Source organism: Solanum verrucosum, unplaced genomic scaffold (genome assembly GCF_900185275.1).
Source record: "Solanum verrucosum unplaced genomic scaffold, falcon-dt-bn FXZP01000238.1, whole genome shotgun sequence".
NCBI classification, from domain to species: domain Eukaryota; kingdom Viridiplantae; phylum Streptophyta; class Magnoliopsida; order Solanales; family Solanaceae; genus Solanum; species Solanum verrucosum.
The window spans coordinates 1201417-1273505 of NW_026020630.1; the positions used below are offsets into that span (position 1 = coordinate 1201417).

At 29.5% G+C, this 72089-nt stretch overlaps 7 protein-coding genes and 2 non-coding genes across 9 annotated transcripts in view; 2 read left to right on the plus strand and 7 right to left on the minus strand.

Moving 5' to 3' along the window:
* Window positions 1-4815: 4815 nt before the first annotated feature.
* On the minus strand, window positions 4816-5747 carry LOC125811471 (uncharacterized). The gene is made up of 2 exons (XM_049490970.1): window positions 5577-5747; window positions 4816-5038 (listed from the first exon to the last, which is right to left on the minus strand). The coding sequence occupies exons 1-2, from the start codon at window positions 5705-5707 to the stop codon at window positions 4903-4905; spliced, it is 267 nt and encodes an 88-aa protein (XP_049346927.1). The 5' UTR covers window positions 5708-5747; the 3' UTR covers window positions 4816-4902.
* A 6915-nt stretch (window positions 5748-12662) lies between these two features.
* On the minus strand, window positions 12663-13444 carry LOC125811467 (uncharacterized). The gene has a single exon (XM_049490962.1). The coding sequence runs from the start codon at window positions 13442-13444 to the stop codon at window positions 12677-12679; it is 768 nt and encodes a 255-aa protein (XP_049346919.1). The 3' UTR covers window positions 12663-12676.
* A 1575-nt stretch (window positions 13445-15019) lies between these two features.
* TRNAL-AAG (transfer RNA leucine (anticodon AAG)) lies at window positions 15020-15100 on the minus strand. The gene has a single exon. It is a non-coding gene; the product is annotated as a tRNA-Leu (tRNA).
* Window positions 15101-22942: 7842 nt separating this feature from the next.
* LOC125811463 (heat stress transcription factor C-1) lies at window positions 22943-24747 on the plus strand. The gene is made up of 2 exons (XM_049490959.1): window positions 22943-23308; window positions 23503-24747. Exons 1-2 carry the CDS (start codon window positions 23105-23107, stop codon window positions 24403-24405), a joined length of 1107 nt encoding a protein of 368 aa, XP_049346916.1. The 5' UTR covers window positions 22943-23104; the 3' UTR covers window positions 24406-24747.
* Window positions 24748-37973: 13226 nt separating this feature from the next.
* LOC125811474 (transcription repressor OFP8) lies at window positions 37974-39278 on the minus strand. The gene is made up of 2 exons (XM_049490973.1): window positions 38946-39278; window positions 37974-38547 (listed from the first exon to the last, which is right to left on the minus strand). The coding sequence occupies exons 1-2, from the start codon at window positions 39223-39225 to the stop codon at window positions 37985-37987; spliced, it is 843 nt and encodes a 280-aa protein (XP_049346930.1). The 5' UTR covers window positions 39226-39278; the 3' UTR covers window positions 37974-37984.
* Window positions 39279-49177: 9899 nt separating this feature from the next.
* Window positions 49178-49259, minus strand: TRNAS-GCU (transfer RNA serine (anticodon GCU)). The gene has a single exon. It is a non-coding gene; the product is annotated as a tRNA-Ser (tRNA).
* Window positions 49260-50203: 944 nt separating this feature from the next.
* On the minus strand, window positions 50204-55954 carry LOC125811460 (uncharacterized). The gene is made up of 5 exons (XM_049490954.1): window positions 55553-55954; window positions 54984-55021; window positions 51830-52100; window positions 51174-51457; window positions 50204-50745 (listed from the first exon to the last, which is right to left on the minus strand). Exons 1-5 carry the CDS (start codon window positions 55877-55879, stop codon window positions 50310-50312), a joined length of 1356 nt encoding a protein of 451 aa, XP_049346911.1. The 5' UTR covers window positions 55880-55954; the 3' UTR covers window positions 50204-50309.
* A 999-nt stretch (window positions 55955-56953) lies between these two features.
* On the minus strand, window positions 56954-61047 carry LOC125811457 (protein CfxQ homolog). Its single transcript, XM_049490950.1, has 7 exons — window positions 60738-61047; window positions 59321-59431; window positions 59102-59200; window positions 58900-59010; window positions 58519-58822; window positions 57986-58125; window positions 56954-57898 (listed from the first exon to the last, which is right to left on the minus strand). The coding sequence occupies exons 1-7, from the start codon at window positions 60873-60875 to the stop codon at window positions 57350-57352; spliced, it is 1452 nt and encodes a 483-aa protein (XP_049346907.1). The 5' UTR covers window positions 60876-61047; the 3' UTR covers window positions 56954-57349.
* Window positions 61048-70589: 9542 nt separating this feature from the next.
* Window positions 70590-72089, plus strand: part of LOC125811448 (proline-rich receptor-like protein kinase PERK1) — a 4190-nt gene continuing 2690 nt past the window's right edge. The window contains exon 1 of the mRNA XM_049490940.1: window positions 70590-71420. Coding sequence (XP_049346897.1) covers window positions 70766-71420 — 655 coding nt within the window. The 5' untranslated portion in view covers window positions 70590-70765. The remainder of the gene's footprint in view (window positions 71421-72089) is intronic.

A 72089-nucleotide genomic window follows, 5' to 3' on the forward strand; every position in this document is an offset into this window, starting at 1 on the left:
CATGTAATAAAGATCCAACTAAGAAAAGCATCAGCATCCATCTTCACTTTGTCTTCTCCCATTATGTGTGTTTACCCAAAAAAAGTCGGTGTAACAATCCTAACGTCACTTTTTTCACATGAAGACACTATCCTTTGTAAAGAATGAAAAAAACAAGACTTTCAAATGATAATATCGTCACGTGATCAGGAGGTCAGGAAGTTGAGTTGTGAACCTTTTCTTTTTTAGAAATAAATGAGTATTGCCTGGAATAGGATATTGTAATTTGATATTCTTTTCAGATCTTGCACATAGCGAGAGTTTAGTGCACCCAACTATTCTATTTTTCAGAAAAATATGCTCAAAAGAGTTATTTCTATATACTTAAAAGTTCTAATAATACCAATTTAGTTTAGAGATTATTATATGCATGTAAGTAATGTCTATCAAAAGTGAAATTAGTAACGTAGAATTTTTTTTTTTAAAAAAAAACATTACCTATTATGACGTGTTAGAAGTAGTGAAGTGCAGAGCTGTGTTGATTAAAAGGTAATTAATTAAATATATTAAATTTTGAAAACTCTTATAATAAATTTTTTGACTTCGTAATGGTTCTTGAAAATGACGATGGAAAATTTGAGAGGATAAGTAATTTAATACATTGTCAAAAAGCTCCGAGCTAATTAAATTTTCTCCGTTGCTAATCCACGCTATAAAATTTTTGTTGTCACTATTTTTTTTATTTTTTAGATGTGAATTTATTATGAAAATAGAAATGAAAGGATATTTTCGATAAATCTTCGACTTTCACGTAACCTTAGTAACTATAGCAAACGTGCCATACTTTAGTTGTTCTTTTATGATCGTAATCAATTCCATCTCCACTCCACTATGTGATGATAACAAAAGACACACTCAAGAGTTGTATACTCCCTTCGTTTTAATTTATTTGATTTATTTTCTTTTTTAGTTCGTTTAAAAAAATAATTTATTTTTTAATAAATTTTGTATTTCAATTTTCTACATAATAGATTTAAGATCATAGTATTAATAACTATTTTAATTTTATTATATCTTTAATTTAAAATTATAAAATTTTAAAAAAATAATTATTTTTAAAAAAATTCCGAGTCAAATCAAAATAGGTCATTAAACGAAGCAACTAAGCCAAAGGACAAATAAGTGGCTCAATTATCAAAGAAGTGTATCATCTTACAAGGAATATATCCTATTCTTCGGATAACTTTTGCAAAAATAGTAATTCCTTATTCTAAAAGATTTTTGAGGTGTTATCTGGACAAGTTATATGAATATCCTAATGTGTAAATTATGATATGAATATTAAAATTAATGAAATCTTTTAGTGAATATACTTATATGGAATAATAATATTTTTTTGATCTCCTCATTTGTCGTTAAATAAGAAGTAAAAGTTTATTCTTTTATATTTTACTTAGTTATCAAATTCATACTAAAAAATCTTTTTTTAACACCCTTATGAGAGAAATTAGTTAGTTTTTTGTTTATTTCCCATTCAATATGCAATATCTGCATGGAAATCTGATTAAATTTGAATTCGTGTATTAGGGAATTATTTCTGAAAATAACGTTCCAACAAAAAAATCATAGCAGGGGTGGCCTAAATATAAGACCACTAGCTAAGAGCAGGGGCGGATCTAAGGGTACGGGTGGGAGTGCCACGGCACCCAGTAATTTCGGAAAAATCTTTGTATATATATGTATCAGAAATTAATATATATTAACTTGGTCACTCATTGAACAAAGTGATGAATGGTTCAAGTGGCGAAGGGCATGATATGCCATACGTGTGAAGCTTTTTTTTTTATTAATGTGTGAAGGGCTTTAGTTTTTTTTCTTCCATTCATTCTTATTTATTTACTATACTTTATTAATTCAAATTGACTCATTTTCACTGTAGTTAATTCTTAATTTTTTTAACTTTCACTAGTTATTGATAAATATTATTAAGAATGTATTTAAATAGTTATTTTTAAAAAATATAAGTTTTAAAATGATGAATATTATTACTAGAGTTCTTTCAATCTAAAGATTCTTTCTATCTTCACCGACATTCTTGCTAAGTAAGAAGACTAGGTTGAAACTACTATGTTATTATCTCTACTATATATCTGCAACAACACATAAAGTCAATGGAATATGAATATATTCAGTTAACACTATAAGATGGTTTATACAAGCTCAAATTTTAATGTGAAAAAAATTATGTTTTCCTCAAAAGTCCAAGTGAATAAGGCCTTTACTTCCTAAAAAAAATATTGAATTGTTTAGTTATCTCGAATCACAGAATATCTCAAAGAAAATATTACTAACATGCATGTTTGATCGATTTGTTTATAAAAATCGAAAAGAATAATAACCCGAATTGTAACCCAAAATTAAAGCAACCGACCCGTTTATCTAACTTGAATGATGTGGCACCCAGGACCTCCAAATTCTAGATCCGACTCTGACTAAGAGTGGAGGACTTCTGAACCATCTCACCACAATCTGCGATGAAATTAGTTAGTTGGTTGATGGTGTGGATACACAGCTTTTTTCTTATTTGGTGTCCAATTTCTTCTTCCCACAAGTCATTTTCAACATATAGAACATCTTAATATTATAGTATGATATATATCTATCAAGTGACTCACTTCATATTCATTATCAATTTTAAATTTATCCTTTTTCTTTTAATTTATTTAGTATTATAATTAAGATATCCATCAAATGAATTTGATCACAAAAAAAATTGTTGTATTATCCACTTTAAACAATGAAGATAATTTTGAAATATTTTCCTCCCTCCAATTGCGTGATAGTTAATGAAAACATAGATTCCCACGCCTTTATGAAAATAAAATAATAAAATTGGTCCCATGCTATAATAGCTACTAAGGTTCTATTCAGTTGGTTTACAATAATTGATGGCATTTCTCACTCACCCTACCCCACATAATAATAATAATAATAATAATAATCATCATCCATCTATTTCATATTTAACTGAATTTATGAGATAATGCACATTTATCAAGAAAAATATTTAAGGACATAATTTAAATCATATTTTCTAGTTTCCACTATTATTCTTTGTGAAATCATAAAGAGATGTAACTTTATAAATAGTGCAATTTGTCTCCTAGAAATTATCAAACTTCATTAAAGGAAAGGATAAATATGGAAAAAATTTCAAACACATCGTAAACTTTGAACAATTCAATTATTTTAAACAATGAAAAACTCTCCAAAAATCCAGTTAATATAAAATAGCGGAAGTAGTAAATTTAAGAAGACAAGTATTGATTTGGTTATTATGAATAGCAAGGTGTGTTGCTTCACGTCCATTGATCCCTAATTGAATTTGTGAAAAATCATAATTGTTGAAGCGATCGCAATTTAAAATGCTGTGAAAAAGCAATACAAAATAGATAGAGGAAATTTTATATATATCTTTTCTAAAGTGAAAATTGCATAGTAAATATATTAAAGAAAAATATGAAGGCTATTTGAAACTGAATATAACATGAGAAGATATATAAAACATGTTTTCATATGTCTAGATCATATATATATTGTGTTTATAATTTGCTTTTTAATATTTTTTGAAAAATAATCACTATTTTGCAATTTTCAATTGTACAAGTAAAACTTCAAAGATATAAGAGTGACTATTTCTACTTATAAAAAATCAGTTTCAAATTTTAATTAAAAAAAAATATTTGTGAATTATCACTAATTGAACATCAAACAACTTCAACAACCACTCTTATTATGTTTTATCTTATCCATTATTAATTTCTAGTCAATGATAATTGATAAGTGTTGAGTAAGCAATGGCTATTATGCTATTATAATAAATTAAAAGCTTTGAAAGTAATACTCACATTAAAGAAAACATGAATCATTATATTGATGCCATCTCCAAAAAAAAAAAAGGCACAAAAGATTAGGAGCCATTTGACTACGAATAAGATAAAAATTTGAAATGTTTAAATAATATCTAAAAATTATTTTAAATAAATGTTTTTTATTAAAATAATACATTATTTCAACTTGAAAAAAAATGTTTTAGGATTATTTTTTTTAATTTTACATTTACAAAATTCGTCTTTATATTAATATTCAATCACAATTAATCATATAAACTTTTTAACTTAATTTTAAAAGATAAGGGTCTAAAAAATATCTCAACTTTGATCGAATTTGTTGTTGCGATACTAAACTTTCATGAGGACCTATTACCTCCCTAGACTATTTAATATCATATTTTAAACATATATATTAGTCCACGTGGACATAAAAAACAATGCAAAATTATAAATAGTAATGTGTCCACGTGGGCACATATATATCTTTAAAATACACTATTAAATAGTTCAGGGTGTAAAAAATACGATATTAAATAGTCTAGGGAGGTAATAGGTCCTTATAAAAGTTTAGTATCGCAACAACATATCCGACTAAAATTGAAGTATTTTTCAGACCCTTATCCCTAATTTTAAATGTATATTTTTCGAAGTTTAATCAAATTATGTCATGACCATCTCTGCCTTCACAAATTTTTACATGTAGTAACATAACCTAAGGTAAGCTTGTAACTTGTGAGTTGTAAGGCAGAACATGTACAAATTCAAACGAATTTTGATAATTTTCTCTTAAATGTTATATTTGTATAAAAAAATCATCAAAGTAGAGATAAATATTAATTGTAACTCGAGTAACTTAAACAAGCTACTGAAAATTTTCATAACTTATACACTTCAAATTTTGATTCCGCCAAAAAAATGCAATATCAAGTCTATACTGTACATATTCAAGAAAAAAAAACAAGTACTTTTCCATTTATCCAGTAAAACTGAAACATATATATAGGAAAAAGTACAAATTACTAGTAATTAATTAAGTAGATTGAACTGATTTAGGAGAAATTGATGACAAATTATTATTATTATTATTCTTATTAACAGGCATGGATTTTGATCTCTTGAACCATGCAGTACTTGTTGTCTCACCAGAGGTACGGTGGTACCTGCACCTAATATTACCGAACATTAGTTAGTTTGATCTTCAAATTTCAAACTAAAACAATAAGAGTATATATTTTTTCCATATTCGGTAAAGACGTACGGAGAAAAAAATATCATCCAAAAATTACACAATATATATAAAGTTAAATAATTTCTTATATATATTCTTAAAAACTAAAACCATCATCTTCCGGTATTTACGTAATGTATTTTTTTAACGAACAAAACAAGTGAAGGAGGATTAAAGTACAGAGTTCTCGAAAATTCAGTAATTTTTTTTTACGTAGATAAAATATTTATTGAGAATCTAGTAACAAGTAATTTCTTGATGGGTGTTTGAAATGAAACTTGCTTAAACTTTATTGTCCTCCTTGACGATGCTTTGATTCGAATAATTATAAAAGTAAAAACTAAAAATTAATTTGAAATCACAAAAAAATTTAAAACTTCAAATCATGAATTTGTCTCTCATAACAAACAAATTCATCATCCGTAGAAATTGAATGAAAATTCTGACTTCGCCATTGATTATCCAATTAAAATTACCTGAACGACCCTCGATGGGTCGTCGGAGAGCACAAACAGTGTCCTTTCGGACAATTCGCCGGCGGGTGTGAATCTCCGGTGGAGATATCGGAGGAAGTAGTGATGACAGTGATAACTTTTTGGGAAGCCATTAGTTTTTTTTTTTTAGAGAAAAGAAAAAAAAGGCTTTCTCTAGTTGAAGAAAGACAAATGTCAAGAGGTTAGTATTTCTAGGAAAATAATTGGAGATTATATTATAATTATTATCTTTTAAGCAAATATAAATATGTGAGGTTGGAAAAAGTAATCAATTAGGTAAAGCGGTCTATTTATTTTTTGTTTTTAGTGTCCTTTCGATAATATTCTATCCGTTCATTTTTACTGTATCCATTTTGAACTTTGTACATATTTTTAATTCGTTTAAATTTAGGCGAGTTATTGACCCGTATATTTATTAGCTCAACTCATTTCAACCTATTAAATATTGGATTGATATGTAACCTCAATTGGCTTATAAGAAATTTTGTCAAAATATTTTAATTTTTTTTTTCAATTTAATATGTTAAATATAGTCATAATAAAAAAAAAAATTAAGTACTAAAATAGTTTAAAAGAACAAATAAAATAATTAAACTTAGTAAAAATTGAGTTGAGTTGGGTCTTGATCCATTATATAACCTATTACCTAACCCGTTTTAATCAAAGTAAATTTGGATTGGCTTGGATCTTGACCCGATTGTTGTTTTAACCCATTATGACCCGCCCAAATTTGACTCAACCGCCCAATTGTCATCCCTATTAATTGATAGTTTTACGCCTTGAGAAAGGATATAAAGAATAAGTAATTAATATTAAGGATAAAATAGAAACAAATAATTATTAGATTTTAATATATTAAAAATGAAGAAAATAATACAATAGTAATAGTTTTTTTTTAATTTCTTGAGCCATCCTTAAACCATGAACTATTCTTCAGAGCTAAATTAGATTCAATTTCCCTTTTTATCATAGTATATTTAATATTGAACTTTTATATTATATTGTTCATATTTCAATTGAATAATTTTTATGGAAAAGGCTCAAATATGTCATCGAATTTTTAGAAAAGGCTCATTTATGTCATCCGTTAAAAGTTTGGCTCATCTATGCCATTACCATTTAAGAAAAGGCTCATTCATGCCATTATTTTTTAACGGTGGTTTTGCAAAACCATTTTTTACACGTGGCCAATTATAATTCGGCCACGTCATTATTTTTTTTTATAATAAAAAATCAAAATTCTGAACAAACATTTTTTGCAAAACCATTTTTTACACGTGGCCAATTATAATTCGACCACGTCATTATTATTTTAATAATAAAAAATCAAAATTCTGAAAAAAATAATGACGTGGCCGAATTATAATTGGCCACGTGTAAAAAATGGTTTTGCAAAACCACCGTTAAAAAATAATGGCATGAATGAGCCTTTTCTTAAACAGTAATGACATAGATGAGACAAACTTTTAACGGATGGCATAAATGAGCCTTTTCTGAAAGTTCGATGGCATATTTGAGTCTTTTCCCTAATTTTTATTGTGGAAGAAATTGACAGATGGCACAGGGTCCTTATCTGGACCATTTCATTTCCTGCCTAGATGGTTGTGATTGTTGTTCATGGATCTGTTTTCAATAAATCAATTGACAAATGGGCCATAGGCCCATAATATTACTCATCTATTGTTGTCATATCTGCTATATTCAGAACAAATAATTTACAAATAGAAAAAAATGGATCCCTTATCCAAAGCAATCTAATAAATTTATAGTCCAATCAAGGTAAATTCATGTCAAATTTTGACGTATTAAAAACATGGCTTAAGTCATCGACCGTCCCTTAAAGTTGTCCGCAGACACCTCAACTAAGACTTGTACCTATTGAGCACCTAAATTGTTCAAAACATGTACCTACTAAACACAAAACACTGATATGGAAAAAAATATGTTTTGCACTTCCCTAAAGTGCGTGAAAAGATTCAAATTCAAAATAGTGTCTTTTTGAATTTTTTTTACATTTTTCTTCTTTTATTGACACTTGGCATTATAATTAAATTAAAAACATTTTTCTTCTTTCATTTACACTTTTTTCAAAAAAAGAAAAATACCCCACTCCCTACCTATCATCCTCTTCATACTTTAGTTTGCAAAACATTCTTTATTTTAGCTCCAACATTGTTTTCCTTTCTTTTTTATAAAAAAATAATATTATTTCTTTCAAATATGAAGATAAATGAAAATCAACTATGAAGATTCAGATTTGAAAGAAGTATGATTTATTTCAAATCTCATAAAAATAAGGAACAAATATGAAGAAGAAGAAGAAAGAAGATAAATGATTGTTACATATAAAAAAAGTTAGCCGATATTTGTTTATCAAAATTTTCGAACAAAATTTTTTACTCAAATTCATATATAAACCCATTAAATTTATCAAAAATGATATTCAAAAAATTGAAAGAATTAATTTTTGAGCTATCAATTTCATTTTGTCATCGATGTAGAAATGAATAACCGCCGGCAAAATTTTCTTTCTTCTTCACTCTTAGTATGAAAATGTATATATATATTTTTTTAAAGTTAATCTTCAAGTTATTTGAAAAGAATTAGGTTTTGTGATTTGAGAAAGAATGTGTTTTGGGAAGAAGATGAAGATGAAAGGGGGGTGGGTAGGGGTGGGGTTGGGTAGAATAGGTTGACATTTTCATTTTTTTTTCTTTTTCTTTTAAACAAAATTAGATATAAAAAGTGTTTGAAATAATTTTAAACAAAATTATTTTTTTTTATAATTTCGGGGCCCAGTGCCACATGTTATTTTTTAATTAGCCATTTTACCACGTCACCGCAAGTGTATCACACACTCTTCATATATTTTGCTGATTATAAAAAAATGCCTAATAGGAACAATTTTTATATTGGTAAAAGTGTTCAATAGGTACTAGTCTTAGTTGAGGTGTCTAAGTGAATTATGCGGGCAACTTTAAGAGGCCGCTGATGACTTAAGCCTAAAAACATTCTTAAATTTGATATGACAGTTTTAAGAACACTTCTTTACTTGGGTAACTGAATCTAAATACAATACTGATCTTGTAACATGAGTGAAATACATTTCTATATTCTCGTCAAGTTTAGGAACGTGTTCAACACTTCTCTTAGTTTTTTTTATTAAGAGTCCCATGCTCCTACAAGAGTTTGAGAACACTTGTTATGTCATGTAGCAAATCAGGGGTGTATCTAAATTTAGTTAGTCAAGTAGAGGAGTGTTTTTAAGGCTGTCAATAGTTTGACGACGAAGCTAAAAAATTGTGCCACCTTCAGAGTTTTTCAATACTTCTTTATTATATATTTTTTTTATTGCAATATCCTCATATTTGAGTAGGTAAACGTAAAGAAATGAATGTTGAGGTTCACTCAATTCCAAAAACTAGCTCGAATTATAAGTCATATAAGAAAATTGCTCATTCATTTCTCATCTAATATGAGACTCTTTAATATGAACATCATACCTTGCGGAGCATGTTTAGTTAAATTTCTTCAATTTCAAAAAAGATATCAAATAGTAAAAGCTTTGACTTGCAAAACCCGATAATTAATTAAATTCATGAATTAAGAATTTTGTATTATACTCTTTTCCTAACGCACACAATGAACTAAGTAGATATTTTATTTTTTTTTGTTTTAAACCTTATTAACCATACGTATCTATCTCATTCTCCCTTTACCAACATGTGTTCTTGCTATTACAAAACGTAACAACATATTTAATGAAATTCAATTAATTAGTGGGATCTGGAGAGGATAGAATGCACACAAATTTTATCACTATCTCGTGGAGGTAAAGAGGTTTTCGGAAGATTTTCGGATCAAACTCGAGTAAACATTGAATGTTTATATTTGATGTCATTCAAAATGTGTCTCTTAATTAGATGATGGTGATAGAAGAATGATTGTATGGATTTTAATCAAGAAATTGCCCCAAGGATTATTTATTAGGATATATATCATATGTCGAAACGACATTGATTACCATGACAAAAGACAAATTTGAATATTTTTTTCTTAAGAAGAATTGGCGTGTGAAGTGTATAACATATATTATTTTTTGTTATCGTCATTTAATTTATCTATAATATTTAAAGCTATTGCAAGTTTACTCATTTTGGATTCAACTTTTAAATATACACGACTTAATTTTAAAATTTTCGTTTGATTTTACATACTTTTGTCGAAAGTGTGATCTTGTGAAAGACAAACATTGAATATTTTTTACTGAAGTTTTGTATCTCTTGCCAAAGTTAACTTCAGACATTTTAATTTATTGAAGTTATGAACTTGACAAGGTCAAACTTCAAAGATTTCTACTAAAATTATGACCTTGGCAAATTTCAAACATATAATAATTTACCAAGTCAATTTCCGATATTTTTTACTGAAGTTACTATCATAATATTCCAATATTCTTTTTATTGGAATTGTGGCCTTAACAAGGTCAGGAAATATATATTTGGTCCAACTTTAGAAATATAATACTAAAATTGGATACATAATATGTTTGAAGTTGTCCATATCATATGCAAGAAAATGTGTGTGAAGCAACAATCAAAAAGATGTGAGCAATAACAACTAATCCACTAACTATACTTCACCCCAGAAGAATCACAAATATATGTTGAAATTTGAAAAAATAAAATGAAGATTCCAAAAATATTAATAAAAGAAAAAACCTCAATATTCAATGTATGTAAAATAATGTACCAATGGGAAATGTTGGTCAGTGTAGTGGATATTAGTTAAATTATACAACTTAAATGACAACGTCCAAATAAATATCTTATAAAAAATTGAAAAACTTACAGAAATCATGTCATTAGTGTAGAAATTAATTACTTAGATACACTCTAATTTGTAATATTACAAATTTTACTAGATTTTGATGCGTTCATATACATGTATCTCGGGATACATGAGTCAAAATTATGTGTAATTTGTTTTAAATACATTATATCTAAGTGAATTCACATGTATCTGAGATACATAACAAATTTTGTTCACCACTCTCCTATGTATATGGTATCCCAAATACCCGTGAATCACACCAGATATATACAAATACATATATCTAGTGTGATTCACATGTATCTGAGATACATGACTATCTCACTCGCCTCCCTCCCAATCTCGGTAGACCCACCCCCCCCTCTCTCTCTTTTAGTGTATCTGGTAGCAAATAAATATATATAAAGGTGTATCTTCTTCAATATATGATAGAAAATTCTTAATTAATGATAAAAACACATAATTATTAAAAGTATAAATACAATTGGGCTTGGGTCGGATAAAAGCTTAAATTAAAATTATTAAATTATATCAAATTCGTATTTTCTATACTAGCTCCGCTCCTAAATTTGATTATATTTTAGTTTAGAGAAGAATCTAGTTGTAGATTTTTTGTTTCATTGGGTTCATTGCCATGCATCGAGACTAACATAAATAGTCCTTTACTAAAAATACAAAAGATCTCACAGGTTTCTCTTTTTTCAAGCTTTTTTGTATTTTTCAATAAATATTAACAAATGAGGGGTCCCTTTTTAACATGAAAAATAGAGATATAAATTTTGACTCTATTCTAGTCTTTCTTTTGGTCCACCCCTCTTCACATGCACCTTCTCATTCCCAACACCAAAATTGTATTTTACTTGTGTTAGTGTAAAGTTTTTTATCATTATTTTCCGTATTTTTTAACATGTTATATGAAAATTGACAAGTCATGTTATTTCGAGTTGAGGATCCGAAATAACTTTTTTATCTTCGCGATAGTGATAAAGTTCAGGTTTACCTATCCTTTTTCAAACTCCAAAAGTAGATTTACATACACTAAGTTATGTGTTGTAGTAGTATAACAAATTATGTGCTCCAAACACTATTAATAATTATTTTTTGCTCTCTTCATTTGGTTTATATGATAACTTTTCTTTTTTATTTTAGACTTCATTGACTGATCTATATAGAGTTTTAGGTCAAAAAAATTGTACAAGTATGTCATCAAGTTAGATTATATAAGGTCAGCCTCTAAAATTAAATGATTGCATTATAAAATGTCAACTAAACAAATCGAGTAAGTTCGAATTAACATAATATGAAACCTATTAGGTCAAACGCTTCGTAAGAGAGCAACAATCCACGGATCCCAATTGACACCATCGAATTTGTAATCTCTTTGTGGGACTTGTGTTCCCTCTTCCATTCAATAGCTAAAAATGTTTTGTTTCCGTTCGATTTCATTCCCCTGATGAAATGATTTATGATTATACAAATATAAAATCAGAAAAGTACTTAAAAACAACAAATGTCATTTTATATTAGAATACATAAAGAGACAATTTGGCGTGACCTAGTTCTTAGTGCACCCATAGTCACGCCTTAAAAACTTTCTAATATTTTAGTCATTCTAATTTCCACCACCTTTTTAGCATCCCTATTAAAGCTAAAAGAAACATAATTAGAATAATGCCTAACTAGAAAAAAAAATTAAGTTTTATTTGCAAATTTCACTAAGTAGGAGAAGTAGATGGAGATAAAAAGGAATAAAAAGAGTAATTGTTAATATTAGAGTCACTTCCTAATGTGTCAATTATTTCTAAATATATAAACATAATATTCTTTTTGAGACATATTAAAAAAAACGTGCATCACTTAAAGTCTACCATAACATTTAGTCACATATAAAAAAAAATTCAAATTTCACCAAGGAGGAGAAGAACTATTATAATCATTTCTTGGAGTACCAAGTGACCTAGCATTAAGGATAAACAAAAATTTAAAACTAAATTATTTCTAAATATAGAAAAAAAAAAACTTTTTAAGACAAATTAAAAAGGAACGTATGCCAAATAAACTGGGACAGAGAGATAATATTAGTCATTCTATCACCACCTTTTTAGCATCCCTATTAGTCTATTACATCAACAAAAATAACTAAACAAGAAAATAAAAAGAACTAAACAAACTAAGCTAACAAAGAACATCTAAACAAACCCTAATAAAACAAATTTAAGTACATAGATTATTAATTTTTTTTGCAAATTTTACCAAGAAGGAGAAGTACATGGAGATCCAGAGGAAGAAGTATAATTGTTACTATTAATAGAGCCACTTCTTAGTGAAATTGAACATGCCTCGATTGGAAGTTTCTTCATCGGAGTTAATAGTACTGAAGAAGGTGTACTAGAACATGTTGATATTCCACAATTTTCTTCTCCTTCCTCCGAAGAACTATCAATGATTAATTCGAGACAAGAGGGGGATGTATCTGGCGTTTCAAATGGGGTATCATGATCAATTTTTGTGTTATCATAAATTGGATTTGATATGTAAATAAATTGTTCCTCAATAGTAGTACTACTAGTGCTACATTGATGTGATTGTACTTCATGGACTAATTTAGGGTATGACATATTTTGGACTATTTCAAGATCATCAATGTTGTGATGATCTTTAGTGGAAATTTTAGGAAAGAGGTAAGTTCTTGGAACATGAAGAACCCCTAATTGTGCATAAAAGCTACTATGACTACTTGTAATTGGAGCAATTGATTGACACTCTAGTGGTGGTGGTTGTGTGGTAGAGGTTATTGCGAAATTTGTACCCCTTTTTGACCGTTGACATTGTGGTGATGGTTGTGTGATGGAGGTTGTTCCGGAATTAACAGGTGTTTTTGACCGTTGGCGCCTACTAAGTAAGAGAGAACAAAAAAATTCAACAAGAAAAACTAAGAGTAGGCCTAGAATTATTGCAAGGGTTACCACCATTATTAATATTGCTCCCATTATTATCTTGGAAGTACTAGACTTCATGTGTGTGTGTGTGTGTTTTTGAGAGTGAGGGAATGTTATAAATATATGGGAATTTGGAAGGATTGAGGTAATTTTTTTGGCGGGAAATTATTATTATTATTATTATTTTCTTTATTGTAAGTTGGGACAATAAAGTAAATTTTATCTCAAACTACCTATAATTTGATCAACTTCGACTCCAGTTTGATTATAGGTTTTGAAGTTGAAAATCGAGAACTTGAGAAAAAATATTTTAACTGAATAAATTTTCTGGTCAAACACATATTTGAAGATAAATTTATAAAATCTGATTCAAAATCTATGGTCAAACGCTCGCTCAATCTTTTAGAATTTCCACAAATAGTCATGTTAGCGCATTACTTTTAAGACCACCTGTTAATTTCTTGGAATCTTCCAATTAGTTCTATCGAAATTTTTATACCAGTAGGAAATATAGAGTAATATTCTTTAATTTATTTTCACTTTCATGTTGTATACATTAGTTTAAGATATTTTCAAATGGGGAACTATGATAGACTATGAATTCATATAGTCGATTCTAAATTGTTTTATCGTATGGAATTGTTGTTTCATTTGATACTAGAGTTATGATAAAGAATAGTGGAAAACTAAGTTACTAATAAGCCAAATAACCTTATTAATTAACTCTCATAAAAACAAACCTTTCTGACAGTTTGAAGTCAAAATAGCCAACTTTATATCAACCATTTATTTTATGTTCCAAGAAGGGGAACCTTGGAATAATATAAACTTATTTTCACGTGATGAATCAAATTTTCATTAAAAAGATTTAGAATATAAAAAGTATATATACGAGAGGTCAAAGAAAATTCAATATCTATTATAAATACATAAAAAATAATTTAATCAAATATAATAGTGTAATTTTTTGTTGAAGGAGATTCAAATTAACTCCCTTGACCCTTGCTAGCTTAGCCCCTGCGTGTGATCTATAAGCCACAAATTCGAGTGATAAAAATGTCACTAATACTTATATTAGAATAAACTATCTATATCATACTTCTTAAAACGCGATCCTTCTCCAGACTTTGTATGAACATGAAATACGTTATACACCGAACTATTCTATTTTTCTTATTAAAAGAAGGTTTTGCTTTGGTTTAGAATAGGAAGCACCATTGAGGTGTCTTTCTGAAGGTGACAAATAGTTGTCACAGAGGCCACCTAACAAGTATACAAGTCATTTTCTATTTATTGTCTTTTTTTTCTCATTTTTAATTTTTCAGTGGTAAAAGACAACTTTCTGTTTGATTTTTAATCTTTTATCCAAGAATCCAAAAATTGGAAATTTGTTTTTCTATTACAGAAGACTGATACCTTGTTGAACTTTCTCCTCGAACTGCGAAACAAGTCTATTATAAAATCATTTCTCATTTCTATGCTTAAATTCATATTTTGGCTTCTAGTAATTTTTCTTTTAACATAAACCATAGACAAAAGAAGGGTAAATTAACAAATTTAATGATAACTTATTTTTGAAAAATATAATTCTAAGATGTTACTATATTTACGAAAAATAATAATATTGTTGAGAGTGGAATGAAAAAAATAAATTGTTGAGAGTGGGATTTGAACCCACGCCCTTTCGGACCAGAACCTTAATCTGGCGCCTTAGACCAACTCGGCCATCTCAACAATGTTATTAGGGCTTATTGAATTAGTTATTATAACATAGCATCAAAGGCATTATGATGAAAAGGGTATTTGACCACAGTTAAAAGGAGAGTTTAAATTCATTACTTGTGAGTTGTGACATTTTAGATTATTTATTTTAAGTAGTGGAACATTCACAAATAATAATTTTCAGTTTTTATAATTGAAAAATAGTTGTTATTATTATTAAGTTTTAAATTTCATAAATAGAATTTCAAAATAAAGTATGGAAGATTCAGACGTGAAATTGAAAATTCCATAACATTCAGCATTAACTTTATTGTATGTGCAATGGTTGTAACTTGTAAGTGATAGCAGCTCAATATTGTTTAACATTTTAACAAAAATATCAAATGAGCAGTTTAAATTGAATTTAATCAAAATAAAATAGGTTTAATTTATCAAATATTTGAATTAAAATAGGTTGAACTAAAACGAATTGTAATCGGACTAAATTTAAGCCGATTGAATCATATTTTTATAGACTAAATTTATCATTTCTAAACGAGTTGTGGATATGGCTTCCATATGAATATCAGTGTAGGCCTTTACTTTTAGGCCCATGATATAAAGCCCTTATGGATATGCAGACTTCTTTTGTTTTAGCCTTTCAGCCAAGTCTTCTCTACTGGTTTACTGAGGTCGGAATCAAAATTCTCACTAAAAGAAATTAAAATACGAAAAGGTATTTATATATATATTTTTTATTTTTATTTTTTAAAAAAAAAAAAAAAAAAAATTTTATACTTGTAAAGAAAGTCAATGAACTTTTTTAAAACTAAATCGACGGAAGTGCGTCTATTTTTCTTTTAAAGGAAAATCAACAAACTTCTATGGAGTACTTTTATGCAAAAATACATGAATACCACAAAAAAAAAACGAACATTGATTTTTACTCTATTGCAAGTTATTACTAAAGGATGTCTGTCAATTTTGACCATCAATTTCCGATCTATTTTTAGTAATGGGAATAAAGAAAATTAATCGACGCCTCTTCACCAAAAAAGTTTTACTATGTAAATCATACTAGTTTCTCATTTTATTTCTTCTATTTGATTGTGGCAACACAAAATTGAACTTTCCAACAAAAAGTTCTATACATCCCCCCTGCCGACTTGGGTGAAGGTAACGTTCGAATTACGGTTTCAATCGAATTCAATAAAAATATTTTATATATATTAATTTAAATATTAGTATGCGAAGCAGCTATTCAAAAATTAGAAGTTATAAAGTTCAAATTTTAATTTTACTTGTGATAATAACATGATATATAAAATAATTAGGAACAATTTAATATATAAAGTATCTGGCGTTTGATTTTATAGGGGTGGAACTAGGAATAACCAAGGGGGTTTAAATATAAACACTCTTTAATGGAAGATTGCACCACTTATAATTTGTTAAAATTATTTTTATGCATATATAATAGATGGTGAATTTCTTTCAATTTATTTGTATATTTACTTCTTTATATTTTGATCACATCACTGATTTCATAACTCTTGACGTGGCATGCTAAGATGTGGATATCAATATGTAGAATGAAAAGAATCAAATGGAGCAAATTATAGCAATACACTTGTGAGAGGCACCATTAAATTATTAATACCATAATAGGAAATTTGATTATTGACACATATTATAAACTTGACATAAAATTTGGAAATGGAAATTATAATTAATGGACAACTTCACCAATAGTTTTTCAACATTTAGCATGTAGCTAGATTTGACAAATCATGAGGAGTTTCAAGTTTTTGTAAAGCTTTTATATTTGATTAAGATGTGTCATTCCCTTATTTGAGTACTTGTGTTGTTAAAATTTACTACCTCATTTCGTTTAATTTATTATCTTATTTTTCTTTTAATTAAAACTAATATACATAAGTTAAACTTATCTCTAAAATAAGTAGATTAATTCCAATTGTCATATCAGTATAGAGGTAGAATTAATATTTGAAGTTTATCTATTCAAAATTTTAATCTTTTAAATCGAAGTAAATCCAATCGAATCTATAACTGAAATGTTAGCTCCGCCCAATTATGTCAATGTCATTACATTTATAACTTGATTTTGACAATTCCAATAACCCACGTGGCACATGTTGTTTAGCCAGAAGGACTATTTATTGGCAACTATCAATCTTCATGTCAAGATTCCCACATATATAAATTCACATGGTAAAGTCACCAAAATGTTGGGAAAATTATATGATTGATCAAAGTTAGGGATGAATTGTGAAAAGGCAAAAAAAAATCCAAATTTTTCCTTCTAATAAGATGTTTGGATCAAATGTATTTATATCATCATTTAAAGAAGTTGTGTAGAGGTTTGACCTGCTATTGATAATCAAAGAAAAATTTGTATCGTTAAAAGTTTAAAATATTAGTTATCGTCAAAACAATTTTTTCTTCATTAAAATTTTGAATCAAATTCAGACCATTTCACATAGCTTAAGGTCAAACTCTTCATAAATTTCAGTTGTGCTCATATAGTCATATTATTTATCGTAAGAATTTGACATAATCTTTCTCCACCCCTTTTTTATCACTTTCAAATCAAATTTCGACTTGCAGTAATATAAACCACATCATTTCATTATTCTTCTTCTATTTAACTATTTTCCCTTTGTAAGAAACTAACTCTCGCGTATTGAAAAGCTTTGTCCTTAGTAAATAATAATATATTCAGATTAAATTTAAAAAGACATAAGTATATTTTAACCTAAATTATTTATAAAGGGCAAATTTAAATTAGCTTGCGAAAATTCAAGAGCAAATTTGACATCTTACTTTCCTTTAATGAGAGTCGACTCTCTGTAAAATACTCGTTTAGTCGATGACTTTCAAACGCAAAAAAAAAAAACAAATAAATATGTGGACATTGCAAAAAATGGCCAAATTATGGCATGTGGCTGATAATACAACCAATTTATTATATACAGTAGACTTAATAGGTGACACGTAGTGCACTAAAAGTTGTACAAAGTGCTTAGAGATGGGGACATTGCAATATGTGGCCAAAATATAATTTCCACAAAGTGAAAGACATATGTCTTTTTTATTATAAAATGGAAAAAATAAATGAAGAGGCATCTGACCATTGATATGTACAATGAACTAAAGTGAATTAAAATAGTGTTGGTGATGCCTACTTTGGCTTTTGTATAAACCCTACTGTCCCTCTAGATATTCCAATTCCAATTCCATTATCATCTCGATAGGGTTGTGGTGGACTGATAAATACTCATCATTCTTAATTAGAGGTTTCAAGTTTGCGTCCTCTTAGATACAAAATTACTTTTGTTAGGGAGCGTTTTATCTCCAACGTGAGACTTTTCGGCGCAAATCCAAATTAATTAGTAAATGATAATTAAATAAATTATAAGAAAATAATAAAAATTCGAAATTAGGTTAAATTTGAACGAATTGATCAGTTATAATTTATTATTTAACTCATCTCAGCCTAAGTAATCATTGAATATGTTAACGATTCATTCATTTTCCAACTCGTGTTATTTTGAGCTATCAAAATTTAATTCAACTCACTTATTTAATACCATTTTCGATATGGAAAATTCTAATGGTGGTAAACTTACCTTTTTAGGGAAGTAGTGTTAATGAGTTGTTCATCAAACTTGGACCTTTTGTAGAAGTTACAAAATACAATAATTAACAAGGTGAATAGTGAAAAAATGAAATGGATGCTACCATTATTATTTCTTGATTAGGACTTGATTTTGGAGCTAATTAAGATGTGATTAGTAATTAATAGGATCATATATTGTATGAGATTCATACATTGAACCAAATCTTAGTTGGATATAAAGTTTGACAATTCACATGCTTGTCCACACTTCAATTAGTTGGGAAATAAATAGATATAGATTGATAAGTTACCTTGTCCAAAGGTAACTTTCACTTAAAGATTTTCAGGTGCAACCAACTACTATGTAGAACAATTGACATTAAATGCTTATTATTGTCAAAATATAATATCACCTGATCGAAAATTATGAAATCTCACATTTAAATTTCAGTAAAACAAAATATTAAAATGATTTTTTTTTGGACCCAGGATAACTCACAATCGATACAACCTCTGCTCTTTGGGGTGAGTATTCTGTGCGTGGTGAGCACACTTTGTGCACACTGGGTAAACTCCTGTAATAGCCAGCAAACCACACAGGTGATGTATACCGTACTAGGCAGACTCTATGCGACAGGCTTGACTCAGAAGGCATTGAGGGGGGATTGATACCGGGTCATCCGTGTGGATAACCACCCTCCAAATCAACTGAGTCATCCTGACGGACAAAAAAACTATTTCTTTTAATATTTTCAAATATTAAAATTTTAAATTTCACGAGAGAAACTTCAGAACATTTCCTGAAATTTTATTCGAAAAAAATTGAAATTCTAAAACAATGACTAATTTTTAAAGATATGAAGAAAAAGTAACTAATAAATCTTACTTCTACTAAAATAATATTGCAAATGAGCCAAACAATATGCAACATATGGTAGGTATGGGAGCTTTGATTAATCAAATTACTTTATTTTTTTAATTGAATTTTTTAGTATTTTTCCTAATGATAAAGGTCATCCTTTCTTACTTCACTTGGTTGAGTGGGTCATGAATAAACATTTTAAAAATTGGATAATTATTGTCTTCCTTTCTGGTTTGGGAAACTAATGACCGCTCTTTTACTTAAAGAGGCTAAAACATAAAAAAGAGTGACGTGTTCTATTATAAACGCTTCATTAATTAAACATTAAAAAATTAAAGTAAGAATTAATTATATTTTTTTTCTTGAAAAAAGACAAGAACTTATGTAGCTAATGAAATAAATTATCAATTAAAGGATTGGATTAGATTTTGTCTTTTGGTTTCTCCTTAAACATAGATTTTTTATTTATTTATTAGAAATTTTGGGTGGAGAAAAAGGAATAAAAGAACAAAAAAAAGTAGTAGTTGATTTTGCAAGTTTGGAAATTGTTTTAAAAATAGCTCGATTAATAAATGGTACAGAAATTCCTGATTAATGTCTCATAAAAGAATCGGTAAATATAAAATAGAATGAATTCAATTTAAAAATAAAATAATCAGTATATTGTGATCCAGATTCCAGAAGAACATACATGAATCGAAAAAATAACTTTCCTCGTAGGAAAATGGATGCACGCTAGAGGTTTAATTATTTTAAAATTGAAATATTGGTGAAATAATTGGAAGCTAACAACCTCTCATGACCTCTTGAGTAAACTTAAGTTGCAAGAAAATAAAAATCTAACAATATATATGAACCAAACTCAAATTATAATCAAGCAATTAGACATTTTTTTTTGTCATTCTCATCAACCCTCATATAATATAGTTATATATTTGCCATCAAGTAGCACTTCTAAACTAAAAAAGGGTCTTTCCAACACAAAAAAAAAAAGACAAACTTCTAAATTTTCACACTAAAAAATAATTATTTATAATTGCATATAATAAGCTCAATCAATTACCTAAATAAAATACAACTTGATATAGTAACCTCGTTGAACAACATTAGAGAATTTACTTATAAATCGTGGTGATATGTAAGTTAAAATCTTTTTTATTTTTAATTAGAAGTTTCAGATTGAAATCTTGAATTTTTCTTTTTGTTGGAAACCGCCATCAGAAATAGCCAAATAAACATTACAATACACAAATACAAATACAAATTTAATTAGATTTTAATATGAATATTAATTACATAACGAAAAATAAAAAAAGTATTGTTTACCACGCACCAAACACACAATAAATTACTCTCTTTGTATTTATTTTAGTAAAAATCAAAGGAGTTACGTTCTATCACATTATTTTTCAAACTATTTGAGCGTTCTAAAATAAAAAAATATATACTTCTAATTAAAGCTTTCTTAAAAATTATGTCGGATCAACGCGGAAAATTAGTAAGTGAAATATTAACAAGTGTACCAATAAGAAAGGTGACACGTATAAAAATAAAATTATATGGCACGTGTCTCTTTTATGCGGCAGGTGCACGGGATATGAGAGAAAAAAAGTACATACTAATATCTAATCTTGTGAAAAAAGAGATTAAAAAAATTAAAAAGATATGAAAACGAATCGGTATTCGAGCGACCGAATCTAAGGCACTATTTGGAATTGCCTCTTTCTGAGATAATAATTGAAAATATTTTTAAATTTCACGTAAATTATTAATTTAATTTTAAAATACGTATGTACTTGATTAATTGAACTTACATACATTTTTTATCTTGTTTTATGAGTGAAATACATTTCTAAATTCTCGTCAAATTTAAGGGTTCTCAACACTTCTTTCAGTTTTTCATTAAAAGTATCACGCTCATGTAGGAGTATATTATGACGCAAATCAAAGGTATATATAAATTCAATTAGTCAAATAGATAAATATTTTTAAAGTTGTCAATAAATCGAAAATGAAACTAATCATTCACGTCAAATTCAGGGTCACTTTCAATATTTCACTCTACAGCTTTTTAAATTTTATCCTCATCACTCTATTGTGAGATTAATCCAAATTAGAATATGCACCAATTGTTTTAAAGTTCGTCAATCTAAAAGCTTTTCAATCTTTTTTTTTTTTTTTAAATCCGTACTTATTAGTATGCTCTCGAAATTCAATCGAGATGTCATTAACACACATCCCTATCGAGATTCAGTATCCTCTCCATTGTACTAAAGGAAAGTCAAAATTCTGATATTATATTTATTACGATCCAAATTCATTGCACATATTGTTTGATTATTACAAATAATACGTACAAAAAAATTTATCACTCTAACACGACAACACTCAATCTTAAAACGTTTGGACCATGGGAACTTATAATATATATATTATCAAATATAATTATTATCGAGCTCTTTTTACGGTGTCTTTATCTAAATTTTATGGCTAAGTTTTAAAATTTTCCAGCTTAGCAATTTTTGGCATCATACTCTCATGACTAGAAACGTGGCACTTATTTGAAGGGACCACGTAAGAACTCAAAAATCCAAACCCACGCGCTATACCCTGCGAGTGGTAAAGAACCAAAAATATCTAAGAAGCAGGGTGATGACGTGGACCAATCAAATAAAAAAGACCATCATTGTGGTCCCCTTTTAGCACAACCATTAAAAATATCATGTAACCCTACAAATAATCTCCACGTACCACATTGTTATTAATTTATTAATATTAATAGTACTTTTTCTTTTATTGGTTCTTGGAAGTCTGAATCAGTTACCCGCTTTGAAGTCCTACTAATACGTTTCGCTACGAAAAACACATTTTAGGAGTGATTCAATTTCGATAACTCAAATTCATACCTCTAATTAGGGATTTATATAAGGAATACTTATAGAAGTAGAGCTCGAATATTACATATAAGTTTGATTGAACTTGATAAATTCAGTTCAAATTGTGTATTTATAATAAAAATTCTACTATAAATGTGTAAAAGTCAAATTACTAATATCAATATTAATTTTAGAAGCCAAACATAATGGTCATTTAATATGCAAGATAAGATAAATAAGAATATCGTATTGCATTATTTTATCCATCATGAAATAAAATAATAAAATTAATATTTTTGCTTTGCTTCTAAGTCGTACTTACCGATTCATCATTTTTTATTATTATAAACATTATTAATGTAAAAAAAATTTAATTATATCATTGTTTTAATCAATAATATTTATTTATGAACTCTTTTAAAAAATAAATTTATCATTTTAAAAATAAGATAAATTACTTGTTACTACGCTAAGTGAGTAAATAGTTCCTTGTATTAAAAAAAAAATTCTATATAAAACCATATCCCTTACATTTACATATTCCTCTACAACCACTACGACTGCCATTGCCATAACCTTCCACAACCGTGAAGCTCCGCCCAACTCCGTTCAATCTCCGACTCGTAAAAACACCGGAAGGAGCTATATATATATATGGGATGGAGGCTAACAATATTATTGCTCCGTTCGTGATGAAAACTTATCAAATGGTGAATGATCCGAAGATTGATGGACTTATAGCTTGGGGAACAGCTAATAACAGTTTCATCGTTGTTGAACCTTTGGATTTCTCTCAACGAATTTTGCCTATTTATTTCAAGCATAACAATTTCTCCAGCTTTGTTCGTCAGCTCAACACTTATGTGAGTATATATTATGTAATTAAATTGTAGTAGCATTTATTGTATGTTTAGAATTGTGAGTTTTGAATCTGATATATGTATTGCATATCGCGAAAATACTGGATTCAGTTGAAATTGATTGATAATAGGCTTGAAGAATGAAATAATTTAGTTTGAGTTTTTTGGTATTGATTCGAGTTTGTATGAATCTGCAGGGATTCAGAAAAGTGGATCCAGATAAGTGGGAATTTGCAAATGAATGGTTTCTGAGAGGGCAAACGCATTTGTTGAAGAACATAGTGAGGAAAAAGCACAGTAGAAATTCATGTTCTCAGAAGCAAGATGAGAGTGAAGACGAAGAAATTTTTTCAGAGATTGCCAAATTAAAGCAGGAACAAAAAGTTTTAGATCATGAAGTTGAGAATATGACTAGAAGATTAGAAGCTACAGAGAAGAGGCCACAGCAAATGATGGCTTTTTTGTGTAAAGTTGTTGATGATCCTGAGATTTTACCCAGAATTTTAATGGAGAAAGAGAAATCCAAAAGGCTAAGTTTAACAAATCGTGAGAAGAAAAGGAGACTTATGATTTCGAATTCAACGAGTTGTTCTTCAGTGAAGAGTGAAGATGCAGTAGGGGCAACATCGTCATTTCACTCACCCGACGCGAATTTCGATAAGGATGCGATCTGTCAGTCCTCTCCGTCATCGGGAACTCCGCCGCCGCCGGCGTGGCTAGGTAGTCGGCCAATGATAACTTATGTGCCAGGTACGATACAGTCGATTCGATCTCCTGACGCGAATTTCGATAAGGATACGTTCTATCAATCCTCGCCTTCGTCGGAAACGCCGTCCACGGCGTGGATGAGTCAGCAAAAAGTCGTCATCGGTGGCCGGCCGATGAATATGACTAATGAAGCCTACGGAAGTTGTCCTACTATGTCTAGTACATTGTCAACTGGCTCGTCGGAGAGCGGCGGTTTCACGGCTCCACCAATGGATAACTTTTACGGCTACGACTATGGCGGCGGTGGAGGTGGTGGAGGAGGAGGAACTACGGCGACGGAGGAAGCTAGTCCACCGCCTTATCCATTTTCATTATTCGGTGGTGGATTTTAGTTTAGTTAAAATAAAATGATTTATAATTATGTGAGCTATATTCTATAATAGCTTTTGTAATTATTTTAATTCATTTTTGATAATTTTCCCTTTTAATTATGCAAATATTCTATAAAATATGTAATCTGAAAAAGTGAGACCTCCCCAAGTTAACATTAATTATAGGACTAATAAAAACTAGCTAGGGAATACAGGTTCATTTTTTTAATCTTTGCTTGATAATTTTGCTAATTTTAGCATAATTATGTGTGAAGTTTTTCTTTTTATCATTATCGTTGTTGCTACTACTGTTTCTCTTTTTTTTCCCTTCGAAACGTTATGTATTGTTTATGATTTAATTGACATGTCTTTTTTATTTTCTTATTTTCTTTGTCTTTTTTCTTTTGAGCCTGATAATGTTAAGATATGTTTCTTTCCGGCATATGAATTGATGATAACATATTTTTATAAAACATTTTTCTTATTACGTAGATAAATTAAGAGTAAATTTTAGGTTTAACATACATAAAAATTATATTTGTATGTTATAATTATAGTTTATATAATTGCGCTTCATATCAAACTTTATGTTTGCTATGACTATTAATATGTATATTTCGATATATATATACAAAAAAAATCAAGTGTATAATCTATTTCGATATACATATACAAAAGAATCAATTGTATAATATGTGTTTGTATAAAGCGAGGAAGAGAGAAAGACAAAAGAAAACTGGACAGGAGAAGATCTGTATTTGTATAATTATAAGTGTATAGGATGAAAATATATGTATTTGTATATACAATTTTCTCTCGTTTTATACAAACACAAATGCAATTTATACATTTGTGTTGTATAAAATGAGAGAGGCGATTGAGAGTGGCGAGCGAGATCTAGGAGAGTGGCGAGTGAGATTCTCTGGGGGATAGAGGCAAACGAAAAGATATGTATATATACAGTTTTCTCTCACTTTATACTAACATAATTACATTTTATACATTTGTGTTTGTATAAAAGTGAGAGAGGCGAGGGAGCCAGCGAGAAACGAGAGTGGCGAGCGAGAATTTCAGGGAGAAAGGTGAATTACAACAATTTGCTATGGGTTACAATTAAATCAAATTATGGCTATAACATTTAATTTGAATTAATAGTTTGTTATTTTATACAATTTCTCATAAATTAATCATGTGATGAAATCTGTATCTTTTTTAATTAGGCATAATACATAAACATGCTCTTAACTTGACTTTAACGGATAACTATGCCCTTCAACTTTGAGTGTGCACAAGTATGCACTTAAACTTGTATAATATTTAACAAGTAGACACACATGTCCTACATGACACAATACATGTAGGACGTCACGTATGACACAAATTTTTCATGTAGGGTGCTATGTAGGACGAATGTGTCTATTTGTTCAATTTTATACAGGTTTAAGTGCATACTTGTGTACACCAAAAGTTAAAGGTCATAATTGTCAGCTGACTCCAAATTAAAGATCATGTTTATATAACGACGCAATCTATTCATGAATGTATACGACTTATTTTAGATTATAATTTTTTTCTATTTTAAAATTTTATGTCTAATCAAATTAAATCACGTGAAGATGAATGGGATGGAAGGAGAAGTAGACAAAAATGGTCAGGAGGGGTGGGTGGTCCCTCAGGTAGCAAGAGGGCCAATAACACAACTCATCCAATGAGGGTAAGGCGGTAAGCCATATTATGCAATTAAAATTGCCTCTATGCTCCGTACAATTAGGGGTTTACAAGTCAAATCATAAAGTCAAATCGAATTGATGAATCAAATCAAATAAAAAAAATGATTTGTGGTTTGGTTTGGTTGGTTTGGCGTTGGAAAAAAAAAATCGACCACTCTTGATTTGGTTTGATATTCAAAGAAAAAAAGTCAAATCGAACTCAAATCAAAGCGACATAATATAAATATATTATTTTATTTTATTTATAGATAAAAAATATTATTTATAATCTACTTTGTTAATATATTTTTAGTTAGTTTATAGTTTTCAATGTTTATATAGATTATTTCAAATTTGGGCTTGTAAAACTTTGTAAATATTTTATTTTGTACTAAGATCAGAAATTACAATAATATTATTATAGTTTTTCAAATTCGTAGCTAGCAATTTACTTTGTAAATATTTCTTTTTGTAATCAGTTTGATTGTAGCCTTTGATCTTATTAATTTAACATATTGAACGTTGATATTTCAAAAAATTATATTTTATACTCATGTGAATTGTATCGTCTTTTCGAAGAGTTCTATTCGTTTAATATTTTCTAAGTTTAGCTTATCACACAGGTAAGTGAAAATATATTTGATCTTTTTTTCAAACACCGCATAGTTATAAAAAACGAAAGAACTGACTAAAGCCGAAATTGAAAAACTCGACTTTATGTGGTTTGATTTGGTTTTTAGATTTAATAAACCAACTAATTGATTTAGGTTTTTTTTAATAAAAAACCAAACCTAACCGACCTATGTACACCCCTACATACCATGATGGCAATTGGTAAGGCTCTCACCCATTGGTCACAAATTCAATTAAATAAAGAGCACCTGCCCTATAATGTCCCATACCCAACCCCACTTGCATGTGATGTTCTCCTTTGGTTTTGTCCTCAATTCTTTGGTATTTACTTGGATGTGCAATTAGATTTGATTTGTATCCGCGTAAGATTTGTGTATATTTTATCTTTTTCAGATGTAAGTATATCGTTATTATTTGTTTAATAGTAATCTATACTAGTATATTGTTTATGACATTTTGATTATCAGACGATTTTATTGTTATTCTGGCTACTTTTACGTTGATTCGTGTTTCGATTTTCTCTTCATTGTCTTCTGCTTTATATCGAGATTTATTGTATTTGAGCAGAGGGTCTTTTCAAATCTGTCTCTCTACCTTCACTAGGTAGTGATAAGATTTGCGCACTTTCTAGCCTATCCAGACCTTACTTGTGGAATTTTACTGAATATATTATTGTTGCATGTACGAACTTGTTCCTTAAGTTTTTAACCCAAAAAATGCTTCAACCGTTGATTTTGTATTCATTATAATATACAATATCTTACTTTTTCTCTCATTCTATTGAAGGATTTCCCTAAGGTGCTATGTACATCGACTTGTCTTCTGTCATGAATTTATCTTTTTGTTATAATCTTTTTGTGTCCAATATTTAATGTGACACTCAATTATAATTCAATTTTTCAAAGTGTTTTGAAACGTAAATTGGTTCGATCAAAGACAAATTTACTTTTCAAGATTTTAAGTTCAAATTTCTAATTAATAATTTTTTTAAAAAAAGTACATACTATCTATCACAATCATTATTTTCCCCACTTTACAAGTCCATACACCTCATGCCCACCACATTAATGTCTCTTGAAGAAACAATCTTTTGTTGTCCATCTCATCTACCCTGTTTTCCATTGCCTCTTCTCACAAAACTATCTCATAGTAATAAACTCTCTCCTGGTTAGGGATGTATTCGATACGAAGAAAAATATTTTTAACAAAATATAAGTGAATTATTTATTTATTTATTGGTTTTGACTTATATTGTTTACTTCTCATACTTATTTTCTATTGATGGAACTTTTAAGATTTTTGTCAAATAATTATTTTTTATTTGATTTATGTGATACAACATATTCAATATAGAAGACTAATATATGCGTACCTTATTTCTATTTTCGTGTGGTAGAAAGATTGTTTCAGATAAATATCGACTCAAAAGAAGTATAATTGAAAAAAGCTCACTTATCATTTGTAACTCCAAATTTTAAAAATGCTCTATTCTCCTTTGCAATTTTTTTTATCAAATATAATTTATCTTCAATTTCAACTTCTTAAAATGCAAATAAAATGAAAAATATTCAAAAGTTATGAGCAAACAACTACCTAATATTTGAACAAAAAGGTGTGTGTCTCTCTCTCTCTTTTGGAACTAAATTGGGGGTAGGACTTAAAGAGTAGAAGTATGGGAAGATCATTACAAAGTGGCTAATAGAAGAAAACTCTTACCAACAAATGAAACTTCACATAAACAATCAACTAAGCTATTAAGATTTCTCGATAAAATCGAACTCGTAAACATTTGAGCAAACGACTACTAAATATTTGGACAAAACGGTCTTTTTTTTTTCTTTTTTTTTTTGACTAAATTGGGGGTAGGTGTAGAAGTATGGGAAGATGATTACAAATTGGACAATAGAAGAGAACTCTCACCAATAAAATTAAAGTTCAGACGATCAATCAACAGAGCTACTAAGATTTTCTGATACAATCGAGAATCTAATACCGATATAATGGGAGATCATGTGGTCCCAACTGTTGGGCCGAGTGTCACGTGGATGGGCCCAAATAGAAGATCCGGCACACTTGAAACAAAAGGCAAAAAGGGGCCCAAATGATGGACAAAAGGCATCTCGTCTTTAATCTGTTTTAGGGTATGGGCTGGGCCCAATCAGATGATCATGCGCCCACGTGCCATAGCCTTACTTGGAAGGGCCACGTGTCATGATCCAATGGCCTCAACTAGATGAGTGGTGGATTGTAATAACAAATGTACTCATTTAACTCTAGAGAGTTGCTCGGCTAGTAAATAGCTACTATCACTTTCAATCGCTATGATTATAAGTTCAAGTCATCGAAAAAGCAAAAAAGTGAAAGCTTTGAAATTTTGAGTGGATTATTGAGGCTATTATTAGAAGGCCCAACATTAAATTTGTGAGGATAGAGATATTGCCTTTGATAGTCTATCGATTTAAGTAAAGCATATTAAATAAAGTATGCAAAGCAAATATATAAACAAAGAGAACAATAATAACAACGAATAATGCAATAATTGAAACAAAGGAAACAACAAGTACTACTAAAATTAAAGAATAGGATAGTAAGAAAATAATACTAATATAACTGAAAGGGGAACTAGACACGCTCGACTACATACTAAAGCTCTATCTTAATCTTCAGCTTCCATCTCTTCTTATCTAAGGGCATAGTAAACTGCAAGTGTGGCATATTCAGTCTAATCACTTCTTCCTAAGATTTCTCCGACGTGCCTCTACCTTTCCTTTTACTTATTATAGCTAACGTCTCACACCTCCTTATGGGGTATGGCCCGAACGATCTAAGTTTCACGTTTCTCATGACCTTATCCACAACAGACATTACTCTCATCTTGTCTCGAATAACTTTATTTCTAATATTAATTTTTTTCATATATTCACACATCTATCTCAACATTTTTATTTCCTCCGCTCTCATCTTCTTGAGGCGTGAAACGCGTGGACATTACAAGTTTGAAATTTCCCCATAGAAAAGAGAATAAAATAAAAATGGCAAGAATATACACTTAAAAATTTGTGGTTAGGGGGACAAAAGTAGAGAAAAATGACAAAAGGGTACATGATACGCGCCGCATAATGATTGGAACGAGGTTATAAAGGTCATTGTTGGATCGAAAATGGGAACCATGTGTTTTGCCGTTTAGGCTTTACGTACTAAAACCGTTAACTTAAGTTAAAATAATGTTTTAATTAGTGGTTAATGATGATCCACGAACACTTGGACAATTTTTAACTAAGATTAATCTCCTAATCATAATTAATCACATTTGCTCCAATCTCTACTCCCCACTAGGTTACCTCTTTTGATAATTAAATTATAAATTATTCCTACTTACTTACTTTAGCTTTTTTTAACCTAATATTTTATTCAAAACTAACTATATGTGTCAATGCACTTCTTAATTAAGATATATGTGTTGTTCCAATGATCTTGCTTCAATCAAGAGTTGTCAGGTTATCAACAACTTTTGACCTATTTATCAGGATATCAGATACTTTAATAAAATAAAAAAATAAGGAAAATCTTATTAATTAATGGCACGAGAAATAAATACACAATACAAATAAAAAATTAGAAGAATCTAATTCAAGATTACTTCAACAAAGGTTTATTCCGATTAGCAAACCGACCAATGAGCTTTATATGATGTGTGTTGACCTAATGATTTATGCAACTTTTCGTTATTAGTGAATTTGACTTTCCTTTCATGCGCTTTTAAATTGGGCCAAATGAAAATGATTAAGGCCCAATAGTCAATTTAAAGGGGAAAAAAACAGAATTTTCATTATTGGGGGCTACTTTCAAGGCCCAGAGTCTACATTAGGCTGTGATAAAACCTCCCAAGGCCCAAAACAAGAACGTAATTAGGGCGTGTTCGGTATGAAAGGGAAATATTTTCTTAAAATAATAAGGCGATTACTTAATTATGTCAGCACAAAATATTATCCTAAAATCATTTTTATATAATCCATACAAATACTATGAAAGGTGGTGGTGAGGGGTAGGGATCTAGGGATGGGAGACACCTGGTAGGGGCGAAGGTGGGGTATGTCGGAGGCTCAAGATAATATAATCAAGGGAATATTGTATAAAATAGCAAACTATTAATTCAAATTAAATGTATAACCATAGTTAGATTTAATTGTAACCCGTAGTAAACAATTGTCATTCGCCTTTCTCCCCAGATTTCTCGCTCACCAGTCTCTTCCCCACCTCTCTCACTTTATACAAACACAAATGAATAAAATGCATATGTTTTTGTATAAAGCGAGAGAAAATTGTATATACAAATACATATATTTTCGTCCTATACACTTATAATTATACAAATACAGATTTTGCCCTACCCAATACTCTTTTGCCTTTCTCTCTTTCTCGCTTTATACAAACACAGATTATACCAATGTTTAATTGTGTTGTATAAAGAGAGAGAGAGAGAGAGAGAGAGAGAGAGAGAGAGAGAGATTTTGATATACAAATGTTTTATTTCGATTCAAGTGTATACAAATTCAACTTTTATGCAGATATACAAACACATAAAATTGAATTGAGAGATGCTGCCAGCGATTTATATAAACGAGAGGCTGCCAGCGATTTATACAAATGAGAGACTACCAGCGATTTATACTGATGCACAATTATACAAACTATAGCTATATCATGCAAATATAACTTTTATGTTTGCTAAACCTAAAATTTACTCTATAATCAATCTGGAATGTCACTTGTAAAATTTATTTTCTCTACTTTTATTAGAGAAAAAAATTTCCCCATTTTTTTCTTTTTTTATTGAACACCCTTTAACTCCCTCTTTGTCAAAAACTCAATTCGGTTACTTACTTATGTCAGCACAAAATATTATCCAAAAATCATTTATATATAATCCAAACATGTACTGTGAGAGGCTGGGTGAGGGTAAGGGTCTAGGGATGGGAGCTACTTGGTAGGGGTGAAGATGGGATATGTTGGAGGCTGGAGATAATATAATCAATCTGGAATGTCGCTTGTAGAATTTATTTTCTCTACTTCTATTAGAGAAATTATTTTTCCCATTTTTGTTCTATTTTTATTCAACACCCTTTTACTTACTCTCTGTCAAAAACTCAATTTGATTAATTCAAGTTCATGTTGGATTGGTCACCTAATGAGAAAGCTCCTTGCCTCCAAATATTCAAACGCACAATTTCTGAGTTAAGAGTGGAGCAACTTCATCTTTTTTCATCACATCCTTAAATTGTTCACCAAATAGCCACTTTTCAAATTCTGTAATTGAAAATAGCCACGATCATGGAATTTAAACTGTGCGATTAAAACTTTAGAAACTACTTAGACAATATTAATTTTCAATTTGAGAGATAGAAAAAGTGGCAAACCCGTGCTATTACTAACTTCCTTCCCTCGTTAAACCAAATGACAACAACAACATATTCATCATAATTTCAGTAAGCGAAATTTTGAAAAAATAATATGTACACAAACCTTACTTTTATATTATAAAGATAAATAAACTATTTTCAATAAATCCTCGACTCATTAAACCAAAAAAGTCTAGTTAAAATATTAACCTTCATAAATACTGAACAGTTTCATAGATCTTAGGCAAACAATCTAATTTGCAAACATAGACACTTATATTTAATACACAACCATAATAGGCCTATCTACAAAACAAAGAAACAGACCCCTACTATTAAAAGGCCTCATAGCCCATGTGCTTTTTTCTGCCATTTTTCAGCATTTCAAGCCCCAATAAAATGCCTAACCAATTAATGTAAATCTTAAAAAAAATAACCAAACTTGTCACATTCTTCCATTTGTATTCCATTTTCTGTTTGAATTTTTGAATATAACCTGCATTCAATTACTCAATAAGGAATGTTAATGGAATGTTAACAGAAAAAAAAACCCTATACATACAGACTACAAAATCTATATTCCAAATGTGCCCATTGGTCCTATATCTATGTATATAATGTTACATTGCTTTCAAGTGCTCAGAAAAAAAGGCAATACAGTTAAAATTTTGTAGGCTGTAAGTCTGAATTTGTTTTTCTTTTTCATTTTCTTTCTATCTTGTTATTTTTTATGTCATATTTTTTCTTAAAAATCCTGCTTCAAAAATATTTCTCTTAACTCGAAAATTTATCGAAAACAATCTCTCTATAACATATAAATAGTGATGAAGTCAGCGTACATCTTACTCTTTATAGACTTCACTTGTAATATTACACTGGATATGTTATAGTTGTTTGCAAGTAAGCAAAAAACAGTTCTAATTAGTGTATTAATTTATTTTGTATCTTGCTATTTTGCTGTCATATTTTCATCTGCAATCATGTTTTGAAATTAAAAAAATTAAACTGAATGTCTATCAAAAATTATTTCTCTACCCCCACAAACGTAAGGGTAATTGTACATCCTACCATTTGGAGACTCCATTTGTTTGTGATATTACAGTGAGTATGTTGTAGTTGAATTTTGTAAATCTGCCAAAAAATAAATCTAAGTATATCACTATATTTTGTTTCATTTACTTTGTATTTTGTTATTTTTTTTAAATTATTTTTTGCAATCCTGCTTCGGATTTTTTTTAGCCGAAGCATTATCAGAAACAATCTTTCTACATCCATGATGATAAAAGTAAAATTTGCGTATAATTTATTCTTTCCAGATTTCATTTATTATATTACACTGAGTATATTATTATTATTGGTAAGTCTGCAAAGATTTATTACTGTATTATTTTTTTGAGTTAATGATTTTGGTATCATTCTCTCTGAAGCTGTTAAAAAGTATTTCATGACAGTATTTCTAATTCCATTGTGTCTTCTTTTTCATTTGTAGTTTTATAGAAAAAAATGACCACTACTATAGCTATTGCAGAAGTAGCACCTTTTAATTAATTTCTTGAAGCAGACTTTTCAGTTTCTTATTGTAAAGTGGTCAAAAATGACATGTCATTTTCTAATCTTTGTGGTAGTGGAAACTGGCAAAATTTTGTATTTTCACAACCTTAGCTTCGTTAGTTCAAACATTTCAAATTATTTGGCTTATCTATTTTTCCAAAAAAGAAACAAAAGTATTTTTAGTTTATGTCACTACTCTATTGTATGATTTAATTAAGTTATATATGTTAATAGCGTAATTAGTAGCAGATGATGTTGCCAAAATTTTATTAAGGGGTTCAAATAATGAAGAAGTAAACATATGAGAAAGCTAAGAGGATTTATTATATTGATCGACTATATATATAGAAAAAATAATTTAAATATTATATATATAGTATAATTTTCCATCGGAGGAATTCAAATGAATATCCTTGCACCCAAGTGATTTCGCTCCCGGACGTAATATTTTCAACACTATCTATGTTATTTAACGTGTTATAATATGTTACTTACTATTTCCTAGATATTCAGTCAATTTTATTAAGTAGAGTTCTTGGACATTCTTGGTTTACCATTTCTAAACTCAGAAATTTAAAATCCTGTAGAAAAATGAATATAATTGGTATAATTTAAAATTCAAATATCTTAAACTATCTCAACAACTAAAATACCTAACAAAAATTGAAATTTCAAATTTATCTTAAATTAGACAACTTATTTTGCTAAAAATTACTGTAGTAACTAAAAGCAAACTTCAACACTCTTCCTTTGTTTTAGTTACTGCAATTGAAAAGAATGATCATTCTTAATTTCTGCTTTAATAGTTAATGCGCGATTTTTTTTTATTGTTTTTGAACTTGCAAAATTTGATTTTGTGCTTCAAATGTAGTAGTTTATTTGAAATAGCTTTAATTTGAACTTTTCTAGAATTAGTAGGGAGAGATTGTAAGAGTTTTTCTTCCATCACATCGCATATCACATAGGTTTCAAAATATGATTTCATAGACCAAATTTGATAGTTTTGGTATATGAAAAATTTTGGGGCATTCAAAGAGAGATTGTTGCTAACCATTATTTTTGGTTAAAAATTGGTTGAGAAAAACATGTGTGTTGAAAAAATCATGGGTAGAAAAAGTAACTCAAACGGGTTAAAAGGGTAGCCCTTACGGGTTAAAAATGGTATGTTAGTTCTTTGGAAGATTTCACAGATTCCATAAGATCAATGAAGCTGTTAATACCACTGTTGGTGATTTTAAAAAATGGGGCATCAAAAAGAATTAATTGAAATGTCTCTCAATGGATTGAAATGCCTTTCAGTAGTAACTAAAAGCAAACTTCAACGTATTTTGATAAAGTTAGATCGGTAAAGACTTGTAGCAAAAATTAATAATTAGCAGCATGTATGTGTGTATGTATGAGTACCGTGAAAAAAAGTTATTTTCCAATACTCCACTTTGATTCTTATTGTCAAAATCCTTTTAACATATCTTAAATGTTTGATAAATTTAACGTTAGGATTTTATCGAATTTATAGCAAGAATTATAGTTTCGCAATTTCGCCCTAAAGAAAAAGAGTCAATACAAAAACAAGGAAGAAAATAAAATTAAAAAAAGAAAGAAGGAAAATTACATAGACAGAACCAAAATTTAAAATTTATTAGTTCAAGATCTTTTTAAAAAAAATGATAACAAGTTTTTAAATTCTGAAATAAATTATTTATATTAATTAAATTAAATTTTAAAATAATTATAAAAATTTATTTAAAATTATTAAATTTTATCGAATTCATAATTAGAATTGCAGCTCTGCCCTAAAGAGGAAGAGTCAATACTTTTCAAATAACTCAATTATTCGTGGAGCGTTGTGTGTTTATTGATTTTGACTTGTAATGTTAAATGCCATCCTTTTGTTTTATAATATGTCATTTGCCCTACAATAATTGAAAGTTTAATGAGCATTCAAATCAAATAATTTAACGCATTTATTAATTAGTACTATTCATTTATTTATTAATTGATAAGTAATCATTAACAAATACCTATTCAAAAATTGAATGATAATCATTGATTATTTTTTTTAAAAAAAAATATATAAATTGTGGCCTATGAACCCAAAAAAAAAATGTCGGTAAGGAAACAAAATTGAATTAAAAATTGTTCCCCACATGATTGGTTTGGTAACATTTGATAAAATTTAAGGGACATATTCCTTATTTACTGAAACATGAGGACAATATTTCTTACATTGTATAAACTTTAGTCTTTTTATTTTATTTTATATTTTTGGTACATTTTAGTACATGCATTAGGTGAATCTACTTTTGTAAATAACAATTGTCGTGGTGGGATGAGTCGAGGTCCTTTTATTTTTAATCAGAGGTGAGCAGGGTTGAGTGTTCAAAAATGAAAATATTAATATTGAAAGCATCATCCGAAAAAATGAATCTTACTATAATACACGAATTTAAATTTAGAAAAATCTCAAATCTAAATATCCGACACCAAATTGAATAAACAAAAAAAAATCTATTGTAAATTTAGGAACAAAATTAAGATTGGCTTGTAAACATATATTCCATTTATTTCCAATGTGTAGAAAAACAAGGGGGCAAAGAGATACAATAATTCTGTAATGTACTTTTCAACTCCAAATATAAAATGACATAATTAAATATAATATTATTTGACTAGTTTGTTGGTTACGACTTACGAGAATATACTAAGTAGGCATTTGAACAATAATTGAATGATATTTGATATATATTTTTTTAAAGGAATTTAAGTGAAGTTATAAAAAAAAAAATTGAAATTTGAAATTATATTTAAATATATATTTAATTTAATGAAATAGTGTAGTTTTTCATAGAAAAATAATTATTTAAAATTGTTTTACAACACTTTTTTCAAACTTAAAAACCAACTTCAACTATTGTAACAATTTGTTAACCTAACATTGAAAATTGTACCATGTTGATAAGGGTAAACAAGGGGAGATTGTAAAAAGAAATGATTTTAAGTTATATATATATATACGAATTTTAATCAAATATAACAAATTGTTTCTTTATTTTTACCTAATAATATCATAATTAATATATAAAAGAGTTTAATTTTTGTCAATACAAAAAATAACACATTAAAGATAATTGCAGGCAACTCTATTGAATTCGGATAGATTAATAAAAGCTAGTTAAATTTTGATTCATTCTTATTTTATATGAATTGGATATAAATAGATACCTAATATATTTTAACCAATAACTGTAACCAAAAATTTGATTTGAATAAAAATTTTATCTAGTAAATATAACTAACTTATTCAAAAACTAAGAATCTACTCTTTTTTCAGTTTTGAACCATTAAATTCAAATCTCATCTTTTTAAAAAAATAAAAAATTCTTGTTTTCATTTTGAATTTTGTGTCAAAAGCAAGTTTAATAAGTCAAAATATTTGAAAAAAATTACTAAAAATGAGACAAATGCAATATTTTACATCAATCAAATGTTTTGTAAAGTGAAAACACCTTTTAGAACCATCCATGAAAATTTATTTTTGTCATTTTTTGCCTTTTATTGTCAGTCTATTATCAAATCTATGCTCTCACTTTTTCTTCTGCTCTTTTTGATTTACTATTATCACAATCTTCTCACGGACTATCTCTACAAATAATTATTTTAATTTAAGTTATGTACTACTAGTATTTTTTATTTTTATTTTTTATTATCAAATTTACCTTAAATTATCTAAGTATCTGATTTGTAGTTATTATTAACAAGTAAGATCTAGAAAAAAAATACTTACGTCGCCTTATATATATTTTGTGAAAATAAAAAAACTATTTCTAATAATAGCATATAATTATACGTAATAAATGTGATTAGTAATATATAAAAGAAAATATAATGCAGACGATTTACTACAACAAACTAAAATACATCAATAGTGTAAGAGATTTTACATTAAAAAAACTATATATTTTAGTTACTACATTCTTTAGATTATTTTTTAAAAAAGTACTATAAGTGCCTAACCTTTTATTATTTGATAAAAAATATAGTAAATTACTTCTAGCCAAGTGATTATCACTACTAGTTATTTTCTTAATTATTTTCTACCTGGTGTACAATATTTTTTTCAAAATTCGAATAATTCAAATTTGAAATATCTCACTTAAAAAAAATAAAACACTCCACATAATCAGATATAACCCCATATACACATAACTCAAACTCGAGACATAGCACTAACTACTCATTCTTAATAAAACACAAAACACAACAACAAAGTTGCATAACAAAACATATTGTAATACATTTTTTTGTTTCCTAAGACAAACTAGAAAACAAAGCTTCACAAATCTCAGTAAAAACATCAATAATTACCTCATGATGATATTGTGAATTTAATTTTAAAAAACATTCTAATAAATTTTCAAGTTCTTTTGCACCAAATATTTGATTTTCCATAATCATTTCCAACATTGAATCTCTAAAATCACCATAAGGATCCTTTGATTTCTTCACCACCGCAAGACTACCCTTTACGCCACCTTTCGCCGCCCTCCGCCGCCGTGGTTTTCGCCGGAGAGAATATTCCGATGAATCAGAATTTGTAAATGACCTTGATGAGAAAAGGGTATTATTGTCATCTTCATCTAATTCACTTTCTTCATCACTACTAAAAAGACCTTTATAATGAAAATTAGCAAATTCTTCATCAAAATTAGTAAATTTTTTAATTTTGGAATTTGTCATTTTCTTGAATTTCTTCTTCTTATTTTTCTTCTTGGAATTCTTTTCATAATATTTGGAGTTGCACTTCTCTTGAGAATACTCATCATGAGGAAAATGTGGTGATGCTGGAGGGCATTTTCGTCCATTTGTATCCACTATAAAAAAAAAGACCATTTTTAGTCAAGATGTTATCCAACACTGCTTCGTAAAAAAAAAAAAAACATACTATATATATCTATATATTTTAATATGTTACAACATATAGAATATCATATTTATACATGATTGTGTGATTATCTTTTACTTATGTTAGTGCATAGAACTTAATTTTTTTTCCGTATAAGTATACTATGCTAGAAAATGATGCATATACATATGATTTATATTACTCGAATTCTTTAAAAATATCGTCTTTGAAGAGTCAAACATATATTCAATATTTTTAAAAAGAATCCGCGCACCATATCATACAATAGTAAAGAATGAATTCGAGACAAGAAGTATAGTATAGCCTAGAAAACAACATATAATATCGAAACCAAAACTCACTTACAAATTGAATTGTGACAATAGATTGATGTTGCTGCTTGTAAAAAATTTCTGCGTACACCACTGCTCGGAAGTGGATTTTGAGGGCATTTGTGTCTAAACATGGAAGGAAATGGACTTGGTTTGGGAGAGAAAAGATCAACTAATTGATAATGTTGATGATTTTGGGTATGAAAAACTGGTTTTTTATTATTATCAATATCATCAGAAATATTCTTGGATTTACAAGAACCAAATGATGATTTAAACAAACTAGAGATTTTCATTTTAAATCTATTTTCCATTTGAAAAGACAAAAAGAAAAAGAAGATGAAGAACAAGAGAGAATTATTTTTTTGTTTTTGAATTTGAAGAGAGAATTATTATACAATTATTAGGGTATGAGTGGGAGACTTATATATATATAATATAAAGTATAAAATTGATCACGTAGAGAACAGTTTTCAAAAAATGAGTAGTTTTTTATATTTTTTTAAAAAATGGTCAGATAGTGCAACTTTTTGCTGTTTTTTTGTCCTTTTTATTGTCCCTTTTTAACACACAAAATTCAACCTCATCTAATTTAGTCCACCTTTAGCTTTTTCCCCTGAAATATGAAAACAGTTCATGCATATAGGTCTTCATCAACAGACTTTTCAATAAATTAATTAATTGAGATCATCAATATAATAATAAAGACATATTTTTTCAACTTCCTATACTTTAAGGACAAATTTGGTCATTTCTTACTTATTATGATAATAACATACTCAATATATTTTTTACGAGTAGAGTCTGAGGGAAGGAGAGTGTGTACGCAGATCGTATGGAGTTAAAAGGTTGATTCTGATATGTCCTCGATTCAAGATTTATTTTTATTTTTCTTCAGAAAATGATTTAAAATAAATGCGCGAGTAAATTATGATAAACATTTCTTGCTATTATAGTAACAATATAGCTAGTATATTTTTCACAAGTAGAGTCTAGGGAAGGGGATTGTGTACGCATATCTTACTCTTACCTTTGTCGTATAGAGAAGTTACCATAGATCTTCGGCACAATTAGAAAAATTATTTTTTCAGAATTTGAAATAAGTGTGCTGAGTAAAAAAACTATGACGAAACGTTTCTTGATTATTAATTAGCTGATTGGGATACTTAGGGGTTTTAATTAAATTAATTACATATTAATTTGGACCAACTATAAAATGATAAGGACATACATGAGCTAAACTATAAACAAAGACCACAATTTCAAATACTTCAAAGATATGTTTGAACCTTTTTCAATATAATATTTTATCTTTAACTCGCGGATATAGAAAAATAATTTTTGATAAACTCTCAAAACAAATAAAATAATTCAAAACAGTTCGAAAGTTTGAATATAGCAACAAATTGTCTTATCACCACTAAAAAGTTTGATTAATTAAAATCACCAAACATGCTATATATAATTATAATACTACTAGAAGTCTAGAAATAGAATGTAGGGGACCAATTATGGAGAAAAAATTCAAATTAGATGAGAAGTTAGTAGTACTTATTGATATTTTGAATTCAAACTACAAATGATATTTCTAATAATACTTTTTAAAAAAGTAAAATTCAAATGAATAAAATAATAAATCACCTCAATTAATTTATGATCCAACTAATTAACGTTCCAAACAGAAACAATAAAGTAGTAATTAATATAGTAATTAAAACAAGATAATATATAGTCAATGAAAACATTAATCTGCTGAAAAACAGGATCCAACTCACTTAATAATATGAATAAATAAAATAGAATTACAATGCTCGAAGTCTTGAACTTTTTTTTTTTTTAGTAAAAGAAGTATATTCAAAATATAAAATTCATATTTTGAATTTTAGGATAGAATATCAATTAGGTTTGAAATAAAATATTTTTATATATTAAGTATATCAATTGGGATATGATTGCAAATTTCAAATTCTCCAACAGCAAAAAAACATGATTAACTTGGAATATAAAAAATAAATAAATTTTGCAAAAAAGACTTTTGCTCAGCGTGAAGAGATTGTTCGTACCATGTGAAAGAAATTATATTGAAAAATAACTAGTTATTACTGTTGTTGATTAGTGGATTTTTATAAAATTATGTGTATTTGAAAGTTTATAATTACAAATACTTATTCATAAGAGGAACATGTAAATATGTGATTTATAAGGCGCCTTAGGATATAATGATATCTTGTTTTATGAATTATGATTTGTTCATTTGATAAGATTGTATAAGAATTGAAAAAAATTCAAATTGCATATTCATACAAAACTTTAACTTTGTATCATGAGTTCATATTATATGTCCAACCAGCCTAAGTATATAAAACAATACAACAAAAGATTGAATTATTTTTGTTCTAAAAAACATCTAACCCAAATATTTGAGACATATCCCAAAGACTCAAAATGAGTTCTATTTGGCAATAAATGTCCAGTGGAATTGCAAAAGAAGCAATACAACCACTCCACTTGATCACTTTCCCAAGTAACAAAAACCATAATAATATCTCCAAAAATATGAAATTTCCAAAGTCTTGATATTAGAATTATACTAAAATCCAAATAAGAAACTCCTTGAGTACACTTTCTCATCATGAGAAATAAGTTTTATGTTTATATAACATGCATTTACTCAAAGTGGTCGCAAATTATAAGATAATTACAAGTAAATCTCTTATTAATGTATTGAACAAGTTATTAAAGGTTATTATAAGTCTATTTTTAAAATTATTATATCAGATTTGATATAAAGGGCTACATGTTGTTATAGGTCAATTATGAATATTTACATGTTAGTCTCTTTACATGTGAATTTTGTAATTTTGAAAATAAGACAGATTATCTGCTATAACAAATAAAGATGACATGATTGTATAAAAATTTCCTTATACTAACAACATATATAACTTAAACTCAACTAAAATTAATAATTAATCTACTATACTAAACGTTGAAGGGGAATCTTGGAGTAACTAATAAAGTTATTGTCATGTGATCTGGAGATCATGAGTTTGAGCTATGAAAATACCTTCTAACAGAAATACAAGTTTATAAAATTGTGTATTCAGATCACGAGTTTGAGCTATGAGAATAACTTCTAACAGAAATGCAAAATTATAAAGTTGCCTATAATAACTTCTCTAAAATCCGTACGTAGCAAAAACTTAATGCATTGAACTCTCTTACGATCTACTATCATACGTTATAAAGCATTGATAATACAAAACAACTTTACAACCACTTAAATATTTTTGAAATATGAGATTCAAGATGGGAAGACAAAGGTAAAATTGTCACCTTTTCCATGTTCTTATATGTAATTAATAGCAATAAATTATACTTCCCTATATTGGAATATTTGTCATTATACTTATGGCCTGTTGCTCAGCAGTTTACTGCCTTAGCAAGGAACTATTTATCTTGGAGAGTACTGCATTAACCTCAATCTTTTTAACCTCTCTAGGGTAAAAACTTATTTGTTGTATTCATCTTAAGGTTCGACTAAATTAGTATTCACACATTTCAATGCTTATTTTTGAATGTGTTGCTCTCAACAAAAATATTTCTATTCCTATAAAGATTTGAACTCGAATTTCTGATTAAGAATAGACTAAAATGTGATATGTCTTATTACTCTCTAGGGTAAAAACTTATCCGCCGTATTCGTCTTAAGGTTCGACTAAATTATTATTCACACATTTCAATGCTTCTTTTTAAAGGTGTCGCTCTCAACAAAAATATTTCTATTCCTACACAGATTTGAACTCGAGATTTCTTATTAAGGATAGACTAAAACGTGATATGTCTTATTATAATCCCTACTTTTATTATATAGAAAAATTGTTTCTGATAGACACTCTGTATAAATAAAGAATATTTGAAGCATACAACAAATCAGCAAGATACTATCAGTATATATACAAAAAAATTTAAAATTTAAATATATAGTTTCTCCCTTTCTCTTACACTATCTCTCAAACTATTTTTTTTGGGTTTTCATTCGGTATTTGGTACACATTTTGTAGTCCGATTAAATTTGAATTCATATCGAGAAGTTCGGTAAAGTGCTCCTAAAAAAGGCGACTCTGTACCCATAGAGACTCAAACTCGTGACCTCTAATTAAGGATGAATAAGTACTTACATGTTACTACTCCACCACAATCCTTGTCGGTAGATCTATCAATTTTCAAGAGCATCTTGAAATCATAGAAGCTTCCAAAAAGCAAACAAACAAATGCATGCACTTCTTCTTGAGTAATAGAAGAAGTAATACAAAAGCTAGGAGACATTTTTTTCATAAAATAAGTGATGGGTTCAGCTTTCTAAAGTTGAATTCAGCTCAATATGACAAGAAAAAAACAATATATATGGCCTTTGACATTGCTTCTTGATTTTTTCCTTTGATTTGATGCTTTTGTATGTCACCTAGCAAAATGGGCTCTGAAAATTTTGAAGTTAAAAGGCTTATCTACTTGTCCTACCATTAGTCAATACATCATTCAATTTTCATTTTATATATTTTATATATACTTTTAATATGCGGTAATATTTTATTTTGGGTTAAATTCGTACGATTTTTTCAAAAACTATTAGAGTATCCATGCACTTTATATATAGACTAATGTGAAATTTTATTCGTATTCTAGGGGGGAAATCTTCGAGTTAAGTTTCATATGTTTCATCACCACGATCCACGATCTCCTTCTCGAATAAAGTTTCTTGTGGTCATTTACCTTAATCAAGAGGTGGATTTTTTAGATTAACTGTGTGTCATCTATATGAACAAACATTTAAAAAGAATTGTGTATATTCTAAACCCTTTAAGGTTTAATTTATTTTAGAGCAAATTTTATAAAACCTAATTGTTTGTACTAGTGGTACTATATTTTCCTATAGTTTGAGATATTGTGCTTAATTATCTCTCTTTAGTTTTGATTATTATTTAACAATTAATTCATTAACCTCTACACCACCAGTAAAAACACATTCTTTATTTTATTTTATTCTTTTTGAAAAAAAAAAGAAAAGGAATTGATTGTCTATATTTGGTTCCCCTCAAAAAATAAAATAAAATTGTATTAGATATTACCTCAAATCAATACAATTTATTCTCCGAAAAATTAGTAAATAATGTTTGCTAATTCTCCTTAACCACCCAACCAAAAACTTAGTATAATTTATCATTTGGCTGAAAAATTATACAATTGTTGATTAGTACTTATGTCGTTTGGTACATATACTAAGTATTAATGTAATTTCAGAAGTGGATTTGGAGAGGGTGACATATACGTAATTTTATTCCTATTTTATGAAAATAGAGAGGTTATTTTTAATAAATCTTCAGCTTAAGTAAACCATATCAAAATCAGTAAGAAAAAGGAAATACAATATATTGTAAAAGAAGTCAGGTAGAAAATAGGGGGAAAAAGAACGGTAACTATAACATATAGTACAATAACTGAATAAAAAATCAATAGGTAATAAAAAAATAAAAAAATAATAAGATAATAGGAAATAGAATAATAATAATAATAATACTGAGAAGAGAAACTAAACAAAGCTCGACTACCTAACTACTAACCTAATCTTCGACCTCTGTATCCTCCTAGCTAGGGTCATTTCCTTGATAAGCTTCAAGGTGTGTCAAACTTAATGAATTCTCCCCTTTTTCGACAAATCGACTCCTACCTCTCCTTAAACCTATCATAGCCAACTTTTCACGCTCCCTCACAAAGATATTTATGCATCTGCTCAACACATATATAAATTATCTCAATCTCGCCTTCCTCGTCTTGATATGAACATTAAATGTGATAAAAAAAAATTAATAAATTGGAACTGAAGTAAACAGACTGAGTAATTTCCTTGGATAGTCACCCATGTTTGGGAAATTACCTAGGAATATCACTTATGTTTGTTTTAGGACCACAATATCACCCAACTTTACCTCTTTTCCTCAAAATATACTTGACACAAAAAAAATATTATCTCTCTCCTAATAGGATGCCATGTCACATTATTCCTTTTTTATTATTAACATTTTTTTAATTCCTTTTTCATTATTAAGATTTTATAAAATTCTTTAAAAACATTATATCCTTTGTAGTTTGACAATATGGTTACCTTATTACTCTAATGAATTAAAATATCAACAAAACGGGAGTCCGAAGCTAAAAGGGTCATATTTTTCCTTCAAAAAACAAAAAGGGCTAATCAAAAAAAAATTTAATCAAAAGGGCAAAATCCCTCCTGATGGATCGATTTTCTTTTAACAAAAATTGACGCCGTTCCGTTAAAAGAAATAAAAATTGCTGCATTTGGCAGCGATTTTCTAAATTTTTTTTTTATTATTTCTTTAAAATCGCTGCTATAGCAGGGTTTTTATTTATAAAAAAAAAGAAGTGAAATCGCTGCTATAGCAGCGATTTTTTGTTAAGGAATTAAAAAAAAAAAAACATAAAGAACAAGTTTTAAATTACATAAATTTCCGGCGGCAGCCATTTAAAAAAAAATAAGTTTTTTAAAGAAAAAATCGATGCCGAAGCAGCGATTTTTAGTTTTTTTTTTCTTTTTAATTTTCATTTAAATCGCTGAAAGGGTAAAGATTTTTTTAAAAAAAGCTTTTTATGAAAATCGCTGGCTTCAGTTTTATTTATTTTTTTAATTTTTATTAAATTCTATGCAAGGGTAGAATTTTTTTTTTTAAAAAAAATTTCTTAAACAAAATTGCTGCTATAGCAGCGATTTAATTTCAGAACTTTTTTTTTAAAATTTCTTAAACAAAATCGCTGCAATAGCAGCGACTTTGCTTTTATTTTTTTTAATATAAAAACACTGTTATAGCAGCAATTTTAAAGAAAAAATATTTTTTTGAGAAAATTGGCAGAGATTTTTATTTCTTTTAGCGGAGCAGCTTCAATTTTTGTCAGAACAAAATCGCTCCGTCAGGAGCGATTTTCTCCTTTTGGTTAATTTTTTTTTTGATGTGCCGTTTTTATTTTTTAAAGAAAAAAAGCTACACTTTTGACTCCGGACTCAACAAAAAGGTGCCATTGCCCATTAGTATCCATATAAAAACATTATATCGCTTGAAAAATCGGAGGAAGCCACATATTTTCTTGAAGAATCGGAGGAGCTCATATTTGGATTTGCCGCCTAATTCCCTAGAACTAGGGTAGAAATTTTTGGGCTATGTAATTTTTTTTACTAGGTATTATGGGTTGTCTAAATTTTTTTTAAAAAAATTTTAATAATGAAAAAGGAATAATGTGACATTGCATCCTATTAGGAGAGAGATAATGTTTTTTTTGTGTAAGTATATTTTGAGGAAAAGAGGTAAAAATTGGGTGATATTGTGATCCTAAAATAAACATAAGGGACATTTCAAGGTAATTTCCCAAACATGGGTGACTATCCAGGGAAATTACTCTAAACAGACTCAACAAGTAACTTTATATGGGAGGTCAGTTCAGAAGCATTATGGTCAGACCTCATTCAGAACTCATGAAAATACTATTCTGTCAATGTTTTTTCATTTTTCCTTTTTCTATAAATTATTAGACATTTCAAATCTTATTTATTAGATAAATAGGGTAAAAATATATTTTTTTCTTTGTATTTATAAATCGTTGAATTCCGTTACTATATAGTGAAGTGTATTCACTCGCTGTGCGAATTTATATTTTTTCAGATCTCTTAGTTAGAGTTGGTAGCTCCGCAACAACACATAAATAATATAAGCGTTTAAGTTATATACATTGATTATGAAATGATTTTTTTATTTTTATCTATCAATACAATTTGAATATGTACTTCAACATTTCTGGAGCTAGGGGTGTTCACGGTTTGGTTTGGGTCGGTTATTGGTCAAAACCAAAACTAAACCAATTTAATCGATTTTAAAATTATCAAAACCAAGCCAAATTAAATATAATATACATTTATCGGTTTGGTTGTTTTTGGTTTTGATTTGATTTTTCGGTTATTAACATTTAACCATACACAAAAATAAAAGAAACAATTCATTCAAAACGTGAAAAAAGTGACAACAAGACATTCAAATAAAAAAATAGTTAGAATGACTGGCATTACAAAACTTTCGATCATTGAATTTACTGAATAAAACTTCAAAATTCACTATTTTGGCATAGAAGGAAGAGACAATGACATTTTCAGTCCCACAAAGAATTTTCATAGACACTCATATACATGAAACCAATAAGAAAAATGTTCTCACCTTAGACATTTTTTCTTTCATAAGTAAATTATAAATAAATTTTGATGAAACATATATAAAATCTTTAAAATTGTTTATGAATATAATATATTATGTATGTATAATAATAAAATTTATGTATATAACTTGTTGGTTCGGTTTGGTTATTTCTTCGATTATTTTCGAACAAAACCACAATCTATCAAACCAAACACTATCGATTCTTAACAATCTAAAACCAAACCAAAATCTTAATTAAATCGGTTTGGTTTGGTTTTTCGATTTGGATCGGTTTTTATCCAAACCATGAACACCCCTACCTGGAGCCATAGGGGTGTACAAAACCGAACCAAAAATCGAACCAAATCGCAAATCGATTCAAACCGAAAAAAATCCGACTAGTGGTTTGGTTTGACTTGGTTTGGTATTGGAAAAAAAATCGACTATATTTGGGTTGGGTTGGTTTTAACTAAAAAAACCAACCCGAGACCAAACCAACCTGACATTATATATGTAATTTTAAAATTTTATTTTATACATAAAAATATTTACTTTGATATAATTTTAAAATATTTCTTATAATATTTCATAGTTTTTATTTTTAATATATTATTTCAAGTTTAAAACTTAGAATTCGAAATGGTCCAATAAGATTATAGTTCATAGATGTCGATAATTATAAAAACACTTAAATCAAAATCAAATTAATACTAATGCAAAAAGAAAATCAATTCAACACTAAGAATGACAATAATATTGAATATTTGTTCTTTAGTTTTACATTGGTTTAGACAATTAAAATACATAATTTAATTTTAATTTTCCTTAAATATTTAGTAATGTAACTAACACTTATTAAACTTATTTTAGCATGATTTAGTACTTTTAAATTATGATCATTTTCATTATGACTTTGCAATATTTATTTTATATGATGATTTCATTATTATTTTTTATTGAATATTTTAGTGTCATCAGTACTCATCTCATATTTTGTGTTATTTTCTTAAGAAACACCTTAGATAATTGTATTTTGGTTGGACTAAAGAAATATTTGGAGCACAAGTTAATTATATGTTTGTATGCATACTTTATCGAAAAAATCCAAAAATTTTAAAAATTCTGAGGTTTATTAGTTTGGTTTGATTTATAAATTTAAAAATTCGACACAATGGTTTGGTTTGGTATTTGAAAAACCTGAATGAACCCGAGGTTGAAAAATCTGAATTTTATTAGTTTGGTTTGGTTTATTAAATTTTTTACACAAATAGTTTGGTTTGATATTTGAAAAACCCGAACCAACCCGATCATGTACACCCCTAGCCGGTGGACAACAATTTGTGAGTTGACAATATATATTGGACAAACTTTAGGACAGCAATTTGAATGTGTGCATTTGTTTTTTTTGTACACTATTATGTGAAGTACTTGTCATAGTGAAATATGTCTCTCAATTTGCTCAAATTTATGATTAATTTTTTGTACTAGTGACACTGAGAAATACATAAAGAGTAAATTGTACTCTTTAACACATAAAAATTAAATTGTACTAGTAACATTATACATTATACATATATACTCTTTATTTTTTTATTATTTTTTTACTTAGTGTTCGGTATCCGCTTTGATGGTCAACTAATTTGATTTTACGAAGGATAAATCGCTCCATATCGAAGGCGAATTTTACATTGAAAAGTCTTATTTGAAAGATAAAGTGCTTCATATCAAAGGCGACTAAATCTCACTTTGAAGGATAAATCGCTCCATATCGAAGGTGAGTTTTACAAAAGTCTTATTTGAAGGATGAAGCGCTACATATCAAAAGCAACTAAGTTTCACTTTGAAGGATAAAGCGCTACATATCAAAGGCGACTAAGTCTCACTTTGAAGGATAAATCGCTCCATATCCAGGTTTCGAGGATGGCAAAAGGATAAAGCGCTACATATCAAAAGCGACTAAGTCTTACATAAATCGCTCCATATCCAGAGTTCGAGGATGGCAAAAAAATAACGTCGCCTGAGAGATTCGAACTCTCGCGGGGAAACCCCATGTACTTAGCAGGCACACGCCTTAACCACTCGGCCAAAGCGACAAGTTGTTAATTGTTTAAGTAAAGATATATAAGAATGTTTGCTGCTTTCTCCATTTTTTTTGAAGGCTAGTGAGTAGTGACACAAGGTTCGAAACTCGATAATAAATGAGTCTACTTATAGTAATTCAAGGTTTGAAACTCGATAATAATGAGTCCACTCGTAGATCATTCTCCAGCTAAATAGGTTCGAATTTGTAAGCGCCTAACCCATACATATGTAAAACTCTTTTCTCTTTAATAATTAAGAAATCTTCCAAAATGATAGTGACAGGAGGTTCGAAACTCAATGGATAATGAGTTCATCCTCTTATCTTTATCCACTTAACTACCTTGTTTGTTGCAGGAGTTTGAACTCGTAACGTACATTTAACCCATATATCGTGTACCACATTTTTACCAACTAAAGCCGTGGGAGGGCAGAGGGCTATTGCCTGTGGAACTCTTTAGTGTTGTTTCTCTGTTTTAAGTATGTTATTTTAATTTAAATAGTTTCGAAAACAATTTTTGTTTGGTTGTTTTGTATCAGGCTTGGAAATGAATTCTTTAATCTTCCTCTACCATGTAGGTTCTGCTTGATTTTAACATACATTTATATTGAATATGGAAACAACTTGAAAGGTTATCGTACAATCATAACCAAATATCTCGGGTTGTAGTCTTAGAAATGAAGTCATTTCTGGTAGAAAGCATTTGATCATTGGGATTTTCCTGTGCGAATCCAGATTAAATCAAGCTCCAAAGCAGGTACCAGACACCAGGTAATAAAATGAAAAAAACAGATCAAAAAAGTTTTCATGACATTCAATTTTTAGGACTATTCCATTTCGATCATATGTCCAAACTAGTACTCCTGTTAGTTATGAAGGCCAAGAACACAAACAAACAACCCCAAGTCCCATATGTAAAATGAAGGATATATAACCTTATAATAACAAGAATCCAAGAGAAAAAAAATACTGTTCTAGAATATATATATATATATAACTATAGAATCCAGAAATATGTACACAAGGCTTCATTGACCCAATTGTTTTAATAAATTTAATCACATCAATTGTGCATATGAACATATTGAGAAATGTCTGATGCAACTTGAGAAACCCAATTAGCTGTAGTACCAAAGAAGAGTTCCCAAAACCAAAGATCCAATGCAAGAACAGAAGAGAAAATTAGCAGAGCTAAAGTCTGATATCGATTAAGAGGCCAACCTGAAACTTCTGCCATTTGTTTCAACAAAGGAAGTGAATTGGTTGTTAGGTTGCGGTTCGTGATGGACCAGGCAGTTATCCACTGTACTTCAGAAGGGACAAGGTCAAACTCTTCTCGTAGTCTACGTCCCAAATCTGGCATGTGCCCACCACCGTAAAGGATAGCAATCTTATTATAACCCTCGTTCATAGCTCTTTGAAGTGCTTCTAATGCAGCTTTGTTTCTCTCTCCGATGATAACAGATTCCGCTTCTACATCAGCTGTGACCTGTGTGAATCTACATGTATAATGGGAAGGCGTTACTACCTTAGTAAATGAAGAGAGGGATTACCAAGCATGAACAAAAGAAGCTTTGATCTTAAATGAAGACAAGAAACAATAAATAATTGTAAGCATTACAGGCAAGGAAAATGTAAACAAAAATTAGCATTGAGCAAAGGCGATTATCTGGAGAGTTATCCTTTCCGTCGATGCAAAAACCTATAGACTGTATGATCTAAGTTTGCATTCATGAATTACATGTGCTAAGGAGGGAGGAGGGTGTCCGTGAAAGAGCCCCATTGCATCTCCTTTTTGCATTTTTTCATGGAGGTACTTTCTTTATGATATTTCTTATTCTCATTGGATAAAGAAGAGAGAACAATAAAAATATTCTAGACAGCTACAACACCAAAACTCAATTTTGACTGCCCAAAATAAACTTACTCGGATGTTAGTCGCTTTGCTAGGAAGACCTTCATTGCAGCACCAAAATCAAGTCTAGACAAGGCTTCTAGTTCAGGATATTCAGATGGTTGGCTTTTCACATCTGTACAAACACCTCCAATGATAAGAAGTCCAACAAGAGGCATCGGCAGCACCCGAGAAGCCCATAGAAGTTTGGATCTCCAAGGGTCAAGATCATCTGGGATTGTAGGCTGCACAAGAGCTTTTGTTGATCTAAGTGTCATATCTCTGGCAAATGTGAAGAAGCTCTCGCCTCTTTCAATCTGAAAAGGTTATATATAACATGGTGAGATCATCCGGTTGTGTGGACATAGAATTAATATATACTTGCACTAGAAAAAAACTGATAAAAGAAAGATAAAAATGGCACGTTTAAAAAGAGAAAACTAGAAATGTTGGTCTGACCTACAAAATTACAAATAATATATTCATACACACACCATATGTACATACATATAAATCAACTTTCAATCCATACTATAGAGATATACATAAATCAAGTGTCATGCGCTCAAATGGACATGAAATGAACCAAGGGAAGTGACAGAGAGGCTACAAGTGTGTGAACATCATGAATAATCAGCAATTTGTTTAACAAGTAAAGGACTTAGCATCAAAGTTATCACATAGAGTACCTGGAGTAACTTGAAGGTCTCAAAATCAAGATCCGCATGATACCAATTCTCACCCTCATAGTCGAGACAATCTAGTTGGAAATCAAGGGTGAGAAATCTTGCCATCTGCCGTTGGATGAATCCTATAATATTAAATCCCCGTGATCTTGAACTTTTTAGTTTCTTCCTAGAAATAGAACTTTTTCTACTGTCTAAACTTTCTCTGCTGGCTACCATCTCATAGAGAATGCAATCATATGGTTCAAGTTCCTTTTGGAGGGCCGCAAAGTACCTGCAAATACAATATCAATCCAAGTTCAACTGTTCTGTCAGACAAGATCAAAAAAAATGATAGAGAAATAGCAGGTTGTTAAGATGTTTCCCATGGACCATACTTGACATCAGGATACACATAAAGATATCAGATAAAACATTATGGGACAAAAATTAGATAACCATGATCACGAGACAGAATCAAGATAGAAGCTATGGTAGATAAGCAATCACACACTACACAAAAACTGATTCATGAAGGTATGGAACTATAATTAATTATCGAAACAATGATTACTTCTATCAAATCCTTCTGATAACCTGACAGATCATAGATTAGTAGCCATAAGTTGAATGTACTGTTATCGTTTGATATGGTTAAGCAACCGAACTTAGAATGATTCTTCAACCGACATTAACTACCCAATTGCTAATCACGGTTTTGCATGGAAACAATAAAATGAAAAACTATTGGCTCAAGAAGTTAGAAAGTACAGAAAATTGCAACACCAAAAATACCAATACAACAACTCTTTGAGAACATACTTATTCCAACAACAGGGACCCCCATGCAATTAGGAATTTTAGTGGAAGTAGTTAGCAATGATTTGCATCTATAACAAGGAAAGGATGATTTTCAATTTGACAAGAGCATTCATAACTAAGAAGAATGATGGGAATTCAAAGGCAGATAAAGAATGAACAGCACATGATATTCATTAACCTCAAGAAAGTGAACTATACCAAAGAATGTAATGTGTGTGTTGAAGAAGGAAGAATCCATATCAAATATATAAATGTAACAAATAAGATTGTGGCGGAGCATCACAAGTGTGACGAAAACAGTGGTAGGATACAAAAAAGTTTCATATAAACCAGTTCACACCAGGGATTTGCATAAAATATGTATTAGTTTACCCTAACTATAGATGAAGTAACTAACAGTATAGAAGATGTCATTCGGTGTGTATGCTATGTGCAGACAATATGTACCAATGAACGAAACTAGCGAAGGTATCGACCAAAAGTTCAAACTATGAAAGAGCACTCCACAAAATAAGAGTTTTAAAATAAGTATAAGTAAGACAAAATATATACAATGCAAGTTTCAACAATATAAGAGTGAAGTTGAGATGAGATTATAGTGCCAAATGCAAAAACTTCTGATGTCTAGATTTGATGTTCCAAGAGAATGGTACAATCCATAAACTGTGGCACAGAAAATTAAAATAGGACAGTTGAAATGGAGAAGTGCTACTAGAGTGTTTGTTTCTTCGCTAAGTGAGTACTACTGGATTGTTATGCCATACGAGGATAACTACCAAAATGGAAGGCAATTTCTATAGAGTTTTTTTTAAGACCAGTAATGTTATACGGGAGTAAATGATGGACCTCTAAGGTCCAACATATCAACAAGATGAGTGTCGCAAAATGCATATGTTAAGATGGATGTGTGGCCACACAATTGTTAGACAAGATGAGAAATAATTACATTCTGAAATAGGTACAAAGAGTCAAGAGCATATATATATTTTTTAGAGACATCCAAATATCTAAGTAGAAGGACAAAGACAAGTAGCACAAAATTTCCAGTATGAATAGTTGTAATTGTAACTAGTTACTAGCCATCCTTTAAAGCCCCAATAAGTCTGATTTCCTACATTCAAGGATCTAATGTACGAAGAGGAAACAAAAAATCTCCTTTTGGACATATTTCAATAGAACATAGAGCAGAGCACTTCATGGAATTAGAGAAAGTTATTTGAGATGATGTTTTAAGGAAAAAGACAAGTAGGGAAAAATTCCCAGTATGAATAGTTGTAGTTGTAACTAATCATTCTTCTTTAAGGCCCCAATAAATCTGATATGCCATATCCAACATTCAAGGATCTAACGTATGAAGAGGAAGTAAAAAAGCTCCTTTTAGACAGATCTCAATAGAAGATAAAGCAGAGCTCTTCCAGATTAAGAGAATTGTCATTTGAGATGGGGTTTTCATTTACTATGTAAACCTCCAAATGCATCAGTTCATAGTGGTACAGCCACAATAATTGGAAGTCTTAAAAGGCGATGAGATAGACCTAAAAGCACAAAGAGAAAAATTGCCTATCTCTTGAAATTCATGAAGACTTGGCAATCAGTTGGAATTAAACTTTCGTCATGTTGGTAATTTAAGTTAGATTCAATGTTTGCTAAGAGTCTTTAATCTTTTTGAGATTTGTATGTTAGTAGAAAATGTATAGAACTACTAGTGTTTGATGATTTTCCAGTTGAGCAAATGGGTTGTGAGGATTCATATAACCAACCCAAACTAACTTGGGATTAGACATTGTTGTTGTTGTTGCCTAGATCTTAAAGGGGGAATAAGGATATCTTTTGGCACTCACTTCACCCAATGATCAAACGATGGGACAAGTTTAACAAACAGAATCTTCACAAATTCACCTCCATATTAAAGTCACTAAATGCATAGCAAAAATCTTAAAATATAAGGGAACACAATTACCACTTTGGCATGGATACTATCCATTACCATTTGAGAGTAACGACAAAAATGTGCAACATTATCCAATCAATTACTTTTCATTCATACAAACTGAGTTATACAGCATTATAACTAGTTTATCATATACATTTCTAATTCCTCACATATGTCTTGTGTGTCAACCTTTACAAAAAGTTGCTATTTTGTTTGGTATTTCACATAAAACATAGATGCTACCATGTTCAAGGCAACCATCACAAGAAAAGATAATCTTAACTTCTTCAACTAATTGATGATGAATTCATAAGTAATCAATCTAGATCTCTACAATCAAGCTAAAATAGAAATAATCTCACTTCCTATCACATAACATGAAGCTCCACAACATTTTTCTGGATTCTGAGAGATTGAACTTACTCTTTATCAGCAATGTGTATTGTCGACACCAAATCAACCTACACAATCAGAATTTCACAATCACAATCAAACTTCAGAATTTGAATTCACAAAAATGTAGCAAATATTGAATCATTTCTCTAATACAACTCGCATCTAAGTCCAATGTAAACCACGTGTGTTTACATAGCCAACTCCTTAAACTAGTCAGGATATACCATTTTAACACTCAACTAAGCCTTGTTCCTATCAAACACCCCACTACTAGTGTAAAGTGTTCCAATTAGACACTTTCAATTCAAATTTTAAAATAACTTCCGCGCGAGTTTCCATTCGTCTATTAAATAGTTAAGTTACAATAAATGACATTTTATACGGTTAACTAACCATAGACTAATAGACTAATGAGAACAAACGCAAAAAAAAGGAATTCTAAAATTTGAGCCGAAACTGTCTAATTAGAATACTTTATTAGGAATTGACGTTATCAATTAAAACACTCTTAGTTCAAGTGTCTAAATGGAATAATGCCTAGTATAATACACACCTAAACACACTATCTCTGAAAGTTCAGTGAGAGGAATTTTAACCTGGAGAAAAGGTTGAAGAAGAGACCAAGGGAATTTCTTCCGGTAAGTCACAACGGCGGTTTGCAATTCAGCTGTGCTAACGCTATCATCAGAGCTGGTTCCTTTTTTGAACCTCATAAAATCAGCAATCGAATTATTCTGCAGGAATTGCTCCGGCGAGTCATTGTTGTTATTATCAATCAATACCTGCCTCGACAAGACGTTGAGCTTCGGAAAACGAGGAATTCGCCGGAAGGAAAACGACGGGGAAGGTGAATCGGAGTTGAAATTTGAAGGAATTGAAGATGGAGACGTTGAAGAGAGTAGAGAGAGAGCGCGATGAACCATAGCTCTTCCCTTTTAGAGAGAGAAAGAGAGAGAAGAGGATATGGTGAAGAGAAATGGAGTGATGAAAAAAAAATCTGTTACTCTTAGTTGCTTTCTGGTTTGCCTTGTGGCTATTTTGCACGCAAAGTCGAAGCTTATTTATGTTTTTTTTTAAATTATTTTTTGTGTTATTAACTTGCACAAAAATTTTGAATCTAAAATTCTTCATTTGCGAGATCACTTATTCAATCAATTCGGTCACACTTGCATGTCTTATTTATTCACAAGTTGAAACTAGATTGATTTCTAAAGAACTTGTTCACTCATTTCCTCTATCGTGTCAATTGATTTTCTACCTCTCTATTTATTTTTAGTTTGTGTCTTTTTTCATCAGAGAGATCTTTATTTTTATTTATAAGAAAATTAGAAAATAACATATGAGAAATCTTTGAATAGTTATCTCTTATGTGTTGAGTATTGCACTTCATTTTAAATTATTCTATTGTTGTTGTTCACATTTATATATTCCCTTTTCAAATGGCACGAAAATATTTTATTGTAAGTGAGAATCTATTGAAAATGATTTTTTTATCTCTAATAGGTAGAAGTAAGGTATGCATATACTCTAGTTGGTCGTTGTTGAAGTAAGGTATGCGTATACTCTAGTTGGTCGTTGCTGATGTTGCTAACTAAGAAATGATATCTAATGTTTGCTAGGAATCTTTTAAGCTTGTTAGAAATTTATATGCAGAAAACGTAAAGAACTAAAAGTGCTAGAGAAACAAATTATTTATCAAGTTGAAATAATACAAAGCTTAGTTGGATCGATATAGATAGTGAAAATTCATATAGTCGATCTCAACTTGCTTAGAATTAAGGCGTTATTAAAATATTCTCTGACTAAGAACTTATAGGATCCTCAAAGAACAATTCTCCCTCTGTGATGAAATATTTAGAGAATCAACACCTAGTGGTTCGAAGAAAGTGGTGTCTACAAAAACCTTGTTCCTACCTTGTGAAGGTAGAGAAACTGTTTCCGATAGAGCCTCAGAGAATCAATATAACAAAAAATTGACGAAATGGAGTACTAGAAGGAACCCCAAAAACTACACAACTTCTTAACATTACAAAGATAACATTTTTTTGTAGCAGTTCAGTACAACAATTTTCATCCAACCTATAACAAACAACATGAAGAATATCCTAAGCATAATAAATAATTTAAATGGATATTTAAAAAAAGCAAGAATGAATGCAATGAACTAACTAATGCAAGGTTGCAATATGCGAAAAAAGAAGAGAGAAATTCATGAGGAAGTAATCCATGGAGAACAGACAGACCTGCAAGCCTGCGATAATCTACCTCTAGCTAACATCCATTCCAAGGTTGGATATATGAGAATCTCTATAACTTGCTTCCCAAAATATTACGTATAACTTCTGTGGCAACTCGTTGTTCAACACTCTATTTGGCTCGGAGAGAAGTCAGGACTAAGCTACTCCTGTTTGCGATAACAATTGAAGACCAGCTTTTAAATCCTCTGGAGTAATCGTTAGTAGTTCTTCTGAGTCTATACAGTCAAAACTGAGTCTCAGGTCCAAATTCTCTCTTGCATTAACTAGCAATGGATCGACCAGACCTCCATTCATCTCCTTGCGCTGTTTTTCAGTGGTTTCTTCCTTGATAAGTGCTGCAACAGCATCAACGCTACATGAAGGATGCAACTTAAATCCGTATAGCAAGCTACAATCGGCTTGATTGGTCATTTTAAGATGAAGAATTGTGGCAAGGTCTTCAGAGCTAAAGTTGTCAAAATGGAAAAACTTTGTTACTCTTCTACAGAAACCTTCATTAGAAGTGATCACGCGCTTCATTGGTTCACTGTAACCTGCAAAAATTACTACAATTTTCCCGCTGTCCATAACAGACATTATCTCTTCTAGTGCTTCCAAACCATAGTCCTTGTCATCCGACTTCTGCATAGGTATTAATCGATAGGCTTCATCAACAAAAAGAATCCCCCCTTCAGCTTCTTGGATCTGCATATTTGCCCAAGACTTGGTGAGCCAAAAGATAAAATATTTATGGGAAATGTGCAAGAATTTCAAGAGTCATGGAAAGCTTACCTTTCTCCTTGTCTTTGGCCCTGTATGACCAACAAATTCACCAACCAGATCGGTTCTCTGCACCTCTGTCACCTTATTGGTGGGAAGAATCCCCACCATATGAAGCAATTTTCCAAGAATTCGAGCAACCATAGTTTTTCCTGTAATAGTACCATCACAAAATCTTATAAATCAAACTACAAGATATTCATCAAATACACAAGTTTGCAAGGCATACACCAAAAAGTAAAAGAAGGTGTAACACATCCTACATTCAACAGTATCCCTGACGTAACCAGGAGCTACAAGGTATGCTCTTTATTTCTATAAGTTTTTCACCTAATCATTTTGCTTCTCTTTAATACTATGTGAGTATTTTACAGAGAGCAGACAAGGAATTCCATTAGTAATTGGCCCCCACCCTTTCAATAAATAGACCAGGTGAAACATTGTACGATGCCGTATTGGAACAAATAGTTAAAATTCTGATGATTGATGATAGAACATATCACTAAAGATGCTTTCTTCATAAATTGTAATGTAGACATGATTACCTGTTCCAGGGTTACCAAGGAAAGCCATATGGGGTGGTCTTCTTGCACCGATTTTAAGCCCTAGGGCCTTACGCCTCTCATCCAAGAGCATCCCCTTTGCCCATTTGCGGAGTTGCAGTTTAAGTTCATCTAGCCCCACTATTTTAGATAATTCACTTTCCAGTTCATCCATTTTAGCTTTGGTCTGGCTACATGCTTCAATGGCTTTACGTTTTCTTTGTTCATCAAGATACTGGTGGAGAAGTTCGCACAATTTTTCATTTCCAGGGCCTTGAGAGAGATGATTTATAGGGGTCTTTCCCTCCTGCACTCCATATATTTCATTATTAGCAATGACCAGAAAAGGAACGGGATGTTTTTAATAAATGGAATCTATCATACATCATCTTCAGCACTACAATCCGCGTTATACTCCAACAATGTCTTTACTGTTGAATAATCTTCGGCTCGTAGTGAGTGCCAAACAGCAAGGTGCAGCGGAGTCATCCCATTCTGCAAAAAGCCACATGAAAATGAAAATTAGAACAAATAAAGAAGCACGTGTTCATGGTCCAATCACGACTGAAGCAGTAAACATACACACATTGGCTCTGGCTTCAACAAGAGCACCATGAGCAAGAAGCATCTTTGCTGTTTCATTACAACCATTCTTGGCTGCCATGTGCAATGGTGTCTCTCCGTACTGCAATGCACAGAATATTAACCCCAGAAAACAAGAAAGCAAGAAGTTACAAGAGTGCAAAGCCCAGTCAACTCTAAAAGGATATGCAACTGTATGCAATTGGTAGATTCCTTCACGTACCATGTTCTTGGCTTCCAGCTCCACCTTCTCTGGGCCAGGCCAACTGAGCAAAAACTTGAGTATTTCGACATTGTTGTAACCAGCAGCAACATGAAGAGGCGTCTGCACCATCTGCATCCAGAAAAGTAGCAAACAATATTAAAGAAAATACTTTTCACAAGCAATCATCTAGTCTAGCTTTCACAAGACTATGACCAGGTAAATATGATCAGTAGCCAGCTCTTTCAAACTTTAACAAAACTATCAGTACCCTGTTTCATTCCCTCCCTTTAGGAACTTCGTAATGGAACTTTATAGCAAGAAAAATCAAAGGCACCATAACCCCAGCGACTACTTGTATCAGCCTCAAATCTAACTCCATAACTAAGTAAAACACCAATATCATGAAACAATAAAGGGCAGGACATAACTCCAAATAAGAAGTTGTATATCACCATTTGACCATGATATTCCATACCTGCAGTCACATACTACACTAGCATAGTACAATTAACTCTATTGAATTGGCAACCAAATAACCATTTAGCTAAGCTCCATCCCACCCATTTACCAAAGCAACTGTGTTATTATGTATTAGCATTGCACATTTAGATTTTCAACAGAACATACAAGCTAAAAAAAAAGCTTTTTAAAATTCAATAACCAATATAGATGCATTACACAGGCAAACTGATTTTTGTCCATGGCTGTGCATATGAGAATAATACGGATATCCTTATGCATCTTCCTCTTTTCTTAATAGCCAATAAAGTGGAAGATGCATAAGGATATTCTTATATCTCAAATGTTTTTAAGCTTTATTCATTGTTGTCACTATTAATCTTGCCCCAAATTGCTTGATGGTTCGAGCTCCCAAATGCATGCATAAAGCATAACCCAGAGGATTTTATCTCGATATTCAACTGGAATTTCCTCAGATGACACGGTATACATAATTGCATTATCCAATAACTAAGGGGGTCTTTAATACACATTTTCTTTGTGCAAAATTGGCTTCTTTGAAGATACATTTCTTTTTACCAACATCTTTAGATACATAAAGCCTACAAATATTCTTTTTCCTATAATCGCCTTGTCCATGCCATCTTCCGCACCTTGACTAATTCCACCAGATACGTGCTAGTGAGAGGGAGATCCAAGATTTAAAGTTTATGGGTTCCTATAGTCCAATTTAATAACCGGGTTCAAAATCAAATATTTATAGACATTTCATGATTTTTTTAACACATAAACAGGGTATGTGCAAAGTTCACACTGTCCACCAAAGCTCGAACAGATAAAAAGAACCCACCTTTATGATCCAATGTATAAAAACAACCCGTTTAATGAAAATGCTAAAGCCAAGAAAGATTGTGTACATATAGCAAAATATTAGAACTTATACATAAAGCCAAAGAGAGCAAGATAGAGATCTTACAACAGGGTTGCGTTCATTAAGAAGAAAAGGGTTGTCATTAAGCAACTTTTTAAAGGCAACAACATCCCCAGATTGTGCTAACCCATGAATGGTAATGGGTCTGGAAGATCTTGAACGTTGATCCCTTGTCCTCTGCATTTCTTTTCTGTTTCTTCTTCCTATCTTTGTTTCCCCTCTCTCTCTCTCTCTCTCTCTCTCTCTCAAGAACAGAACAGAGATTGAAGGGAAAAGGGTAAACACAAGAAACTTTTTTTCTCTCAGGGGAATTTTGTCAAACAAGTCATAGGTGAGTCATTTGGTACACGAAAACTCGGCGAAATCTAGCAGCTGTGGCCGCTAATTTTTTTAGAAAATTCTAATTGGGTCGCTTTCATAGCTGGATACCAATAGCAATAAGCATCACATGGCACCTTCCTTATTTTGACTCAACGGAGTTTAGGAAAAAAAAAAAATACATAAATTTTATATGGTCTTAAATTGATTGAATGTAATATATATTAAAATATTTTTTATTTTATAATTTTAAACATATCATATGAAAAGTCAAAATTAAAAAGGAGAAAAACGCTCAAATGTGTCTATCATCAAACTTTGAGAAAAAAAATTATTTACGTCATTTGTTAAAAATTTAGTTCATCTATGTTATTTTTGTTTGAGAAAAGGTTCATTCATGTCATTATTTATTCATAGATGAACTTTTTTCTCAAAATTTGATGGCATATTTGAAACTTTTCCCATTAAAAAATTATCAAAAGAGAAAAAAGATTGTATTTTTTTACTAAATAGGCTAAAAAAGATAATCAAAATGAAATGGAATAAATAGTTTATATGTTATTTGTCATCATGGCATCACCTCTAAAAATAAATAGAATTTGAAGTATATTGGTTAAATCTGTTTAAATTTGATATGGATCTCATAAGAAGTCTGACGTTGGTAGTGAATATAAAATAATAATAGACGATCTTTTGGGCCATTTTCATCTCTTGAATTAGACTTGTCTGAGGGTCCTTCATTTAGATGTGCCCTTTTTCTTCCTAAAATGGAATTTCTCTTTGCTTTCTCTTTTGACTTATGCCAAACTGTCTTTTTTGTTGTCATCGAGAGAAATGATTCATTCAACCTTGGTATTGGTAACAAGACATCCTCTCTGTCGAATAAATCTTCAAATCATTATCAAGATTGATAAAAAAGAGCTTATTTCAATTTTGAATACAATAATATGAAGAACGAAAGTATAAGAGGACAAGAAGAAGAAGAGGCGAATACATTTCACTTGATTGATGACCTCTTTGCCAGAATAGGAAAAATTCAAAGCTTGCAAGAATGTTAGACTTTGAACATTGTGTTGGACATATGAATTATAAAGTTAGGACGAAATAATCTACGTTAAATCAATAATCAATTACTAGACGAACTGGCTAACCCGCAAAGGTGTTCTGCATGGTGGATTTCTGCAAAACATATTAGCCATCAAGTCCATCATTATTGGATTGGGCCAAAATTGCACAAGGCCCAATAAAAGCGGGTTTTTTTTTTTCTGTTGGCCCATGTATAGAATGAAACAGAAAATAAGCAGAAATCAAAGGTATCTCTTTGAGAAATATAAATGTTTTTTTAGAGTTTACAATTTTTAAAAACATTTTTGAGGTAGATCGACTTAAAATAACAGATAACTCGCCATACTAAATTTGTTGGTTTGGAACCTACAATCTTCAGATCATGAGCATGATGAGTTCACTAATTCTATTACTTAGCATTTTGTTTTTGTTGTATGTGAAGTGAATGTGTAGTTGAACCATACAACTACAAGACTATTTTGTCTAGCGGGAATCGAATGAATTAAGAAGTGGCGAGAACATCAATAATCTCTTAGATTTGTTAAAGTGTGTTTACTAGATATTTTTGCTCAAAATTTTTGAAAGTTCATATGCATGTTTTCAAGCATCCATTACTTAGAAAAGTCAATCACTTCTAATATTTCACCTCACTAATTATATGTGTTTAGATATGACTAACTTATAATGTGCATATTAAACGTTTGAGGGTGTACACACATAATTATTTTCAAAATTTAAATAAAAACTATCTAATTGAAATACATGATAATTCAAATATTTAAATAAAATATATTAGTAATAAATCTTAAAAAATTATCAATATATTTCTCCCATCTTAATTTTTTTATAATATCAAAATCGGGAAATTTCAAATTATGAATTTGCCTCCTATAAAATAGGTTAATAGGTATGAGGTAGGAAGGAAAAATTGTTACGACATTAATATTATTTTCTAATAAAAGTTCCTATAATCACGCTGTCATTCACATGGTTTTTCTTTCCAACAAAAAATAATGACAATATGACCAAACTATGATTGGTAAATTCTTCCATTATTATGTTTTTGGTCACACAACTTTATCCTTTTCTGAGGTCAATTTAATAATGTCATTTATTTCTTTAAAACCAGAAATTGATTAATCTTTTATAGCCAATTCCGCAATTGTCGGTTAGGTAATACTCTTCCATTTAATTTTATTCGATTTCTATATCAAAAATAATTTTTTTAATTATTATTTTCACAAATTAGAAGAGTTTTTTTTCTTCATTTATTGTTATGAAACAATTACGTGAAATAATAATAGTTTAGAGTTTTTAAAATATTATTAATAAGATTTATTTTTAAAATATAAACAAGGTAGGGCAAACGTAAGTGTAGGTGCAAAACGCTGTTTTTCCGTAAAAAAAAAAAAAAAGACCTTAGATAGAGTTTTTCTATTTTAAATTTATTCTTAATTAATTGAAATTGGACCAACGTTTTTATTTTTTTATTTGTCTTGTTTCCTGTATTTCAGGTCGAACATGGGCTTGTTCTTTTGAAATCTTCCAATTTTATTTTGTTTACGGTTAGACGAACTCAAAATTTGAAGACTTTGGGTACATTAATATTACCTTAGCTCAAATATGAGTTCTAAGATAAACTTAAAATAAAAACAATAAAATAAACCAAGATCTCATTGGTGGATTCCCTTGCTTATACCAGCAACACAATGACAGTCTTATGTTTTTCATGGGTGCACGGTTAATTATATCCTAATGTTTGTCAGTTTTTTAAGATAGATATACATATACATACATGATTTTTTTGAAATTAACGGGTGCACGTGCACCCCACCTAGAGGGGTGGGTCTGCCTCTGTGTTTACTTAATAAAAGTTACTATATTTTTTCTATAATTAATATTCTGTAACAAACAGCAAAAGACCAAAACTAATGGCATGATTTGCATTTTAAATAGATTGATCTTTAATTTATATTTTTAAGGACACAAGATATAACTTATAGAATATTATAATATGAAAATATAATTTTTTTTCTTATATAAAATTATTTGCCCCAACGTTAAAAATTAAACATCAATACAAATAGAAATAAAGGACGAAATGACCCCTAATAACGTGAAATAAAGAGATTGTTTTTGATAAATTTTAACTCAACGGAAAATTTTCTCGAAGTAGAATTGCAAATAAAGACTTGTTGAGAGGTGTCATTTTCTGTCATTGTGATTCCAGCCTACCATATCGATATTATTAGTATTATATTACGAAGTTTAATATAATATAATTTTGACTTAAAACTGTTTAATCAAGGATTTTTACTGTCGTTTTCTGGAATATAAAATTTCTGTAATTAATTTTTATTGCATAATAATCATATATATATACTTGTCTTTTTACGTTTGCCACATCAAATGATTTTAAAGCAGAATTTTGAAAAAAAAAAAGATAAGTGAATTTGATGTGATATATACTCTGATATATATCCAAACAAACAACGTCGTTATTTTATAATAATGTTTGAAACGTGAAGTACTAACTAATAGTGAGTCCGGAGCCTAAAGGGCAAAACAAAATTGTCAAAAATTCCAAAAGGGCACATCACTTTTTTTTCTAACCAAAAGGGCAAAATTGCTGCCCTAGCAGCGATTTCGTCTAAAAAAATTTTATTTTATTTAAATTAAAAATCGTTGTCACAGCAGCGATTTTGTAAATAAAAAAAAATATTATTTTTTATTAAAAATCGTTGCCACAGTAGCGATTTTGTTAAAAAAAAAATTTATTATTATTATTAAAAATCGCTGCCATTGTAAAGAAAAAAATAATAATTTTGCTGTGGCAGCGATTTTAAGTCAGAATTTTTTTTTCCTTACACATCGCTGCAGGGGCAGCGTTTTCCATGCCGAGTGCTATTATTTTCATGCCTATTATTACTTATTAATAATATAAAAATGATAAACAAGACGACCGTATACTCAATAAAATTGTTGAAGCATGAGAAAAATTGAATTATATATCATAAATAATAATAAAAGAATATTAAATTCAAAAAAAAACTTTTTAAAAAAAATTCTTAACCAAATTCGCTGCTATAGCAGCGATTTTGAAGAAAAAAAGTTATTTTTTTTTTGAGAAAATATGCAGCGATTTTTATTTTTGTTTTGTCAGAAGCCCTTTTGGTTAAATTTTTTTTTGATGTGCAGTTTTAGTTTTTTTAAAGAAAAAGCAGTGATTTTTAATTTAAAAAAATTACAAAATCGCAGCGATTTTAATTTAAAAAAAAAAATTTATACGAAATCGCTGCTCATTTTGTCAGAGGAAAATCGCTGCCGACGCAGCGATTTTGCCCTTTTGGTTAGAATAAAAAGTGATGTGCCCTTTTGGAATTTTTGACAATTTTTTTTTCCCTTTAGGCTTCGGACTCAACTAATAGTGTGGCTTTATGCTTATATAATTGCAGTGTTCGTCCTATCCCAACTCCCACTTCTAAATAAAAGTAATAAATATTAGTATATGCTCTAATTAACAAGTAGGAATTATGAAGTTAATTACCAGATTTTTTACTTTATCAAATCCACACTAATTAGCTACTAATTGCAACTTTTTTCTAAGCAACTTTATAAGTAAAATTGTAAATTAATCTTTTCATTTGTTTCAATTTATTTATCTTTATTTTTTAAATATGTTATAAAAGTAATATTTTTTCCTTTTCTTTAACCACTCTCCAATTACAATTTTTCATATGATATGTGTAACATTAAAAAATTAAAGATACTTTGACACGTTTGATATATTTTTAACTTAATAACACAAAATTTAAATGTCTTTTTTATTTTATCAAATTTTATATTAAATTAAAATCAGATAAATAAATTAAATAAAAAAACAATATAAAAAAGAAGGTCAAACACGGCAGTCCCCAAACAAACAAGAGCTCACCAAAGACGTGCAACATTATTTCCGTTTGAGTTTAAGTTGTAAGCATCGATAGATGATATGATGTATAAACGTGTTTTAAAATTTTATTATAATTGATATTTATGTTTTTTAATTTTTAGTGTACACAATTAGATATTTAAGTTTATATAAAGTTGTACAAATACACTATAAATTTATGCATGACAATTCACATATGGGATATAGACACTTGAACTGATTTTTGTCATGTTATGTATATGTTGTATGCGTCTATTTGTTTAATTTTATACAAGTTTAAGTGTCTAATTATGCACTTTCATATATAGTACGGGGACATGAATGATAGTTGATGCCAAGTTAAGTCACGTTTATACATTATGCCTTGATTAGATTAATAATGTAGATGTTTAGTCATTGATTTCAGGGAATTTTATACGAATCTCATAATGTTAAGAGCTAATTACATTATATTCCTACTCTTTTTCATATTACAAAAATTTCTTAAATGTGGTGGAACCCGGATACCTCTCAAAATGTACTGATACATCGCATCCTGTTTCAAATACATTGTTCAACGTCTCGATACATCTCGTATCCGATCAATACATAGCGTAAAGTGATGTATCCGCGAATAGGAGAGTAGAAATTTTTGTAATTTTTTCAAATGTTAGAAAATTTTAGAAAATATGATAAAATAATTAAGTTTTGTATTTAGTAATTTTTCTTTTTTTAAAAAAAATATTTTATTTTAATTTATAAGGTTGAAATTGAAGATGAAGTTGCATTTGATTATACTTCTGGCACATAATATTAGAAATAATGTTCATTCTTGAATAATGTATAAATTCAACTTTAAAATGAAAAAATAAAGTAATTGGAAAATAGATTATATATATAGTTATTTTCTAAATTCAAATACAACTTCAATTAAGATTTTAATTTTTCTTGGCTAAACTTAATTTTCAAAAAATTAAAAAATTATTCCATAAAATAAAATAAAATTATTGTCACTATAAATATTTGATGACCATGCATGCATAATAATCTTCATTTGCAGGCCTTTCCAAATTCCCTCTGGCAACTAGTTGTCATTTGGCAAATACTATTCATGCAATTTTGCCTTCAACGACATGTTCTTTGGTTTTTTACTTTATTAAATAAAATAATGCATCAAATATATATAAATATAAAATTCACCTACATTTAAAAGTCAATAAAATTGTTTATTGACAGGAAATATCATAACGTTAACGTAAGAATAGGTCTATAGTTCCCTACCGTTGAATAATAAAATCGTGCATAACTTTAATACTTTATTTGTTGGTCTTTATTGACATGTTAACAACAATATTACTTCAAATTTCAGCAAAATTCGAACCACAAAATCGAAATAAATATATGATATATTTTGTTTCTTTACAAAAATAGTGCGGAAAAGAGTTGTAGAGAAGAAAGAGATCTCAAAATTGATGTTTAAATATAAAGTTAGGTGAATTCAAAATCGAAAAATCGAAATGAATGATGAGTGGCGGTCAGCGATACAAAAACTTGTTTTTTCCCCAAACTATTTAATTTAATTAGTGTAAAAATGAATAATGTGTTTCTATATAAATCCAAAAAGTTATTTTAGTTTCTTTCCTATAATGTGGGATGAAATCTCTCATATTACAAAATCTAATATTACATCTAATTAAGGCGAATTAATTAAACATCCTTCATCCAAAAATCACTATTTATATAAAGGTCCACTAATCTATTCTAACATCCAATATTGAATAGTTTGACCATATTTTGAAGAAAAAGATATTTAGAAAATCTAGAAGTTTTTCTGAAACCAGCTATTTATGGATAGTTAAATTATTATTATTTTTACTAATTGGATGATTTATTATATCTTAATTTTTTTTAAAACGCGTTAATTATAATTAGATGTTTGGTGGTGTTTCCATGCATCCAGCTGTGTTTTGCCATTTTACTTTAAATTTAAGGCCAATCTTCAACACTAAAATAAATATACTATATGTATAATAAAAAAAGAAAAAAATTGAAAATGTAAAACTACACGTTAACTAATCATTGACTAATTAAATTTAAAACCCAATTAGTGTCACACTAATCATTTACTTTAACCTAAACAATATTTATATTCCAACAAGATTTTAGTCACTCACATGAATATATAGGCTATTGAGTGATTATTTAGTACTACTAACTAGTAAGAATTTGTGATGCGTTTTAACTTGCGTGTATGTTTATATCAAATTAATAAATTTATTAGACTTTTATTACTTAATAACAATAGTCGATATGCATTTTCATCATCAAAATTACTTAATCATTAATAAGTTGATTATGGTTTGATATAGACTATACACATGCCATATATAAATTAGTTTGAGTCTATTTCACGTGAATTATCACTTATAGAAGGCTATGTAGGCAGTGGTAGAGCCAGGATTTTCAGTAAAGGGTTCAAAATCTAAAAAAATAGACACACGAAGTAGCCGAAGGGGGTTTGACATCTATTATATATATCTAAAAAATTATTTTAAATCATATTTTCCACCAAAGGGGGGTCAGATGACCCCCTCATTGTAAGGTGTCTCCGCCACTGTATGTAGGACAAACGTAACTAGTTATAATTTTATATAAATTTAAGTGTTTATTAATTGCACACTCAAATTGAATATCATAAATATAAGTTGATGCCTTAAATGGCATTTTCATGTTTTATATCTAATTTAAAAGTATTTGAATTTTGTTAAAACATAAAATAAAATTGACGTGTAGTACACCAAATTAGACATTCTAGTTGGAACTTATAATCTAGAAAAACGACAAAGAACATTAAAAATAGTGCATTTAGATAAGAAGTTATTGGTCAAATTAATTTAATTTATTATGAATAGGTAGTTTAATAAAGTAAAAATAGGTAAATATTTATTCATTTGAATGCTTATATGAAATCGATTCAACTTAATGATTACAAAACTTAATCCGATAAAGATATAAGTTAGTTAATTATGATTAAGTGACGATATATGAATACAATGTCACACAACTATTCTTTAGATATAAACATTCGATGAGGTTAAATTTTTACTATGAAGATATAAATTAGCTAATCAATTCAAGTCCGATAGATATATGTGTAAAAATTTATAGTACATATATACGACAAATGCTTAAAGTGTGACATGAAATTGAGCACCATGGCATGATTTTAATGAACAAAATTCTTTGATATCTATGTACATGTAAAAAGTAATAAATATTTCATAAAATTAGTTGAAATGCATATAAATTTATTTTAGCACGATAAAAAATAAAAGATATATTACATCTATTAACTTAACGCAATTATTACTCAAATACAAGTGAGTTTTTTTATCCATTTACCATGATAAGTTGACATTCAATTGTAGTTTTTTTTATTTTTAAAATAGCAAATACTATAATTTGCTTATTTTGAAAAATAAATTAATAATATATTAAATTTGTTTAAAATATTAGAAAGCGAAAGCGCGGGCCGGTCGTGTTACGACCGGTCCAATTATTTTCCTTCGACCGGCTGACTGCGGCCACGTGGATATTATCAAGCCATCAAATGCGCCTTAATTATAGTTTAGTTGTAATTGAAATATATGGATATTTTTAGAAAATATCTTTTACCATAAACTTAATTATGGCAAAATTTTATTTTTATAATCCAAAATAAATTATTATTTTATAATTATATAGATTTTTATACCAAAACACAAGTGTAAAATTTTTGTGTTAATATTTATTGATCTTCGATTAGGAGTGGAGCTATTTTTATTTAAGAAAAAGTCAATCGATATTCACTTGTAAAAAAATAATGGTATATTGCATTGGATATTTACGTTCAATCTTAAAAGATAAATATTTATTCGCACAATGTGTTTATGTTTAATTTTTTTTTTGGTAATAAAGTCATTTTATATACCAAAGTTATGTTAAATTAGTACAACTTATTGTAGTTAACAAATTTAATGAAGTGAAAATTTATACTTTTTCTTGCCTCAAATTATATGTTGTAATTTTTAAAAATAATATTTTACATTATTTATCATTTTAAAAATTCAAGATAAAAAAAATCACCACGACCACATTTTATCTTTATTAGTAGTAGTTAACTTTGAAGACTACAAAACCTTAATAGAGAGTAAATATTTGAAGAAAATAGTAGTCAATTTTTAAAAAAATTAAAATTACTTGAGAAATGTGTAAAAGAGAAACACGATAAGATTAGAGACGAATGAAGTATTCCACTAATTAACCATTTTTTAAGTAATCTCAATTTATGTAACACATTTTCTTTTTAACATAAGCTATTATGACTAAGTAAGTAATTACGTAGTTTTCGATCCGTATTAGTATATATTCATTGATTTGACGTAAACAATTTGCACGAAAATCAAAACACAAAAGTTAAAGTTATTAAAAAGAATAAAAATAAGTTTACAAAAAATAATTAAAATATCTTGTTCATGCTTATTCTTCCCTCTTTTTATTCTACTACTAGTATACTAGACTCTGTTTTCCTCTTTTTCTTCTCTCCATTTTCTCTCCTAAAAGGAGTAAAATTCTATAGAGAAAAGCTAAAGTTATATGAATTTCTTGCACAAAATCACATTTTTCTTAACAAAGTTTTGATTTTTAACCAATTTTTGTTTGTATTATTTGATTTGATTTCTGGGTTTGTCTTCTTTTTTCGTTTTTTTACACACAGAGGCATATAAAGGGTCGCCGGAAAATGTCAACTCCGACGCCGGTGACCGCTCCGGTTCCTACATCACCGCCTAGTAATGCTACTTCTCCTCCACCGTCGACTCCTGCAACAGCTCCTCCGCCGGCGTCTCCGACGCCCCCTGCAACAGCTCCGCCGCCGGCATCACCGACCCCACCGGCAACGGCTCCACCTCCATCGACTCCTGCTCAAGCTCCTCCACCAGCAAGAACTCCGACACCACCGGCAGCAACTCCTCCGCCGGCTAGTTCAGCCTCTCCGCCTCCACCAACTACACCTGCTCCGTCTTCCAATCCGCCTCCGTCAACAACTCCTGCTCCATCTGGGTCTCCTTCTCCACCATCCACCACCCCTTCAACCCCATCTCCTCCTGGTTCTACCCCGTCACCGCCGGCGGGAGGGAATTCTCCGCCATCACCTTCAGGGGGGTCTCCTTCGCCACCTAGTGGAGGAAGACCATCACCGCCGGCGTTGTCTCCACCGCCGTCAGATGAAGGGTCATCGGGAATATCGACAGGGGTTGTTGTTGGAATTGCTATTGGGGGTGTTTTAATTCTTGCAATTCTGAGTTTGTTGTTCATATTTTGCAAGAAGAAGAAAAGGAGAAATCATGAACCAGTTAATTACTATGTTCCACCTCCACCACCACAAGGGATCAAAGGTGAGATCTTATTTGAATAAATACATAAAAATCTGAGCTTTTAGTGTCTGGATTGCTGAATAGATCTGTTTATGCTTCCGTTTGGTCGTAGATTTTGAAGTTGAAACTTGAAAATTTGAGTCCGGACATGCATTGTACTTGGAAAAAAATTGAAGATTAATGTGATAACTTTTATGTTTAAAAAGGCCAAACATTAGCTATATATATAGTCACTTGAACTCTTCCCGTGAATATTTACCAAAATTTGCATTGTGAGAGAGATTTGTCATCCTTTACGAACAATTTTCAGTGCTGATGATAATTAACAGGAAGTTGTCGAATGTCGACTTTTTTGACTATTTAGTTTCATTGTAGAATGGCTTTGTGTAGTTTAAGCATCAGAGATTCAGATAATTAGTTGTGATAACTGATAAGAAATGATGAGCTTGAAAGTTGATGGATTGATTATATGCACTTACACATTGTAATTTTCTTAATAATAGGCAAACAGCTTGATAGGAGAGTGTTTGATGTATAAGCCATTGGGTGTTTTGAGAGACTTGAAACAATTTATCATTGGCATTTTGTTATTTTTCAGTTTAATCGGCCAACATATTTGTTTGTTAAACAGGATTTTATATATTTTGTTCTGGATAGTGAATATCTTTTGATGATTGATGTAGTCAGAGT

What these genes read in the sequence shown, in the direction of transcription:
- LOC125811471 (XM_049490970.1), bottom strand. Translation starts at nt 5,707, where the DNA reads ATGGCTTCCCAAAAAGTTATCACTGTCATCACTACTTCCTCCGATATC. An exon ending in ACCCATCGAGGGTCGTTCAG is followed by an intron (nt 5,039 to 5,576) that starts GTAATTTTAATT and finishes CGGTAATATTAG; the next exon opens with GTGCAGGTACCACCGTACCT.
- LOC125811467 (XM_049490962.1), bottom strand. Translation starts at nt 13,444, where the DNA reads ATGAAGTCTAGTACTTCCAAGATAATAATGGGAGCAATATTAATAATG.
- LOC125811463 (XM_049490959.1), top strand. Translation starts at nt 23,105, where the DNA reads ATGGAGGCTAACAATATTATTGCTCCGTTCGTGATGAAAACTTATCAA. An exon ending in TTCGTCAGCTCAACACTTAT is followed by an intron (nt 23,309 to 23,502) that starts GTGAGTATATAT and finishes ATGAATCTGCAG; the next exon opens with GGATTCAGAAAAGTGGATCC.
- LOC125811474 (XM_049490973.1), bottom strand. Translation starts at nt 39,225, where the DNA reads ATGGAAAATAGATTTAAAATGAAAATCTCTAGTTTGTTTAAATCATCA. An exon ending in CTATTGTCACAATTCAATTT is followed by an intron (nt 38,548 to 38,945) that starts GTAAGTGAGTTT and finishes TTTTTTTTATAG; the next exon opens with TGGATACAAATGGACGAAAA.
- LOC125811460 (XM_049490954.1), bottom strand. Translation starts at nt 55,879, where the DNA reads ATGGTTCATCGCGCTCTCTCTCTACTCTCTTCAACGTCTCCATCTTCA. An exon ending in ATACACATTGCTGATAAAGA is followed by an intron (nt 52,101 to 54,983) that starts GTAAGTTCAATC and finishes TTGTATTTGCAG; the next exon opens with GTACTTTGCGGCCCTCCAAA. An exon ending in GCAAAGCGACTAACATCCGA is followed by an intron (nt 50,746 to 51,173) that starts GTAAGTTTATTT and finishes TTATACATGTAG; the next exon opens with ATTCACACAGGTCACAGCTG.
- LOC125811457 (XM_049490950.1), bottom strand. Translation starts at nt 60,875, where the DNA reads ATGCAGAGGACAAGGGATCAACGTTCAAGATCTTCCAGACCCATTACC. An exon ending in TTGTTGAAGCCAGAGCCAAT is followed by an intron (nt 59,011 to 59,101) that starts GTGTGTATGTTT and finishes GGCTTTTTGCAG; the next exon opens with AATGGGATGACTCCGCTGCA. An exon ending in GGCCAAAGACAAGGAGAAAG is followed by an intron (nt 57,899 to 57,985) that starts GTAAGCTTTCCA and finishes GCAAATATGCAG; the next exon opens with ATCCAAGAAGCTGAAGGGGG.